At 34.9% G+C, this 57,769-nt stretch overlaps 9 protein-coding genes across 15 annotated transcripts; 5 read left to right on the top strand and 4 right to left on the bottom strand.

Moving 5' to 3' along the window:
* The first annotated feature begins 10,326 nt into the window (after positions 1-10,326).
* LOC6646267 (cilia- and flagella-associated protein 57) lies at positions 10,327-14,092 on the top strand. The gene is made up of 5 exons (XM_002068643.4): positions 10,327-10,537; positions 10,591-10,674; positions 10,729-11,657; positions 11,724-11,893; positions 11,957-14,092. Exons 1-5 carry the CDS (start codon positions 10,353-10,355, stop codon positions 14,081-14,083), a joined length of 3,495 nt encoding a protein of 1,164 aa, XP_002068679.3. The 5' UTR covers positions 10,327-10,352; the 3' UTR covers positions 14,084-14,092.
* Positions 14,093-14,181: 89 nt separating this feature from the next.
* On the bottom strand, positions 14,182-15,077 carry LOC6646237 (charged multivesicular body protein 6-A). Its single transcript, XM_002068644.4, has 3 exons — positions 14,972-15,077; positions 14,807-14,916; positions 14,182-14,743 (listed from the first exon to the last, which is right to left on the bottom strand). Exons 1-3 carry the CDS (start codon positions 15,041-15,043, stop codon positions 14,293-14,295), a joined length of 633 nt encoding a protein of 210 aa, XP_002068680.1. The 5' UTR covers positions 15,044-15,077; the 3' UTR covers positions 14,182-14,292.
* A 559-nt stretch (positions 15,078-15,636) lies between these two features.
* LOC6646238 (40S ribosomal protein S16) lies at positions 15,637-17,324 on the bottom strand. Its single transcript, XM_002068645.4, has 5 exons — positions 17,245-17,324; positions 17,127-17,168; positions 16,824-16,955; positions 16,529-16,643; positions 15,637-15,911 (listed from the first exon to the last, which is right to left on the bottom strand). The coding sequence occupies exons 1-5, from the start codon at positions 17,254-17,256 to the stop codon at positions 15,766-15,768; spliced, it is 447 nt and encodes a 148-aa protein (XP_002068681.1). The 5' UTR covers positions 17,257-17,324; the 3' UTR covers positions 15,637-15,765.
* Positions 17,325-17,439: 115 nt separating this feature from the next.
* Positions 17,440-18,047, top strand: LOC111518343. 2 transcript variants are annotated; one of them, XM_015177645.3, is made up of 2 exons: positions 17,440-17,696; positions 17,785-18,047. In XM_015177645.3, the coding sequence occupies exons 1-2, from the start codon at positions 17,568-17,570 to the stop codon at positions 17,896-17,898; spliced, it is 243 nt and encodes an 80-aa protein (XP_015033131.1). In that variant the 5' UTR covers positions 17,440-17,567; the 3' UTR covers positions 17,899-18,047. The 2 variants fall into 2 exon arrangements, with proteins under 2 accessions (XP_015033131.1, XP_015033130.1); XM_015177644.3 differs by having other exon boundaries at positions 17,441-17,666.
* A 669-nt stretch (positions 18,048-18,716) lies between these two features.
* LOC6646266 lies at positions 18,717-18,936 on the top strand. Its single transcript, XM_002068647.4, has one exon. The coding sequence runs from the start codon at positions 18,717-18,719 to the stop codon at positions 18,915-18,917; it is 201 nt and encodes a 66-aa protein (XP_002068683.2). The 3' UTR covers positions 18,918-18,936.
* Positions 18,937-19,267: 331 nt separating this feature from the next.
* Positions 19,268-20,864, top strand: LOC6646029 (lipoyltransferase 1, mitochondrial). The gene is made up of 3 exons (XM_002068648.3): positions 19,268-19,879; positions 19,936-20,397; positions 20,459-20,864. The coding sequence occupies exons 1-3, from the start codon at positions 19,268-19,270 to the stop codon at positions 20,627-20,629; spliced, it is 1,245 nt and encodes a 414-aa protein (XP_002068684.1). The 3' UTR covers positions 20,630-20,864.
* A 545-nt stretch (positions 20,865-21,409) lies between these two features.
* On the top strand, positions 21,410-24,664 carry LOC111519062 (sentrin-specific protease-like). The gene is made up of 2 exons (XM_023177856.2): positions 21,410-21,561; positions 21,635-24,664. The coding sequence occupies exons 1-2, from the start codon at positions 21,485-21,487 to the stop codon at positions 24,642-24,644; spliced, it is 3,087 nt and encodes a 1,028-aa protein (XP_023033624.2). The 5' UTR covers positions 21,410-21,484; the 3' UTR covers positions 24,645-24,664.
* On the bottom strand, positions 24,656-28,104 carry LOC6646181 (tyrosine-protein kinase Shark). Its single transcript, XM_002068650.3, has 5 exons — positions 27,941-28,104; positions 27,365-27,858; positions 26,788-27,309; positions 25,523-26,726; positions 24,656-25,455 (listed from the first exon to the last, which is right to left on the bottom strand). Exons 1-5 carry the CDS (start codon positions 28,014-28,016, stop codon positions 24,962-24,964), a joined length of 2,790 nt encoding a protein of 929 aa, XP_002068686.1. The 5' UTR covers positions 28,017-28,104; the 3' UTR covers positions 24,656-24,961.
* Positions 28,105-29,317: 1,213 nt separating this feature from the next.
* LOC6646182 (dnaJ homolog subfamily B member 6-B) lies at positions 29,318-57,197 on the bottom strand. 6 transcript variants are annotated; one of them, XM_002068651.4, is made up of 7 exons: positions 56,640-57,197; positions 31,892-32,073; positions 31,102-31,211; positions 30,691-30,942; positions 30,159-30,362; positions 29,761-30,082; positions 29,318-29,698 (listed from the first exon to the last, which is right to left on the bottom strand). In XM_002068651.4, exons 2-7 carry the CDS (start codon positions 31,954-31,956, stop codon positions 29,593-29,595), a joined length of 1,059 nt encoding a protein of 352 aa, XP_002068687.1. In that variant the 5' UTR covers positions 31,957-32,073; positions 56,640-57,197; the 3' UTR covers positions 29,318-29,592. The 6 variants fall into 6 exon arrangements, with proteins under 6 accessions (XP_002068687.1, XP_046866356.1, XP_023033540.1 ...); XM_047010400.1 differs by lacking the exon at positions 56,640-57,197 and adding an exon at positions 56,483-56,500; XM_023177772.2 differs by lacking the exon at positions 56,640-57,197 and adding an exon at positions 37,177-37,242.
* Between the last annotated feature and the right edge of the window lie 572 nt (positions 57,198-57,769).

The following is a 57,769-nucleotide window of genomic DNA, read 5'->3' as shown; positions in this document are numbered from 1 at the left end:
TTTGTTTTTGTTTTTGTTGCGGCATTTCATTTAATTTTATACATTGCGCATTTTGTTAACAGAATTTTTGGGGTTGGAGGAAAAGCATTTTCCGGCAACCAAACCGCTCCCCGCCGCACCGTATATGGCACCGATTATTTATCGTTTGCCTGCTGCCGGCTGCTTTTCCGTTAGGTCGTTGATATTTTTTGTTTCTTTCCTTTTTCTTTATTTCTGTTTTTTTTTTTTTTTTGGTTGGTTGTTTGTTTGTTTGTTTGTCTTGCGGTTGAGTGAGGCTGCAATAAATCAGAATCAAAAGAGACTTGGCATTAAATTGTTTATGCATGTGGTTTAACATTTACATTAATTACGTCTATATGGCTTTCAATCACTCAATCATAATTAAACATAATCACAACAACAGTTCGGCAACAGTCCATGTCTCGCTACACACTCTCATTTTCATTTTCATTCATTGTCATTTTCATTTTCATTAGTGAAATCGAAAGCAAATAAAAGCATGAAACAAAAATGAACGTAATGAAGTGAAATTTTTGCAACAGAGACAGTCGACTTGTTTATACTCTGTATGAAAAGAGATTTGGTAGGGCATAGATTATTATTCTTAATATAACTTCTTCTCTAAGGATTAATATTTATAGTCGCACATCACACATCTTGATATATTTTCTAATATAAGATCATGAAAACAAATTATCGAAAATATTCGTTTTTCTATTCAAAGTCTGTCAAAACATAGTGAAATATATTTATTGTTTTTGAAAATTGGCTCATAAAATATTAATAGCATTTGATATTGTCGTCTTAAATTAGCTTTTTCTGACTTTTACTTCCATTATTCTTGATGCAGTGCACAAATTTTTGCATTTATAATCATAAAAATTTTATATGACTCGTTTATGAATCACGAACTGAATCATAATCAAATAATTGCAACTATAAACTTGAGACTTTATTAGATGATATAAAAAAGAAATTCGTCTTGTTTAATTTTCATAGTTCTATTAAATATGAAAAATATCATTGAAATTAGTTTTGACATTTTGTGTGGATTCAACTTGTTGGTTTATTTATTGTGTAATTTTGCATTGATGCAGAATAATGGAAAAATTGTCAAATAGTCAGTGAACAGATAAGAAAAATGTTGTATTTTCAATATAGAATAAGTAAAGTACATTATTCTAATATTTGGATTTAAAGATTTTAACTTTTTATTATTTCTTGACTTAAAATGACATTAAAAAAGTCTAGGTAAAATCATAAAATTATTGAAAATTTATTAAACTTTATGAATTTTATGTATAAATGTAGAAAGGAAGCTTTATTTCATAGATCTTTACAAAACTTTAAATACCTTATTGAAACTGAAGTGAAAGCAGGGTATACAAAAATGTGTTGCCTACTTAAGTGGGTTGGAGTTTTAATTGGCATTGCGCATACGCCAGGTTATACAAACATTCGCAAAGACACACTTAGACTCACACTCCCACTTAGACACACACTCACACTCACACAGAGGTGTTTTCATGCACATATGACTTATTGCTACTAATGTAGCAATACACATAAAAACCATTTCATATTCATTTCAGGTTTCCTTACATAGACAATTTCAATTTCCCAAAAAGCCTGCCTGTGTCCTGTTACTTCTGTGTGATTGTGTGTGTGTGTGTGTGTGTGTGTGTGTGTCGACAAGAAATCTAACGAATTTTTGATATCCATAACCTGCACACACAACTCACAATCCGAACAAACTAAGCGTAAACTAAGTATGCATGCAGAGATAATGATGACATGGTTTAGTTCATTTCTAAGAAATCAAAGAGAAAATCTTTGCCTAAAATTCCAACTAAAGTTAATTAGTTGTTGAAAAGGTTTTTCATTGATTCGCCCTTTAATGGCAACCGACAACTGACTAAGATTAATTGGTTAAGTAAGTGAGTAAAATGGCCCGCAGGGCTTTCTTTTTTTCTCCCTCACACAGAGCCAATTAATTGAACTTCAATTTTAACGAAACAATCTTCTTAACCCTAAGATAAACATACGAAACGAAACAATGCTTACACATAGCAATTAATAATTTTCCGCCAAGAGGAAAATGAAAACAGAAAAATAACTTGAGGCTAAAAAAAATTTCAATTAAAATGTTGCAACTTTAATTAAAGGCTTATGTATGTATATCGAAAAATTGAAACTAAAGTTAACTTGGATATAAAAAATGTAATTTCTTTGTTAGCAATTTTAGGCTATAAATTTTTATATATTTTGAGACATTTAATAGTTATTAAACAGAATTTCGCATGTCTTATTCACTTACTTGTTTGCTTTTTCGTCTACTTTTAGTTTGACTTTTGGCTAGCAACATAAATTATTTTTGGCAAATTCAAGACATTTTATCTGATACTAATTTGCATCCTAAGTAAAAATATGTTTTAGCAGATAAAAACATACTTTTATATTTAATAACTTTATTTGTATGTACATTAATATTTGAGTGAATTGTTTTGTTTTTTTAAGAAAAGAAATAAGCTGTGGTATAATATGATAACATGTTTATTGTATTAAGACTTAAGACACTTGGCAAAAGGTTGAAAGCTATACTAAATTTTGTGGCTCACATTTTTAATCCGCTTTGCTTGAAAATTCTTTATCCTTTTGGCATTTTCCAGATTCTTGTTTTCTTTGAGAATTGAAATTGATTTTCATTTGCTTGGTTTTAAATTGAAAAGCAAATAAATTGTAAGAGATACTTTCATGGGATACTTTTCATCATTACAAATACGTGACTCTCGTGTAAGAGTATAAAAATTGTCAGGTAAGATAATAATTTGTTGCCTTTGCAACAAGGCAAACTAAATAAATGAGCAGAGATAACAAGCTTAAAAAAGCAATTTAAAATTTCTAAATTTATTACAAATGCATTAGAAATCCTGTTTTAATAAGCCTAAGACAAATGTAGAATTATAAACATTTTCAGCACAGAAAAAAAGACTCTAACTACGTTTTAAATTGTTTAGCGAAAATTCAAATTTACTTAGTTTTACGTCTTTCTGAAAAAAGTTGGTATTATTAATGTCAAGTCAAGCGTCTGAATACACATCAAGAGAAGACTACTTCAAAAGAGTTTTCATACATAATTGAGGTTAATTTATGCATAAATACATGTACACACATACATATACATATATATTCTTGGGTATATAAAAAGAGATATCCTTATTACAGCTATTTGAAAAACTTTATCATTAAACTTTGACATTTTAGTAAAACTTTATTTGTCCACTGCTGCTGGTCCTTGTCAAAAATTGAGTGAAGCTCATTATGTTTATACAATTATGTCTTTATATATATTTCTTCACTTTCTTTTCATCGTTTTTTTGTTGGTTGCTTGTTTGTCTCCTCATTTTGCTTCTTTTTTTTTTGTGTTACGTACCCCAAAAGTTTTGATGAACTTTTGGCTTACACTTAGGCATGCGAATGATAAGGCATAAGAGAAAGAAAGAATGAGAAGCCAACAGAATGTATAATGAGTGAGCAAACACTTTGCAATTTAAATATATGAAATATTAAAAAAAAAAAGATGCATAAAAATTCTAAAATTTTAATTCCATATAAGAAACACGTGTTAAACCGAAAATTGGTTTAGCTAGTGTGTGTGTGGGAGTGTTGGTGTGTGTGTGTGTGTGTATGCATGCAGGCCCACAATGGAAATATATATATAAGTAGGTGAAAGCAGTTATCGTAAATTGAAAATGGCGGCTAGTACGCGCTGTCGCTTGTCGTTTTGACGTTGATGTTGACGTTAGCGTCGCAGTTTGCCGTTAATTATAGCGACAATACATGCACACATACAACGCAACTCTCACACACACACACACACATACAGTAGATAGAGAAAAAGGGGGCGTCGAGAGTGTGAGTGAGAGAAAGAGCTAGAGAAATGCTCACGCTTGCATGAAGGGACGGGCTTCAGTTTTTATACTCAATTTTTATTGCATACATTGAGGCGCTGGGCTTATTGAAAGAGACTTTTGGCATTTGTTTCATGACGTTTTGTTATTATGCTAGTGTTGTTCTTGTTGTTGCTATTTGTGTTTGTCTTTGCTTTTGCGGTAAAAGGCAGACCGACGGACTGAACCATTCCGACTAACCCAACCGAACAGACAATAAATCAATCAGCTGTGTTAACATAAAATTCCTGCGCAGACAATGCTGCTCAATGTTGTGTGTGTTTTTTACGTTCACCTCTGCAATTGTATGTGTGTGCCTGAATTTCGTTCAGTCTCTATGTGTGTGTGTGTATGACTGGCGTGTGCTATTAACCAAAAAGGTCAACTTCGTCTACAATTGAAGCCAAAGGAAAAAGGCTTGTACCTCCTTCCATTGCCCATTCTTTTTTTCGGAGTTCTCCTAGCCCATAAAAAATGTATATATACATGTATGTGTGTGTGTGTGTTTGTGTATATAGAGTGAGCAAAAGAGAAAGCAAGACAAAGAGTAAGGCCATTATTTGGTCTGGCTGTAAAAACGGAAAACCCACTTGACTTTAATTTTCAGCAAGATTTTTTTCGCCAACAGCCAAAGCAAAATCCGAAGCTGAGCCAAAAGCAAAAAAAGTTGCCTTGCTAGCAGCGTTTTAGCAATCATAAGAATGGCTTTTATCTACACATAAAAAGAAACTTAAGTGCTGTGTAATTTCTCTCAACTTTGTTAAAGCTTTAAAATATCTAAAACCAAAAAAAACACAAAAAGAAGTATGAAAATGCACCCTTTAAATAATTAAAATAGGCTACAACAAAAATTACCAGCTAATGCCAATTTATTGTTTTTTTTTATTAGGTCTAAAATCATAAATAAATAATCAAAAATGGCATGACTAGGCCAAGTAGATTAGCAACAAAATGACTTCTTAATTAGATTTTCACGTTTTTTTAGATTTGAACCATATTCATGTAAACAAAAAATAAGACGCAACTTTTATAATATTCAACAAGCAATTTAAAGAAAAATTTAAAGCACTTCAAGTTACTTAAATAGCTCTTTTCATTCAATATAAATATATAAAATCTTGCACGATTCACAAACTCGAACGGAAAGTGGGTGAAATAACGCCGCGTTAACACAGTCAAAAGTAAAAACTTTTCTTTATTAAATGTAGCTTTATTTGCAGCAATGAAAAGAGAAAATTGTGTTGGATTTCCGTTTTTTCAATTGAATGAAATTTAAAAAAAATGAAAAGAAAATATTGTGCTACTTTTCTTTAATAAAAAGTCCTTAGTTTAGTTTCTATCAAAAGGTCCAAAGTGTCTAAAGAGATCTATTGTAAGTCTAAAAACCATAGTTCAACTGGGTCTTAATGCCAAAAGTTATTTTTATTTGTTAAGAGCAAAGCTAATAACTTTAATATTGCTTTTTTACCTTTTCTTTTACCTATTCTGACATATAAGTCATCGTAAAGCTAATAATTTGTAACCAATGTATGGCAATTTATGAGTTTGCCATAAATTCCTGGCTTAAACACACAATTTCTCATGGCAAATGTGTTCACCATTTGGTTTGGGGGTCTGTGTGTTCATTTAACCGCAACAAGCCGCAGTTTTGCGGTTGAATGCTGCAACTCGATTGCGGCTTATGAATCTGCTAAATCAATTGCCAGCAAATACACTGCATGCCACCTCATTAGGACACTCCAATGGTCTATTACAGAAATTGACAGAAATATGGAATATAACTGAAAAGACTAAACATAACTGAAACAATAAAAAAAAACGGACGAAAAAAAGTTTCACGATGTTCTTATACTTATGTATGTTTAAACTATAATTAAAAGAAGAAAAGAATAAGTACCTCAACAATTTGCCACAAATTAAGCCAAACACATTGCTGCCAAAATACATAAATTTGCCATTAAACTTGAAAAATTTTGAACGATATCCAAAAATTTATGCAAATGGCTCGGCTAAAAAAAATATGTTTTTTAAGCAAAAAGCAATTGTGTTTATATTGCCAAATCCAGGGACGAATCTAAAAAATAGCTTTAGGAGGGATCCAATCAAAAAGGGCTTAAAAAAACAAAATCAATATAATCAATTTTGTGTTACGATAAAGCTTTTCCATCATGTTTAGCAAATTATTGATAAACGATTCATAAAAAAGACGAAACGAAAAATTTGTCAGTTATTACATTTTGATTCCTGAAAGAAGTTTTAATTTCGACCTGGACCACGACCCTGGATTACTCCCTTGTCAAATCGTCAATTTTCCTGGTCATATGATTGGTAAACACATTCGACAATATTAAAAGAAATTTTTGATTTACTCTTTTAAATGGTGTAAATAAATTGTGTATAAAATATATCCAAGTAAGTTTTGACTTAAATTTTCAAAAGATCTCAAACCTTTTGTTTGTCGGTTCTACAATTGTAAAACGCCCTATATTGGAAACACCCAAAAATGAATCAAAACATGCATATTCATTCATCGGGTTTTTTAAATTTGTAATTAAACCAAAAATTTAACAAATACAATTTTGTGAATTTTCGAATCCCTCGGTAAAAACTAATTTAGGCATCAAAATGCTCAAACATCTATTTTTTGTCACAAAATCTATTTTCAAACAAAAATATTTAGGCTAAACTTCAAGAGTCATCTGAAATGCCCACTAATCGAGTTATGTATTAATAGTTTCATCAATATACTTTAATTATAAAGCGAATAAGGCTACAATTAGTAAAAATAAATGCATAACCAATATGCATATGGATTTGCCCAAAATCAATATTTAATTTTTAAGAAATTTTTCATAAAAGAAAATACCCATTTAAATAGTTTCTTAAACTTAGTATCCCCAGGCGCCACTTTTTTTCACTAATTATATTTAAATTTTTAATTATGATGAAAATCTATCGTAAAAGTCACGTACTCAATAATTATTATGTGGTTGTAAAAAAAAAAATACTTCATATAAAAATTTCGTTTATTGAACAATTTTCAAAACAATTAATAATGAAAAGTTCATTACACTTGTGAACCCAATTCTACAAATAGAATAAGTTGTGCGAAATAGTTTTTTAATTTAAAAATTGAGGTTCTTATTTTTCGTATCTTTTCTAAGAACTTGGCTTTTTCCCGTTGCAGGGAACGAGCTTATTTTCAAAGAGAAAACAAGAAAAGCAAACTGTGTCGCAAGAAGATAAATAAACTTCAACATCAATCCAAAAATAACAGGAATATGTACATATTGTCTAGTGTATATGTATATATTTGCCACACATAACACATATGGTGCAATGCCCCGCCGTTGGCCACAATGTGGGGGCCAGTGCGACGAATTGTTTTTTTATTTTTTCTCTCAACGGATTTAATTTTATAAAAATTTCCCATCATTTCGTCGTTGGCCATTCCCGCCGCATTTTGCTTGGCGGTGACGGTAATACAACTTATAAAATGCGTTCACATATATGGTAATGGATGGGTTTTGTTTGTGTGTGTATATATTAAGTATACGCACGGTTGGTTATGTGTCTTGCTTTGAAGAGAAACTTTTTGCAGCACACCTCACAATTGTTTATAAGATTTGTTTTTAGCGCTTTACGTGCACCTTGCTACGATTTTGGCAATAAAAATCCAGTGAAGATTTACAATTTCGACCAAGAATTGAAATGAAAGGAAAAAGAAAAAGAAAAAAATAGAAAACAAAACAAAACAAAACAACGAAACACCTACACAAATAAAGAGGCAACGAAAAACAATAATGAACTGTAAATTTTTGCAATAAAATGTTGCCTTAATTGCCACGGCCAACACGGCACAAAGCCATGAGACTGAGATAGAGACAAAGACATAGAAAGAGATAGAGTAAGAGAGAGAGAGAGAGAGGGAGAATGAGTAAGAGTGGGGAATGGGAATGGCAATGGAAATGGAAAAGATGTCAGTCAGTCCATTAGGCACTTTTCCGTTTCATTTCCAATTTTGCTTTCATTCATTCAAGAGAAATATTTTTTTTTTTTTTTTTTTTTGGTTTTTGTTCGGTTTTTTTGAATTTTAATGCCTTTAATTGGCTTAAAAATGCAAACCACAAGCACAAAGACCGCGAAAAGGACTTTTCCCTGTTTCGCGAACACAAACACACACACAGAAACAAAGTGAAACAGAATTTTCAACAACTTGAGACACTCAAAGACACTCACATACATACACATACATTCAAAGACTCACACACATTAATGTGTGTGTTGGTATATTTACAATATGAGTAATTTACTTTTATAGTTCAGACAACCGGCTCAGGCCATCTGGTGCTCCACTGAAGGGAACTTCTTCTCCTCCTTCACTTGTCTCCTGTCCCACGTTGATTTACACTTTATGTCCTGCAATTAGGTCTATATGTGTATATCCTTTTCAAAATTTTGAATATTGTTTTCATTCGTCGTCTATTAACTGATAACACCAAAATAAACAGTTAAACACTTTTTGAGCCTCCTCCTCCACTCTCTCTCTCTCTCGTTCACTCTGTACACTTGGGTATCACTTCGCTCGGTACCGTTTAAACCATTCCACGAACGATTCTACGTGAAATTTCATCCGCCTTTTTCTACAATTTTCGTTGTGCTGCGGACGATGTGAAAACTACTACTGAAAACTCTCTGCCGTCTAACGGTAGCCAGAACCAACAGCCGCAACAAACTTGTTGAGAGACCGTACCGAATTAACGAGAGAGAGAGAGAAGCAAATACAAAAAGCTTTATGGAGTGTGAGCGGAAATGCAAATGCATATGCGCAGTTAGCTAATTTATGGCTAAATATATCTCTAGGTTTTAACATTTTTAGGATATTGATAGAGACCCTTCAGTTTGGAATATATTTAGGTACATGTATTTTAAATTTTGAAGCATAAGTGTCGTAATGGAAGCAAAAATCGACTTAAATGCTGTTTCTACTAACATATTTTATGTACCATTTAAATAGTGGACATTAAGAAGTAAGTTTTTAATATTGGAAAATTTCTTGAACGTAATTAGGTTGCGAGAAAACTTGGCGACAAGAGCGAATCTTATTAATGACTTATCAACATTTTTTAAAAGACTAGTAAAATGTTTTCAAAAGTCTTCTCAGATTCATAATACATCCTTGCAGCTTCTTTTAAACTCTGTCAAAAGTTTTTCAAGGCATTTGTTATATTTAGAAAGTAATAACTTCGCCTTCTTCTCTTTATTGGCTCTTGCAATATTCATCTTCTTATAACTACCATTAAGCTAGACTTTTCACCTGAAAAATGTGAGAAAACTCTTACAAGGATTTGGGTGAATTTAAATATACTAAGCTTACCTAAAAGCTTAATCTATGTATGGATGAACCTATTTTAAATAATATTACAATACGCATTACTAAGATTAATTAAGAACAACTTTTGTTGATTTCCTAAGTAAGAAGATGCAAAGTTTATATAAATTTGTTGAATTGTAATAACAATGAAAATGTTTTCAAATTGTACAATGAATAGAAATTACTTACAAAATTAGTAGACTATAATGGCCGGATATATTTATTTTTGTTCTTGCAGTGTATCTGACAAAGCTTTCTCTCTGTCTTTCTCACCCACTCTCACAATCTCACTCTCTTTCACTTCCTCTTGTTGGCAAGTAAATAAGCCAGCAGCTGTATGTTGAAAGCTTTTCTTTTAACTAACAATTCCTTAGGTTAGGTCGTGTTTATTGGGGTTGCCGAGTTGACAGCTGTGGGGGCCACAGAGATGACTAACTGACTGACTGACTGACTCATAGACCAAAAGTCCGACATTTAAAAAGGGGGGACCCTTAAACACAAAAAAGGCGCATTCTTCGAGTTCAAGTGCACACAGAGAGAGAAAGAGAGATAGGGGAAGGGTTAGGGGGTATAGGAACGGAAATTGCAATTCTGTTGGTTTTGCACTAACTACTAATGCTTAATGTCAACCAAAAGTGGGGCGTGGGCTAAGAAATTAAAAGCCTACTTAGCGGCATTTAATTATTTATTCATGAATGCAAAGAGCAGGCCAAGAGATGGCAATAATTGCCAAGAGTTGGGGGTTAGCTTTCGTTTCCTAGCATTTCCACTTGTTGTTATTCTGCCACTGGATGCTAAGGAATTTACTGTCAAGGGAACCTACAAATGAAAGAGGAAGAGGGGGGAAGGTGGGGGTCATGGTTATGGCCAAGTTTTATTTTGTTGTTTGATCGAATTTGAATTTCAGTTGAAATTTGGAGCTCAAACAAAACTTTTCTATCACAAATTACATTACGAAAAAAAATAACTTAAATAAATAGACAGATATATTTTTTGGTGTTTTTTTTTTTTATATATTGAAACAAAAAATGGAGGAAACAAAACGTTCCTCTATGACCAATAGCTCGGTGATAATACGACCAAGACTTATTTATGGCATACGTACAGATGTTATAGGCAATATTCATTTCAATTTGAGCAAAGAAGTCATTTATCCAGTGGAAGGTGTATTGGCATTTCATGATTATGTGGCAAATAAGCAAAGATTTCTTAGGCAAGTTGTAAAACCATGTGAAAATTTCCTTTACTAAAGTCCTTTTTATATAGGTTTCCCGAGGATACACGACCAGAGATAATAGCAATAAGTTCGCATCGCAAATTGCTGGCCGTTTTGGAAAGACATAACAAAAAGTAAGTCGGGAATTTGTTCAAAAATTATGCAAACTAATTCCTTCTCTTGTCCAGTGGTCGTTATATTTCAGTCTATGAGTTGTCCACCCTTAAGAAACGTCGTCATTTGGATTTGCCGGAAAATTATCGCAATACTGAGGTACAACAAATGATTTTTACCCAAGATTCAAGATCGATTGTTTTGATAACACGACCACCAGAGGAGCATCTGATTATGCTGATATTGGACAAAACCTCAACGATAATTGAGGGACGTGCCACGGTGCTGGGCTCCCATGGTGGTGCCCAGTGTATAGCTGGTAATCCAAGTGATTGCAGTTTTGTGGCCGTCGGTGGAGATCGTACTTTGCTATTGATGAGCAAATCGGAACGTGGTTTCTCTATAAGCAACAATCTAAAGGTCACCTATAGGGTCACTTCAATGGCTTTTCTATCAATGGATTTGCTAATGATTGGCACCGACAAGGATCAATTGATTCTGGTGGAAAATGGTGAACAGAAATTGGCACAAAAGGCCAGCGAAGCGGAAACTGTGGACTTACTTATCGATCAGGAGGTTTTCGATCGTGATCGTGAGGCTCAGGATCATCGTTTATTATTCGCCACTCAGACTGTGGTTCTGCCCAATCAGCAAGTGCTCTGCATGACCGCCTTTCCCAAGGGATTCGCTTACGTCATCTTTAATCGGGCTTTTGTTTTTGAACGTGTTTCGAAATTCAAATTCGAAAGGAAAACCGTTTTGACTGTGCCCATTAATCTGTATGCAGAGCCGATGTATCAAATACGTAATCTGGCCATTGATCATAAACAGGAGACGGTAATTGTGACCACAGCTCATGCCCAGATCTATGTGGGCATTCTCATTGTTCCCGAGACTCTAAAGACGAAGCAATTGAAATTTGAGCCACTTGGCGTGATGATACATACGGGAGAGGTTATTGATATATCGGTTTGTGCCTGGAAACCCATCATAATGACTGCTTGTGAGTGTGTAAATTGGCATCCTCTCGAACGCTTGATTTGATATGAATCTCTCTCCTCTCACTTAGCAAGGGATCAGACCATACGCATATGGAACTATGAGACAGCTAAAGTGGAATTGGTACGCAAATTTCAGGTTGATGTCAATATTGTGGAGCTCAATTCGACGGGTCTAATGGCAGCCATTGGTTTCTCCGATCAGTTGCGCATCACACAAATATTCATGGATGATTTGAATGCAAGTATTTTTAAGGAAGAAACTATTCTTTAGCTTTCTGAGTTCTTTAATCCTCCCCAACAGATTGTCAAGACTTACAATTTCCCGCATTGCAACGATGTGCGCTACTCGAATTTGGGTCATCTGATGGCTGCTGCCTATGATAATAATATAACCATCACTTCTGTTTACAATTTGGAAGTGGTCATCAATTTGAAGGGACATAATGGGACAGTTCTATCGGTGGCTTGGACAAAAACCGACAAGTACTTGATATCAGGTGGCGCCGAAGGAGCCATCTATCAATGGGATATAGAGACGGGTTCCCGTCTGCAGGAAATCGTGCAAAAGGGCACAGAATATGTCACAGTCTGTTGTAGCTATAATGAACCCTTGACCATCTATGCGGGCACAAATTTCGGAACAGTTAGGGAATTCCAAGATTCGGAATTGGTGCGTGAGATAACCATACCATCGCGTACCAAGGGTTTGGTCTCGGATATATGTTTGGCACGTTCCGATCTCATAATGTTTGTAGCCGATCATGAGGGTAATCTCTTCAATATGCAATTACCATTCCTCGAGGCAGGCGGCGGAACATTCACAAATTTCCGTTTCTTTGATGGAGCTGTAAATAAGTTGAGATTTTCTTATGATGGAACTTTACTATTGGCCATATCAAAAAGTGGCACCGTAGCCATTTGGGCTATGGATAACATTGAGGGTAAAGTGGCGCCAATGGATCAGGATTTGATGAAAAGTCAAGAGGTTCTAATACCGCGCAGTCAATTGAATGATAAAAACGATCAAATATCCAATTTGGAATTACGTCTCAAGCAGCAGGCGGAAGAGTTCCAATATCAATTGAGTCAAAATGAGATTTTCGATGGCCAACAGCTCAAGGAAGTGCATCGTAGCTATTGTGCTGCCCTCGAGGAGCTGAAAGAGCTGAATAACGAAATAGAGGCTAGGCATACGGAAGAGATGAACTCGATTACTTTCCAGATTAACAATATCAAAGAAGAGCATCGCCTTCAATTGGATACACTAGCCACACAATATTCGGAGCGTATGTTGATTGAGTATCAGAAATTCACCAATTTACGTGAAAATATGTTGGAATTACGTGAAAGCTATGAACAGAAGCTAAAGAACTCCACGGGAACTTTGCAGGACACTGTCGAGGCATTGGAGAATAACTATAAACAGCAATTGGATGAACGCAAGGATCTAATACGTGAGCTCATGAAGGAAATGCAGGATAGAAAGGCCGAATTCATTGAATATTGTCGCGAAGTGGAATTGGAAAATGACCGGAATATGGTGTCCACACAAACGGAATATGAAAATAAACTGACCACCGAACGCAATGAGACGCAAATGTGGCGTGGCAAGGCTGGAGTTTTGCAAAAGAAATTCGAAGCTCAAAGTAAAGAGATCGATGAATTGGTTGAAGAGGTTGAAACCCTTAAGGAGGAGCATCTCAAGTCCCAAAAGAATATCCAAAAGCAAATGCGTAATGTTGAGGATTTGCAAAAGGATATATCGGATCGTGATTATGCCATCAATGCCAAGGAGAAGCGTATACAAGATTTGTTGCACAAGAATCAAGAGTTGGATAAATATAAACAGGTTTTGGGTCACAAAATAGCCGAACTAAAAGCCCAAATTGAGCCCAGAGAATTCCAAATCAATGACAAACGCAAACACATAATTGAAATGGAGAATGAACTGGAAGGACTTAATCAAAACAATATACAATTGGAGCTGCAGCTTAAGGAGATGCGTGACAAGTATCTAAGCAATGTAACCGAGTTACGCACCGAGAGATATCGGGCCAAGGCAGCTCGTGAATGCCTGACTGCAATTTGTACGGACATTTACTATGTGGCTGGTGAAGTTAACAATTCGGAAGCCCTTAAGAAGGCGGTCAAGGATCTGTTCCAGAAGCATGCCAGCGATGATGAATTGAAACGTTTCGTTAGCCTGGATGCTGAGGTCCGTGATGAATTTATGCGTCAGCGTAAACAAATCGAGAATGTTTTGGCCCGCTATAAGACCGTCGCTGAGGATAAGTCCGTCCAAAAGAAATATGACAAGCTATTCCATGAGAATGTCGTCCTTATGGATGAGATTGAGAAGCTTCGCGAGTCAAATCAATTACTGCGTTCGCGTGTCAAAGATGATTTGAGAAAAGAGAAAAAAATATAGTCTTAGATCTACTAGAATAATAAAAATAATTAATGATTTAAACATCATACGTATACCTTGTCATTTGTTGCTTATCTTACCCATGGACCGTGTGGAAATTTGTGTGTACAAACACCTTATATATTTCACAATTGCGACTTAAGTTAGATAAATGTATAGTAGATACAAAGATATAAATGGCATTAGTTTACCTAGCTTCTATATATTCTTCATGCCTCAACTAGGATACGCTTCTCTTTCTCTTTGCTAGCTTTGGTTTTTGCTTTCTCTTCCTCCTCAACGCCAACTTCGACATCCTCCGTAGGCACTTCTGGCAATTCAACTGTGCGGTCATCTTCCGCCTCCAGGGCTTCTAGTTCGGCCAGCACATCTTCCTCATCTTGTGTGGTCAAGACATCTGTCAATATTGCATCTATTTCCTGTTGCTTCTCAATGCCCTCTCTGGTCTCATCCATAATCTTTTCCACCTCGTTGATGTCCAGCATGTCGTGAACCTTCTTTAGTGCCGCATTACCCTGTTTAAGGCCATCCAGCACTTTCATTTCTACTTGGGCAAACTCCAAGTCAGCTGATAATTTCTCCAGATTCTCAAGTTGCCTGTCGGCATTGGTCAAAAGAGTTTCTTGATATTTCTTCTTGCGCAACAGCAGCTTAGCCCGACTGAAATAGATTCGGGGTCACAATTAGCTTGTTTGGATATGGCTAAAACTATAAGTATCTTACTCCTTCCTGCCCTGCTGTAGGCACTTCTTGGCCAGAAGTCTGTCATTTTCAAGTTGGAGTTCTATACGTTTTTGGTATTGCTTAAGGCGATCGCGCTGCTGTTTCAATTGCTATAGGAATTTGTTAGTTGGTTAGATCAGGTCTTTAATATTATAATGTACTTACCAAAACAGCCTTGTCCTGTTCTGTTATTCGGCTTGGAGCCTTTTTACTACTTTTCCCAAACAAAGCGCCCATGACTAAGCCCAAGTGATGTTTGCATCCCTGGGAAAACAAACTGCCGATAACTCGATAATATCGAAGGAGCAAATAAATATCGATACCAACTTATCTGTTCACAGTGGGCCGAAATTTAACAAATCATTTGTAAAAATCTGAGCACCTATAAATGAAATAACCACAATTTTATTGACTCTATAAACACAAATTACTATAGAAGTAGAACTTCTATATCCCCTATATGTTGTCTCAACCATATAAACATACATATTTTATAAGCTTATCTCATTTTAAAACTGAGTTAATGGAATTGCACAATTGAAGAAGTTTAGGCAAATATTTAACTATAAAACTACTGCATTTTTTTGAAAACAGAAAATTGTAAAAACTATGTCTTATGAGCCCACATAAATCTTCCAACATTTAGTATGTAACCTAAATGATAAATCACAATGGAAAAAACGGCACAAATATGTTCTCTAACTCAACTCAAACAATTAAATGTTTCATTACCCAACAAATTCTCCTACGAAACTAAGCATTATTCCACATTGTTTAACATTTACTAAATGTAAACTTCAACCGCCAATGATAAGAAATATATATAATTCTACAGTTAATTATTCCGTTTTATTCACGCACACCCCCAGACAATTGCTGGGGAGGGTAAGCGTAAAAAAATCATTTTCAAATTGTATAAAATATCTCTTAAATCCAGATTTGAAAACAGATCGAACAGTTTAACGGTACGACTTCTGGTAACGGGCACGGGCACCTGGACCGCCAAACTTCTTGGGTTCGCAGCGACGTGGATCACCAACCAGCAGAGTTCTGTCGTATTGGACCAAGATGTCTTTGATTTCCTTCTTGGAGGCCTCATCGACATCTGTAAGAATAAACGAATGTTCCAAAATGATTATTAATCATCAATAAAGTCTAATGTAAAATAGTAAATTGTTATCAATAAGTACTATATTGGTGTCGTTGAAGCCTCAATTAGTTATGGAAATTACTAAACCAAAACTCTCTTTGATTGCCTCAGGCATTTAATCTTCCTTGCTTAAGTCTTTCATTGGATAACGAATTATTTTCAGCTCCAACGAAAATCTGGTAGAAGGTGATTATAAAATACATGAATACTGCTAATGTTTCTGAAGCATCACCCAATCTGAGCTGATATCGCATTACAGTTTGGTTGGTATATGCTCATAATTTAAAAAAATTTCTTTAGCCTGTAATTAATTAATTTGCAAGAGAATAACTTTAGTCTCTCAAGCAACAACCTATTTAAGGCAAATCACTCTTATCTTTTAGTTATATTCAATTTGAGATTATGTTTCTGAAGCATCACCCAAACTAAGCTGAATTCACTTTATAGTTTGGTTGGTATATGCTCATAATTTAAACATTTTCTCTAGCCTATATTAAATCTGCAAGATGAAAAATCAAACAAGCAAAAACCTATTAAGGCAAATTAACCTAACCATTTTGTTGGCTACTTACACTTCTGGTAGAAGGCTACAAGGGCCTTGGAAATTGCCTGACGGATGGCATAGATCTGGGCTACATGACCACCACCATTGACGCGCACACGGATGTCCACACCGGCGAATTTCTCCTGCAATAAAATAAAACATTAGTTAATATGCGAATTTGCAATCTTAGTAACTCTCTAAATGGTCGAGGAGTTAATATATCAGTAACAATTTATATTATCATATGGCTTCATATTCGGGATAATTGATATCATCATTTAGAATCTTAAGGCTCTTCTCCAATTTCACTTCTTTTCACTCACCTTGCCGAGCAACAAAAGTGGCTCCTGCAATTTGTATTGCAAAACTTTGGGTTCAATTTGTTCCAAGGGACGTCCATTGACCTTCAGTAGACCGCTGCCACGCTTGCAGTAAGCGACTGCAGTGGCGGTTTTCTATAAAAATCCAAAACAATACAAAAATTTGAAATTTTTTTATAAACATAACCTCAGTATGTGCGTATGCGCGGTCAGCGTCTCAACGTCGGCGACGACGATGAAGAATGAAACTGCTTGACACATGCACGTGCGAAATTTCATATTTTTATTGCATTTCAATTTACACACCTTACGGCCAAAGACTTGGACAGCCTGCACGGGTTCTCTGCGCTATAAATAATACAAAACATTCACATTTTCATTAATTCTCAATCTTTTTTTCGGTTTTTTTCTTTAGCACTAATACCTTTTGCTGCATTTTGCTCCGCGAGTTGGGTAGAAAAAGAGCGGAAGTTGGCCGTTTGACAGCTAGTGTGACCGAATTTTTAAACTGTCAAACGAAAAATGTAGAATAGTATATCATGGAGATAGTTATCTACCCTATCGATACTTATCGTTTCAGTAGTGTAACGGGTCGATAATTTTTGAGAAAATCAGCTGACTCTAAAAACTGTGTATGACTACTGTCAGCTGTTATTGACGTTCACGTAACTTTTACTCTTTTTTAAAGATTGTTTGGCTTTGAATTTGGAAAACAAAGGACGCTGAAATAACTATTGGAGTCGAAAAATGGTGCGCCCCACCCTTATATCACTAGCCAAGCGTGTGCCGCTGATACAGTTTCGCAAAGGTGGTGCAGGTGCCGGAGCACCAAAGTCAGCAGAGAAGGCAAGTTCACAGCCACCCGGAGGGAAAAAGGTTAACTTTTTCAGCGTATTCACAATAGCCGTAGATTTGGAATGCAATATCATAGCACAGTATTAATTTTTTTACTTTATTTTCTTAGCTGGGCGGAGGAGCTGCCATCGAGGACTGGGAACTCCCAGCACGCTTTGCCCGCAAACCCATAGATCCTGTTGAAGCGGCTTACATTAATAATGGTGGACCACCCAACTACTGATGTGATCAAAATTTGTTTATCTTACGAAATGTCTAATTTATAAAAATAAAATTTTGTATTGATCCTCGAAACAGCTGATTTGGCAATTACTCACACAAACGCAGACTTCCTTGCCAATCAGATGCTTCACATGTTCAAACAGAATTTAAGATTTTCTCTAATTTGATTTTTACGATCATTGTGTGTCCCCCTCCTATTAATACCAATGTCGGATGTCCTGCTTGCTATACGACTCCTTGATTCTTTATTCAGTAACAATTTCAAAACCCAGAAATGAATGTGAAGGAATATAAAATTTCGCCTCATTCTTAAAATATATTAAGGCCAAACTTGCAAGAAAATGAGTTTTTTCTATAGATTGTAAAATTTTTTCCAAATGAAAGTAAAAAAAATAACGTTCTACATTTTTTAGCTGCTGTATTTTCCAAGTGGCTAAGAAAAATGTCTGTTGGGATGTGAGGTTTTCTTTTCATTTGTTTTGCTCAGTGTAGTGTTGTAGAAAATACGGTAGTTTGTTTTTTATCAAGCAATCCATTCAGACGTGTTTTTCAATTGTGGCTCTGCCGTCCATCTGCTTCTGTGTATATATATAAACGGTATACAATTTGTTTGTGGTAAAGGCCCGCCCCCCTCTCCACACCCTTGACAATCTTGCGCCCGCTAACCACTCTATCGTTCACGCTGAACAAAGAGTGGAAATTTTCCAAAACATTAAAGTGAAAGAAAGAGATAGAAAAAACCCTTGATTGCTGGTCAAGATTCCTGTTCGCCACAGACTGAAATTCATATTGTGCAAAGTTTTTATTTAACCCATTTGGATGGGTGTTAAGCCTAGTATGCAAGTGAACTATTGCAACAAGGACTGCCTGGGTCTACGTAAGCGAGTTTGCGGCCTCCATCAAACCTTCAAGTGGCTCCATCAGACACCTGCCCTGCACGAATACCTAATCTCTGCTAGCTCAGTGGCTGCGAACAGGAACACCCAAAGCGGCGTGCCCCCCAAGACTGCAACGGTCTAAAGTCCAAACGAAGTAAAGACACCCCAAAGCAATCGCACCAAACCGAATACGAAAAACAATATAAGAAAAGAAAAACAAAATCGCCATTAAGCTAAAATAGATAATAAGCACAAAGGAAAACAAAAAAAAAACCAGAGACAATATATAAGAATATAACCGAAAAAATATTCAACCTAACCCAACAAATTACACAAAGAGAGAGAAAACAAAAAAAAAGGAACTGTTAAAGAACATTTAAGTGACCTTAAACAAACAGACAGACAGAGAAAGAGAGAGACAGAACGAGAAAGTGCACTTGACAACACCGTTAAACGATTTTAGCCCATTTACAAACACCAACAACGATCACTATGAGCTTTTTGTTGCGTCGCAATTCCAGTCAGCTGCGTCTGCTGATGGCAGCTGGCAATAAAATCACGCGCCCCGCCCTCTCCACCACAGCCTCCTCCTGCTACTCCTCCTCATCATCGTCGTCGTCGTCTCCGTCAAGTGATAACAACAATGTAAATGCCGTATCACCTGGCGCATCACGTCAACGCAAATCAACGCCATCTGTCCCAGATGCTGACATCAAGAAATCTGTCTTTATCTCGCAATCGCATGACATATTCACCAATTTGGCTCTAGAGGATTGGCTATATAAGAACTTTGATTTTAGCCATCATCATGTCTTGCTGCTGTGGGCCAATGATCCGTGTGTGGTAATTGGAAGACATCAGAATCCCTTTACCGAGGCAAATGTATCCAAGTTGATGGAGCGGGGTATCACCCTGGCACGCCGGAATAGCGGAGGTGGAGCTGTCTATCATGATCGTGGCAATCTGAATTGTACCTTCTTTACGCCCCGTGAGCGTTACGATCGGAAATACAATTTGAATATCGTTACACGTGCCCTGTTTCGGGAGTGGGCCATAAAGGCAGAGATCAATGAGCGCGATGATATTGTTATATTGAACAAGAAGGTGAGTTGATAGATATAGTCTTTTCGACGGCCTTGAAGTAATCCATTGTTCTTTAGATTTCTGGTACAGCTGCCAAACTGGGTCATCCGAATTCCTATCATCATTGCACTTTGCTGGCCACCGCAAATAAATTGCATTTGGGTGAATCTTTGATTAAGGAGCCAGCCAATTATATAAGTCGCGCCACCGCCTCTGTACCCTCGTCCATACGTAATCTGGTGGATGTGAATCGCAATGTCACCGTCGCCCAGTTGCTCTCCGCTGTGGGTTATGAATACTTGAGGACCACGGCCACAGCTCTAGAGGATGGCGGCAGTGTGCAGACCATGCAACAGCGTGGCTTTCAACTAATCAATCCCACTGAGAAATGGTTCCCGGGCATTGAAGAGTTGCGTGCCAACTATAGTTCTTGGGATTGGGTTATTGGTAAAACTCCCAAATTCACTGTCGAAAAGGATCTGGAACTAAAAGAAGATCAACATGGCATGAAGATCAAGCTGAGCGTTGATGTGGAGGCGGTAAGTTCCTGTCGTACATCTAATTTATTTGTAAATTAATCAATTTTTCTCTCCACTGTAGGGCTTGATGAAGGACATTTGCATACAATTGCCGCAGAGCGAGCAGCGAGTGCCAGTTGTTACACCACTTCAAGGCAAGGCCTACAATGAACAGAATTTGAATGGCATTGTTGCCGCTCTGAAGCTTGTCTCCACCTCGAATGTGAAACAGGCAATGAATGGTTCAGTCTGACAGCTGTACACACCTAAAATCAAAAGTTGAAATCTTTGCGCAATTCGTTTCATTAATCTGTCTAACACTATAGGTTATCAATTATTATGTTCCGCCATAACCTATATAAATAATAATTTTACTAATCTAGTTTTTAAATACAAAATCTATATATACTTTTGATATGTATATACATATGTACATGTATATATTTTTCCAATGTTTTATATGCAATAAAATTATGTTGAAACATAAATATGTATAGATAAATTTGTGGTGATCCAAGATCTTGTAAAATTCAAGATAAATATTAACTGTTTAGGCCTTGAAAGGATCAAGTTATCTGAACAAATGTCCATCAACAAGGATTTTTATTTGTTTTAAAGATATTTTGACCTGTTAAAGCCTTAAAGGATATATTAATAGTTGTCAATTAACAATTATATTTAATTTCAAGCAATTTTTTCACCGTGAGCGTGTTCTTTAACAAAAACAACAAAAAAATACAGGAAAAAGATATGTATCCATATTTTGATATCATCACAGAAGTATGCAACAAAAAGTTGTCCTTGTAAAATAACCGAAACTCAGCCAACTGGATACAATATTCTCTATAAACCACTTCTCCAATGTACAATACCTAATTTATACCTAAAAAAAATAAAAATACTGTTTAATAATATCTCTAATTGTTTAGAAGTTTCCTTACATACATGAAGTACATACAATTCTAAAATTCCTAATTGTGAATTATTTTTCTTATTGAACACATTAGCCTTTGATTTTTAACACAAATTTTTTTCAATCCAACGGTGCGTTGAGCATATATGTAGACATTTGTAGACATATTATTATATTTATTAACAAATTTTTAAGATGATAGACAAACCCAATAAAAGCTTTGAAAATCCGCAAACCATGAAACCAAACCAAATTTCCCGTAAGCGCAAGTGGTAAGAAGAGCAAGCTTTATTTAGCGTGTGGAATATAAAACTATATATATATATATATATATCATATTTATAGCAACGAGACGGACAGCTTTCATGTTACCAAATACCGAATACTTTCGACTAACGATTGCTTGGCCATGAGTTCTTCAGATGGATATCTGAGCCGATCAACGCATGAGTTTCAGAGACCTGTACCGGGCACAGGAGCAGAAATCAACCTGCTCAGCTCACAAGAAAGGATTCGAAGCAGCTCAAGGCCTACAAATCTATGCTTCTTCGACCCCAAATTCAAAGAATGCAACAATTTGCATGATTCCTTATCAAATCTTGTATATGTGTCTTCTTCCTCAAATTGTCGGATTTTACAACGTACAAAGGCTTTAATGAACAAATTCAAGAATAACATTTACCTGGTTGACAATTTCACCGATACTTATAATCAGAAGGTCATACGATCTAGACAAGAAAGGGAACTTTTACTTAAAAGTACCGAATTCGAGCTTGAAGCCATAAAAGAAGAACGTCTGGCATATGAAAAACAAATGGCTTTAAAACTCGTAAACGAAAATCTAGGTCTAGATCGACGTATCTCAAAACCGACAATGAATGACAAAGCAACGCAGGAGAATGTAGATCAAGAGATTATATCTGTTTCTAAGTTGATAATGCCAACTGACCAATATGTCTTGGCATGTGAAAATGCATCTAATGATATCCAGATGGAGGAGGCAACTCAAGATTTAAACAAACATATCAAACTCCAAGAGGATGAATTAGTCGAAAACCTCGATCATTCTGTCAATGCCTCTAATGATATCCCGATAAAGGAGGCAACTCAAGATCTAAGCAAACAGATCAAACTCCAAGAGGATGAATTAGTCAAAGCTATAGAAAACCCTGATCAGTCTGTCAGTGACTATATCAAAATTGAACAGACCGAAGATCTACAGTTTATAGTAAACGAATCCCCACAAGAATTAGTTTATGTAAGTGATAATATTGAATTAGTCAAGGCTATAGAAAACCCTGATGAGTCTGTCAGTGACTATATCCAAATTGATCAGACCGAAGCTCTACAGTTTCTAGTAAACGAATCCCCACAAGAATTAGTTTTTGTAAGTGATAATATTGAATTGGTCAAGGCTATAGAAAACCCTGATCAGTCTGTGAGTGACTATATCCAAATTGATCAGACAGAAGCTCTACAGTTTCTAGTAAACGAATCCCCAAAAGAATTGTTTTTTGTAAGTGATAATATTGAATTAGTTAAGGCTATAGAAAACCCTGATCAGTCTGTGAGTGACTATATCCAAATGGATCAAACCGAAGATCTACAGTTTATAGTAAACGAATCCCCACAAGAATTGGTTTATGTAAGTGATAATATTGAATTAGTTAAGGCTATAGAAAACCCTGATCAGTCTGTGAGTGACTATATCCAAATGGATCAAACCGAAGATCTACAGTTTCAAATAAAAGAATCCCCACAAGAATTGCTCTTTGTAAGTGATAATATTGAATTAGTCAAGGCTATAGAAAACCCTGATCAGTCTGTGAGTGACTATATCCAAATTGATCAGACAGAAGCTCTACAGTTTCTAGTAAACGAATCCCCACAAGAATTGGTTTTTGTAAGTGATAATATTGAATTAGTCAAGGCTATAGAAAGCCCTGATCAGTCTGTCAGTGACTATATCCAAATGGATCAGACCCAAGCTCTACAGTTTCTAGTAAACGAATCCCCAAAAGAATTGGTTATTGTAAGTGATAATATTCAGATAAAAGAGGAGAACAATAAGCAAACTAATTCTCCCAAGAAAGAAAGCCAGTCATCTGATAAAGAATTAATCAATAGTGTAAATAAGATCGATCAGTCTATAAGTCATGATAATCAAAAAGAGGAAATAAAAAATCTTCAGTTTTCATCAACTTGGTTGAGATATAAAAATAAATTCAAGAATACAAGAAACTCCCAACAATTTGAAGTTCATGATATTCAGAATGATAAAAAGGAGAAAGAACCAAAACAGGAGAAAAACAAAGATCAAAATTGTCCAACCAACTCCCAAATAGATATCAAATCCGACCAATCCATGAACGATGTTTTAAAGAACATAATCAAAAGTATAGATTTTTCAACCATTAAAAGTCCGAATAATGCCAACAGTGTAGAATGTGTGGAAGAAGAGGTTAAAAATGAAGAAAAAGAGGAAAAGCCTCTGGTAATTGAAGTGAAGGATAGCTTCGTCTTGAACTTAAAGAAATTTAGAAATCGAAGGGCAAATTTCATTAAAGAGGCCTCCCCCTTAATAGATCGTTTTGGGAGTAGAAATGAATATTTTACACTTACAGAAACCCACTTAAAGTGGCTAAATATGAGTATTAAAAATAAAAATGATGAATTTCCACTTTTGACAACGGAAATGATGCATCGTTATAATAATTTAATGGAAGGTCATCCAGATGACGAGATAATATCAAAATTTAGTTTACACATCAAACGTGTATCCATACGGACATTGAGTGGTTCAAATTGGTTGGACGATCAGATAGTTAATTTTTATATGAATCTTATTAGCGAACGATCTGAAATGAAAAGAAAAGAGTTGCCGATTACTCATTGTATGAGTACATTCTTTATACCCATATTCGTTTCGAATGGTTATGCAGCAGTCAGACGATGGACCACCAAAGTTGATATATTTAGCAAGGATATTATTGTTGTGCCAGTCCATACGGACACATCTCATTGGTGTGTGGCCATCATACATATGCGGCAACGGACCCTACGCAGCTACGATTCCTTGGGCCAATTTCGAACAGAAGTCCTTGATGCTTTAAAGTTATATTTGAAACAAGAGTCACTGGATAAACATAGAAAGCTATTCAATACGAATACATTATTAATCGAAAATGCTATGGATGCTCCGAAACAGAGAAATTCGAATGATTGCGGTGTCTTTAGTTGCATGGTGCCCGAGTATATCACAAGAGATCAACCGCTGACGTTTACCCAAAGGCATATTCCATATTTGCGTGTCAAAATGGCTCTCGAGATAAGCGAGGGTAGACTTTGGCTATAAGCACGAATCAATTTTAATGTTTTAAAAATATATATTTATATTTGTAGTAAGGCACTTGCTTTGCTGCTTTGACACTATAGAGTTGTATAAAAAATATATTATATAATTATAGTTTATATATTACAAAAAACTGATTAATTATTATTATTATATATGCAATAATACTCGTGATGTGCAACATTTGACGAGTCCAAAGTAAACATGACACATAACGCATGGAATTAAAAATCAACAAAGAGACAAAGACATTGTATTAGACATGAACTTATAAATTATTTAACCGAATTTAGGGTAAAATTTTGAATTTCTGTTTAGAATTAGACATGAATTGTGGGCACCAATTCGAGTAGATTCTGATATTCCGGATCGCGTGTAAAGAATTCCATAAGATAAGCGAAATTAGGACGCTCTTTTGGTCGTTCCAGCCAACAGCTTTGCATAACAGCATAAATATAGGCAGGACAGAGATCGGGTTGGGGCAAACGTTGTCCACTATCGACCAATTTTATGGCATCCACATTACGTATATCCCCATAGGGTGGAGCACCCAATGAGAACATTTCCCAGAGTGTCACACCGAATGACCAAACATCGCTGGCATGTGAAAATATGCCATTATTGAAACTCTCCGGCGCATACCAGCGTATGGGCCATCGTCCGCCTTGCGTAAACTGATACTCATCGCTGCCAGCACTCAAGGAACGCGACATCCCAAAATCACTGATCTTGGCCTGATGACGTGAGGTTAACAATATATTCCTGCAGGCCAAATCACGATGGACAAAGTGCTGAGTTTCCAAATAGTGCATGCCTAAAAGGAAAATGTGAAACGGAATCAGTAAACTTTTCTCACAAATTTCATATTCCAGAAGACTTACCACAAGCGATTTGCGATGCCCACAACTTTAGCTCCTGATTGACTTTTATATCGGCACTGTGATCGAGTATATACTGCAACATAGAGCCCAAAGGAGCTAGCTCTTGAACCATCATCAGCATTTCGCCTTTAGATATGCCTATAAGACGTACTATACACTTGTGTTCCAGCCTCATCATAACCGATGCTTCGCGCAAGAATTCATCTTTGTTGCTATGCTCATCTCTCAGTGTTTTTATGGCCACCTCTTGCCGGCCAGCGGGCGACTTGTTTAACCAACCCTTGTACACAGAACCAAATTCACCAGCTCCAATCTCCTCTTCCAGTTCGAGTTGTTCACGCTTTATGAAGAATCTCAATTTAGCCGACTTCAAGGCAGCTGATGTTGGTGTTGCGGCAGAGCCACTGCATTTACGCTGCAAATAACCAGCCATTTCACTTTCTGTGGATCCCGTGGAGATTAGAGAATCAAGTCGAGCTGCTGCTGGTGGTTTCAATGGATGATCCATTAGCATATGCACATCTACAGTCGGTACATAGCCATTGAACGTGGCATTGAGTCGCTGCTTTTCAATGATCACATCGCTCTGGGTGAAATACTCAACTTCTGCTTCAGTCTTCTGGGCAATGGGCGGCAGCTCAATGTCAATGGGCGTGTTATTGCGAGGCACATTATATAACTCTCCTCCAGCTCCAACTGCAGCATCCACATTGAGTTTGGCAAAATCTGTGGAGAATGATAGACTTTTTATCATGGGAGCAGCAGCTTGTAATTCCTCAACAGTTTGTGCCAGGGACATGCCGCTAGCACTGCTCTCAGATTCGCTGCGTTTGTTCTTCGACTTGCTTTTTCTCAAGCTATTCATGTCAAAGAGCCCCTTCTTGGGACTGGTCAAACGCAATGAATTAAACACGGAACTGCTGCTATCTTTTTTCTCCTTTTTCTTTGTACTGGTTGGAACTGGCACATGGGAATGGGTTGTCGTGGTTGGTGTCGGGGGTGTGGGCGGTGTCATGGGTTGATGATTGTCGCGTCTAGCAAGGGAACGTGGTATTGTGGCAAAGGAAGGAACCTCTGGCTTGGGCTTTGGAGGCACTGGATACTTAAGACTCACTGGTAGACCATAGGAAAATACCATAAAATGGGCAATCAAATGTTCCAGACTTGGCCAATAAGGACCATCGTCTATATACAAGAATTTTGACTGCAAAGGTAATGTAATAAGTTAGCCATTCTTAAGAGATATAATTTTGGAGGTCACTTACTGCTCCCGTTTGCAATTTATTGCCATTTTGATAGAGATCCGCCTGAGAGATGCGAAAATTTTTCACTGTCTGATCACAGAGTAATGTTAATACATAACCAATGGCGGCTGCCGATTCGGAATAACGGACCAGAAAGCATCCGGATGTGTCCACTTGTGAATCTTTGTCGGTTAGTTCCTTGGCATACTTTTTAAGTATATCCACCGCCTCCTCACGCTTTAAAGTACCATGATACCACTGCTCTTTGCTGGTAGTTGCAGAAGGCATCTTATACTTGAGTAGATAGTCCTCTACAGCAGTCTGTCCCGCCTCTTTGGCCAAATCAAAGGGAAATTCACCAGAGCTGGTACGTGGCAAAAGTGGAGCCTGTGCTGCTAAAAGTTCTTGAACAGCCTCCAAATTGCCGTACTTGGCGGCATCGTGAAGTGGCACATAACCATTCTCTATGTTTCGGCCCTGAACATTGGCCTGGGCATTTATTAGGGTGCGTATAAATGCAGCTGGCTTTGTTCGTGAGGCATACTAAACGAAAGCAGATTAGTTTCCTGTCCTAATGAAAGCAAATCCTAATACTTACATGCAGTGGCTGACATCCAAAGGAATCCGAGCTATTGACCTGAACCTTGGCATCCAGCAAAAGTTTTAATATATCCTCATCACTATATAGAGCTGCCAAATGCAATGCCGTCTGTCCATCCTGATTCTTGGCATCGAAATTACGATAGCCACATTTGAGTAATTCGAAAACCACTTTACTCTCATTCTTCGAGGTAGCACGATGGAGTAAATTGGTCACTCCATGACTTCGGGTATTGTGGGGCGGTGGATCACGTATAAGTGGATTGGTTAATGCTGTAACCAAGCCATTTGATTCCTGCTCATAGTACTCTACCAACGTATCCAAGCCATGGAGAATCTTAGTTTGCACCTTGTCATCAATAGAGAAGAAGGCATCTTCCCCATGGCGACGAATTTGATAATGGCACACTTCGTCCTGGTAAAGTAGACTCAATACAAAGTCACCAGCTGCCGTGCTGCTCTCCCGCACCAAGAACGTACCATCTGGGTAACCTGGAGGATGAAAAACACGGAATTCCAATTTAAATTCATTAGCCACGCCCACGCCCACTTGTTGAAGTGCACTTGTACTTGCCTTGTTTTAGCAAATCATCAGCTGCTTCACGGGATAAATTACCGTGAAACCATTTCATGTGATCATCGCGGCTCATTTTGTGGCCATTTAATTTGGCATTTAATGCTTAATTGGGAATTTAATTATTTAAACAAAAAGTAAAAATTATCATCTGTTGATTCAGATACGTCTGGCAGCACTGAAATGCAAGTAGCGTTGCCACTTATTAGAAGATCATTGTCGATCGTTTATCGATTGTCCAGCAAAGCCCACCCAAATCTATCGAGATTCAAATTACTTGCTTGCGGTAATTCAGAAAAAATACCCGACAATTTTTTTTTTTTTTATCAGATTTTTGTATTTGTTTTGTTTTTAAATCTTCAATATATTTATTTTCTGATTTTCCATCAATTTAATTTGTTTGTATGTATGCGCTACTAAAACACAGTATTAAGTTATGGGCGATAATGTTAAAGATTTCATTTTTGTTTCTGTTTTAGGTTATGTGAGAATAATCTTAAGCGTATAAAAACGACTATGTTCTATAAAATACGGCATTACAATTATAAGAAATGATTAAATTATTAAATATACGTGTACGTTTAGGTTTATGTGTTTATAATTTTTGTGGTTTTTGTTGGTTTTTATTTTTACAATGTACAATATATATATATATTGAAAAGCAACGCAAAAATAAGAAAACATTTAATTTTTCTTTTCCAATTCGGTTTTCAAATTATATTTCGTTTCCTCTTTAGTTTTGCTGATTGCATTGGTTGGTACTAGTAAGTATTGTGGCAACTTAAATGACTAAAGTAAAATAACTTCCATACACACAATCAATTATAAATATAGCAATCTATATATATATATATACCCCCTTTACACAACACACTCAAATATGCATATATATATATATATTGTTTTTATATAGACAAATGTTTTAGTTATATATCAACATACACACGTTCTCAGTTTTGTTTTGCTTAGCTTTCAAACACACCTTTTCCTCTCATTGTCCCGCCCAAAAACTTAATTGCTAAATTTGCTTAAGCGTTTCGCATTTTTGTATCTTGTTTTTATTGCTCTTTTCTTTGTTTAGTTTGTTGTCTAAATCCTTGTTCCTTTATGCAATGTTTTGTTTGAACTAAATTTTTCAATTTACTTTTTTTCTTTAATTATTTTTGAAGCATGTTTTTAGAAATTTCGCAATAAAAATGAGAAATAATAAGAATGATGAAAAAAATTGAACCATTTCGGAATTTTGAGTTTACTTTCTGGTGGTGGTGATGTTGCTGCTGGCTGCCAGTGATCCTTTTTGTTGTTTATTGATGATCATTAGATTTGGTCCTTTTTTTCTGTTTCGTCTCCATTGTGTGGACATTAACAAAAAACTCGTTTATGTATGATAACTCTTAATTTTAATGTAAAACAAAATCTTTAAACGTATCTCTCGAATATTTGAAGAATTTCTAGTTTTTCTTCGAGGGTTTCGTTTTTCACCCCTTAATATTTTTTCTTTTATTTTTATTGTTTGCATTTTAAATTTATGACTTTTGCTTTGTTATCGTGTTATCTCTCTCTCTCCGTCTCTGTGGTTTATTAATATTATTTGATGTTATTATATATATATTTTTTTATTAATTCTGTTTTTCCCCCATTTGATTTGCATTTTAATTCGTTATTGAAGATAGTTTTTGGGATACTCCATTCACAGTCTTTGATTTAAGGATGTCATTTTCATATGAAAAGACAGTTTCCTTGCCATTTTCGACAATTCTGTAAACAGAAGGAAAGAATTGAAATTCCATTCTATTAATTCGATATAAAATGGAACTCACCGCTTGGTCATCAGCTTTTTGCCATTGACAAACACCGTGGAGGTTGAGGTGCGTTTAACGGCGGCATTGGGTCCACCAGATATGTGGGTAACGCCGCTGCTGCCATTGCCTCCACTTGTCATGGACGAGAAAGAAGTGAAACCGCTGGTTGGCATGAAAAAATCCATCATTGAATAATTGACCATGGGCGCCGCAAAAGGGGAGGCCAATTTATGCTGGTGATGATGATGATGATGGCGAGAGGCTCCAATACCGCCATTACTGCTGCCGCCATGTCGCCGACTTGATCCACTAGAAGTGCCATTCGAATGGCCATTGGCATCTACAAAAAATTGGCAAATTAAAATTAAAATAAGTCAAAATTAATTAATAGGGTTCAAATTTTCTATTAACTTTACCTCTAAAGAAGTCGGCAAAGGGTGAATTAACGCCAAAGAATTCACGGAAAACTTCGTCGGGCGGTCGGAACACAAACGGAAAGCCACCCATGATATCAAAGTCATCAAATTCATGTGTGTTATAGTGATGACGGGTATGTGAGCGATTCTGGCGATCACCAAGTCCATCCTTGCCATACTCATCGTAAATGCGACGTTTTTTCTCTGTGTAAATAAGTCAGAAACGGAAAGGGTTAATTTACAATCACTGATGTATAAATTATTTCTCAGAGATTAGTGGAAACATTGCTGCTGTCGCTTTGGATGAAAGGGGTTAGCTAAAGCCTCACATTCTTCTGCTTTATTTTTGCATTTAGTGCCGACAAAAATAAACAAAAAAAAAAAAACAATCTCAAAAAACACAAACGTCAAAGCTTGGGTTAAACAACCAATTTGGCGCCCAACGTGAGGGCGAGCAAAAAAAAAAGATACGATAAAAAACTCAAACAAAAACAAAAATTAGCAACATTTTTTTTTTTGCCTTGCTTTTTACCAAAAAGTTTATGAAATGGTGTACCCTCGAATAAGTTACGGAAGGTAAACGCCTGATAGCGATTACCACTCCGTCTGCTTGGATAGTAATCATAGTCGTAGTCACGACCATAACTTGATGAAGTGCTGCCACCGCCACCAGCTCCGCTGCGATAGCGGGAATAATAGCCATTCGATGTGTTGGAGGAGGAGGAGGAAGTTGCTGAGGATTTATGCAGTGTGGCTCTCGCATCGTAGATCCTTCGCTTACGTGCTAAACACACCAACACACACACATAATACAACCATATAGACCCACATAGATATATTAATAATGTTTCGATAGACTCGTTTGTTTTTGGGTATTCATCTTGAACCACCTTTTTTTTTCTTCATCTAGGATATAAATATGGATTGGCAAAATAATACTCACCATCGGATAGCACTTCATATGCTTCAGATAGTTCACGAAAACGTTTGTTGGCCTCCTCCAAGTTGTCTGGATTCTTGTCTGGATGCCATTTTAATGCCAATTTTCGATAGCTAAATACGAAAAGAACAATATTTTGTGTTAATTTTTTGATTTTTAACAACTTTTATTAAGTATTTTATGAAACCTGCGAAGTTCTTAGGACTTCAATCTGTTCTTTAAGTAAGTAAGAAAGCAAGTTTAAAAAATATTATTAGATGAATATATATCACTGGTTGATCTAGGTGTAGATTTTGGAAGTGAAATTGGTCATTATGGGGGTAGATATTGGTTTTCAATATCGATATTTTAATAGTTTAAGAAGTAGAATATTGTCCTTTCACTTATTTAGACTTACTTAGGCTCCGAAACTTAACTATATACCAAACTCTTTTAAAGATATGAATTTCTATACATTCTTTTTAGATTATAACTGTAAGACCAGTTGAATGGATTTATTTAGATTTAATAGACATATCATAAGATCCGACAAAAGTCAATTACTGAATTGAGTGGCTTTTACTATCATATTTAAGATTGTGCCTAAATATAGCTTATTTATAAAATATTCATATACTTGGGACTTTATAATTAAACTGTGCCTTTCTAAGTAGCCTTTCCTGGTTCAATAGATCTTAAATCAAGAACTGGGTTTATAATTCATATCATATTTGGTTTTTATATATCGCCAAACTTAAAAGGATTTCCTACTTCCTTCCTACTCAAATATACTCATAATTTTTTTAGTACTTACGCTTTTTTCACTTCACCATCGGTGGCTGTGCGTGCCACATCCAATACTTTATAATAGTCCACCATTTTTGTGTGTTTGTGTATATACTTTAAGTTATCCTTATTATAATGATTAACCACTTCGGTTGCCCTCTAAGCCTTGTTTTCCTTGTTTAGTCGTGGCTGGAACTATCCTCTATTATTCTGTAAAAATAAAAAATATGAATTTGATTAATTAATTGCTTAAAGATATACTATTTATTACATACACTTATTAAATAAGCGACAGTTGTTTAATTTTTTAAACATAATTTAATTGAATAAAATGAAGAGAGAAAAACAGAACAGAGCATAAAAAGAAAAGCAAAGTTAGATAGATAGATAGAGAAATAGATAATAAAACAACAAATTATTGTCACAATTGTATGAAATAAGAAAAGCAAAGTCAAAGGCAGCTTTGGTTAGGGCCGATGGCATTTTTCGAGTTCAATGTCGTACGAAAACCTCATTATATTATGGCAACATTGCGCCCACATGAGACCCCAAAACAAACCAACTGTATGTGTGTGTGTGAGAGTGTACCAAGAGCATAAAAGTGGTATGGAAGGGGGGAGGGCGTTTGGGGCAACTATAGGACCAGCGTTCGCTTGGTTGAGCGTGCGTTCAGTTCAGTTCAGTCGTCCATCAACTTTTCGGGGCAATTTTCGTTCACGCGTGTGTGCCGCTTGTGTTCCCTCTCTTCTGACCCTCCTTGGAGGCACTACTTCATGTCGTTTTCTTTTCCCCCACTATTGCTCCACTATCTATTGTTTTCACACACATTTTCGTGCAAAATAGTCGCTAATTTTATTTAATTTATATTGTTTGTGTATGAGAAATGATGAGGGGCCCCCTTGACACAATTTAGTTGTTGCTGTAGGTTTATATCAAACCTATTACAACAGATCATGGAAAGTGCTGAGCTCACAACTTAAATTCCTAACGACTTTGAGATACTCTATATTAAAACTTATTTAAAATATATACTAAATACGAAATAAAAGATAACCATTTAGTCTCTCATTTAAAATAATGGTTTGAAACGTTTCTTGGTTTCTTAAGAAACAAAAATAAAAATTTTGTCAATGTTTAAAATTTATTTGGAATATTCATATTTTTAAACAAATTTTTGTATTTAATTGGAATCATTGGCAATAATATGTTAATTAAGATATTTGACATGAGTTTTGTCCTAAACCACAAAAATATTACCCAAATATAGTTCCTTTTCTAAACACTAATTTAATAGTCTTAAGGTCAAGAAAGAAGACGTATTTCGAATATATAGCAACTCAATTGAATTAAAAACGATTTCAAATATTTTATTTTGAATTTAAAGTTATATAATTCAATAAAGGCTCTTGCCATATTGTACAATAAATCAATTTTGTTATTCCCAAAAAACTATTATATTATTTTACTTTATTGATGACGAATTTTGTGTTGAAAGGCGGAATAAGTAGATGACTTCTGATTTCTACTCCCTAACATTCAGATCAATTTCTATATAAGGCAATATCTGGTAGCTATTCTTCTCAATAAAAACACTAGATTTCCATAGAGTTGTAATATCGGTGTAATCACGAAAATGTTACACTCATATTGATATAGAAATGTCTCTATCTATAACTATAAATATATGGGATCATTTAGTTCTATGACTTAAGTCATTCCTTAGGGACCATAAGAGATAGTCTACAATTAATCATAAAGCAAATTTATACTACCCTTTTTATTTGCAGGGTATACATACATACAAAAAAAAAACAAATTAGCCTTAAGCTAAATGACAAACATTATGGTATACTGTATGAGCAGGTTTAAGAGATTGTTGCTGGTATTGTTGATGAATGTGGGCTGTCCACTACATTTGAAGTTCTTATTGGGGCAGTAAGCATATTGAAGATATATACAACTATATATGTATGTATGTCCATAGATATGTACACATATGTATGTTGGTATATGTAGAAATCTAGTGCTAAACATTTTTTGTTTAACAATTTATGACTGTGAATGTCATGCGTGTGCGTAGCGGCTAATAAATTTATCTATTATGAATAAAAATACAAGCTATTAAAGTTGACATATAGATTAGCGTAAAAAGAATCTCTGTATACTTAAAAAAAACACAAACAAACTAAAAGACGAAATATGTACCACCTGTACCTGGATGAAGGTAGATATTTCAACTGACTAGGGGGAAAGTTCTTTAAGGAAAAAAACATCTTTTCATATGAGCTCAACAAGTTGCAAATTAAAATTAATTTTCTTAATTTATTTGGCAAAATCTAAATATGCATTTCTATCTTAATTAAATTGAATTTCTCAAATGTTGCAAAATTGAAATTTCTGCATAAAATCAAAACAAAATAACATATTGCTATTTTATGTTTTTCTTCTTTTTTTTTTTTGTTATTTATTTTTATATGCATATATTTTATATATAGAAATAGTTGCCTCACTTATATATATTGTAGATATATCTATGTATAGGTATATATAGTTTTAATGCCGCCTGCCTGCCTGCCTGCCTATATACCTGTTGACATATTCGGCAAATTCTAGGTCGTAGGTGTAGGAACTTGTGTAGCATTGTCTAAAACCAGCAAATGACGACGACGACGACGGCGACGTCGACGAGAACGTCGTATGGCCAGCCATCCGCATGACACACTCGTGTAGATCGCACGTCAGCGGAGATGGAGATCGAGGTGCTGATGGGGCAGCTGCTGGGATAGGCGCAGGAGGAGAAGGAGGCGTCGAGAGAGAGAGGCCTGCTGCTGGTGGCTTGAATTTCAGAGTCGTTTGCACTGGTTGCTGATGCTGACTCAAATCACAGCATTTAAATCGAATCTCTGATCTGAGACTATATCTTATGGCAGTCACTCAGCACCTTGCTTTAAATCCCCCCCTTACCCCAACATCCAACTGGTGCTGGTTGCCTCTTGGTTTGAGTGGGCGAATGCGGCGGCATTTAAGGCATTTTGTAATTGCTTGCCGGCAGACGAAAGAAACCAGAAAAATAACGAAACATGGAATGGGAATAAAGTGGGGGAGTTAGAGATAGACAGATACAGAGACAGAGAAAGAGAGAGAGTGAAAATATATATGTACAACTTTTGTAAGTTCTTTCGTCTGGTTAAACAAGTTAACTTTTTTTTATACAGTTACCATAAAATAAATATGAATAACTTTTCTAAAAATAAAGCAATCATAAAAGAGCAGGAAGAAACATGACATAAAGTAGCCATTTTTTTAGACCAAAAATAGCTAGATCTACAGGCAATAAAAGCTACATCAGTTAGGGAAAAAAGCCAAAGAATAATTTCTAATTTTTCACTTTGCATAAATTATTTTAAGAATAAAGGTTTAAACAAACAAGTTTACAGAGTTATTTCTTGAAATAAGAGACTCTAGCCTTTAAAAATTAAAATTTAAGTTTAAAATATAATAACTACTTGTCGTATACGTAATAAAAATGCATTTATTACTGTGGTCGTAGTTTTTGATCTCAGCTATTCGTCATTTTTAAAAATTTTCCCGATACCTTTTCATGAAGGAAAATAAATCACATCTGAAGTGTCAGATTCTTAGTTAAGAAGAAGAAGGAAATATCTCCCACTGGAAAGCACAATATAGCGCATTACGCATACGACATGTATTCCTTATGTAATTAATCATCAACACAACAAGTATTATCCCGTTATTTTGCTAACAAAAGCTTAATGTGTCGTAAAAGAAACATAATTCTAAGATAAAATGTCATTTGCTAGAAAAAATTATTTACAACCTTTAAATATGATATATAATTTTTAAGCAACTGTTTGCTAATTTCTAAATATATTTAAGTAAGATGTTATTTTATCTTGAAATTGTTAACTCTTGTTCAATTTCTCTATGTGTAGAGCTATTTTCAAAATGCAATTCATTTCAATGGTTCCTAAATAAGTGAATATAAACAAATTGTTCATTAAAGATCTTTCTATCTACCATATGTATTAGTCAGTCTGATAGCTATTTGTTGTATATAACGATTTACTTTTTTTTTTTTTTGATGGGTATGAAGAGGTTTTTTTCGAGATTGTGAATTACAGACTCAATGAATCATTGTAGATAGTATCTAAATTAAATATTGATAAAGTCTAGATAATATTCTCTTCTCGACTAGGTCAAAGTCAAAAAAGGGTGTGGCAATATTATTATAATATTGTATAAACAGAGTTAATCTTTGTTTGTCCTCCTACTCATATTTACACTGGGTGGGTATATAAAAGTCGTACAGATTCGCCTTTTTGAATCTAAGAGATTTGATTTAGGTTCTCACAAGAAACTGAGTCACTTCACTTAATCACTTCTTTTTCATAAAATGGGGAAATACCAACATATCACAATATGGGAAAGTTCCCCTCAGGCTAAACATAATATTGATAAGACTCGCATTAATTTAAAGAGTATGAGAACTGCTGCCTACACGCGAGACACAGGCACAGACTGTGGATGGAGACGTCCGAGGCGGAGGAGATGAAGAGATGGACTTCCAAACCTGAAATCGGTCCAAAAAGTTATGTATGCGGTTTGGTTTAGACGTCGTCGTCGTCTGATGATGATGGTGACTATGCAGAGATTGCTGCTGTTGTTGTTGTTGTTGCTTATGCAAATTACATCACCCCGAGAAACGATAACAACTTTGAAGACTATCGATTGAAGTTGGTTTCGGATTCAGGGGACCGAGGAGAGCTTGCTCTGCTATGATTTTGTTTTCACACTTTTACAATTGCTTGTTATTTCAATTAAACTTTAATGGTGTCACACAGATAAACACACACAAAATCAGCTGTTACATGGGGAAGAAGCGGCAGCAGCAGCAACAGTTGGTTGCGTGCTTAGACATGATGAGAGAAGAAGATTAAAAGAGAACTAGGCGAGAGGGAGAGAATGCGTTTGAGGGGGTCAGTATGTGCGTGTTGATTGAATTTGTAAATCATTTTGCCATAACCTACTTCTTCTCTGTTTTTCTTTTTGTGCAAATGCAATCAATACTCTTACACACACACACATAGAGGGGAGATACAACACACATACTAAAACAAACTGATAGAGGCCAACATATGTATGTATATATGTATATGTAAACTCGCGCGATAAGAAAACGTTGCGCATTTAGGAAAGTCACGCAAACCGTTTTAAATACTTTTTTTTTTGTTTTTTTTTTTTTAATTTCAAAGAGAGCGAGGGAGGAAAAGAGACAGGCAAGATGCAACTCACTTTTTATATTGAAATTGTAATACTCGCTAATAATATTATTGTCGTAGTCGTGGTCGTTGTGCTTGACGTGTATTGCACAAACATTATAATCAAATATTGAAAATCAAAATATATTAAACTTATAGTAAAACGGCGAAAGAAAATTAAAAAAATTAATATTTTTAATTTCTCCGCGCTCACGTAAACGCCCGGCAGAGTTTCGTAAAGAACTGAGAAATGCAGACAGAGAGAGACCCCCAAATAGAGAGTGGGGCTATGTGTGAGAGAGAAAGAGAGACAGCGACTGGGGGAGAGCGCCAAGATTGAAGAGTTAAACAGCTGACACAACAGTATTGCCATATCAGCTCAGGCTGCGGCAGAGCGGGCGTAGACATAGAGAGAGAAACGTGAGCGAGATCGAGAGAGAGAGTGTGGGGGAGAGAGAGAATGCGTGTGTGTTTCACCTGGTTCAGTTCACCGGAAGTAATTACGCGATTTCTTGTTTTTGCCTCCTAAAAGCTTATTTTTGAAATATTTATCATTTCATTTTTATCATTTGTATTGTTGGGGGCTTTCTTGCTTATCACCCCCCCAACCCCAGACCCTTATAAGTGAGTAAGATCAGTTGTTTATAATTTATTAAGTGCTGCGGGTCAACTTCCCCCTGAGGTTACCCTCAGTCAGAGGACTGACTCCAGCAACTGTGATTCATCTAGTTTCACAGAAATTTCTTTGGCCACTATAAAAAATGATTCGATTGGAAATACATTTTCGGTGATATTTTTTTCTGAATATGAATCTATTATGTTGACAGAAACGTTAAAAACCCAAATAAAATTAACTTTAAATGGTTTCGACTCTATGATACCCTGTATCAAGTACTGTTCATCCAGTTATTTCTTTATATCCGTGGAAACAACAACCCAGATTTTCTTAATTCTTTATGTTTTCAAAACAATGGAATAAAAGTTTCAAATTTTTATCATAAAGTTCAGGGTACATAAACATGGACGAATGTAGAAAATGTTTTATGGTAGGGTCTGATAAAAAATCTAGATTCTCTGAGTCTTTGTTTTATAAGGATATATCGAAATTAAACACTTTGCAAATTCAGTTTTTGGGAGTATAAAGATATGAACAAATTCAAAAATTGTAGATTTCGGGGGTGTGTATTAGATTATATGTATATGTATCAGATTATATATGTATCTTTAAATGACAAAATTTGTACGAGTAGAAGGCTATTATAGATAATATTTTATTTAGTTCTTTATCTTACATTGTACTTTTTAATTCCTCACCAAAAATGCATTGAAATCTAGGTAGGACTAATATACCCTTCCACTCTGTAGTGCTAAAGAGCATAAAAAAACCGAGCCCGAGTTCGGCAGCAGCAAAATGTTAGGGCATTGAATTTAAATATTTAATTTTAGCACAAACCATCGACGACAAACCGATGAGACGTTGACGCCGCCGTCACTGCACAGTGTGACTAAAAAGGTTAAAAACAAGAAACAAAAACAATGAGGAGTGAGGAGAATAACTTTGCTTGGTTTGATTGTGGCAGTCAGAGGTCAAAACGAAAAAAGGGTCACCAAATATCGACGTTGAAAAGGCAGTTTTAGGTCACATTTACATATTGCTTCCTAAGACGTAAAAGTCCTTTGGCCTCAAAAATATATCGCGATGAAGTCGAATTATTTCATTACAAACAATCGTACAATCGTATAGGGCTTGTATAACTGGTTAAGCAATGCTTTTCAAGTGCATTCGTTGGTTATAAATTAAAGAAATGTTTATTTAAAGAAAAGACCATCATTATATTTCGCCGCATGACCTGCCCCATCATTGTGTTCACAGTTCTTTTCAAATCTTTGTTGTTCCACAGTTCCAAATGCGGCAACAGCAGCAGGTGGGATCTGTGGGAGGAAGGCGCTAACCATATATAACACCATACATATTCATATATCCATTTATATGTGTATATATTTTTGTGCGAAAAAAAAACACGAAAACACTTGATAAAATTGAACAGCGAAAAATATTTATTTTTGGATTAAGAATTTTTATAAAAAGAAAAACCACAACATACAAATACAAAAATTTTCACTGAATGAAGAAAGCAAGAAATGTATGTGAATGGAAAAAACCGCGGAACTAGAGCAAAGGTAAGTAAATGGGCAAAAAAGTGAAACAAAATTGCAATTGAAAGTGCTTGGGGCGTGGTATCTGGTGGATTAGACAGAAAATTATATACTAGAAGTATGCAAAGTACAAAGAGGGGAAAAGTGGAAACTCGCCAAATTGCACAATTGTTGTCTGTGAAGTGAAAAGCACAACAGAGAAACATAGAAACAAAAACAGCAGCAACAACAACAACAATGCAATGCCAAGAGGCAACAACATCAACCAAACAGCAAGACCTAGAAATAGACACGTGGGCGTGGGAAATATATCTATTTTTAAGATATAAAAAAAAGCTTTAAACCTCAACCCTAACCCCCTAACCCCATCCATCCATCCATCCATCCATCCATCGACTCATGCCCTCTCAAATCTTCAACGTGTATCGTTTCTTGTAAATATTACAAACTACATTGCGGCTGGCTGCTGATTCATTGTTGCTGCTGCTCTGTTGCCGCGTGATTCCCTCCCGCTGGCAATTTGTTTAATAGATACACACACTCTCCTTCACTGCTCCCCCTCCTCCGATAGTTACATGGAAAGACTTTTGTAATATTGCCCTAATGTGATGGAGGGGAGGCTCGGTCTTTTTTTTATGTTACATGCTTAAGGGGCGTGTCTCCTCTATATGTATATGCACCATTTCTAATCAAAATCATTCGTTTGAGGCAGACCCCCCCTCCAACACATAAACAACAACAAAATTATGTGCATCAACTAAAAGCTGAGCACTGAAAATACCCTGTACATCTAACAGACTAACTCCTCAGGGAGGAGAAATACTCTAAGTGGCTTCTAATTAATTACGTACATTTTTTGTTGCTAATTTATGTTAATTTTTACGTTAACACCGAAGCGTTAGGTTTGTAATTACACCTTATCTACCTTTTAACGTTTCTTAACACTGCTTTGCGAACCGTTAACTTCTCAACTGTGACGCAACTACCTCTAGTGGGTGTAACTTTTATATACTCTTTCTGGTATTGCCTTATAACTATTAAACTACATTTGAGTGTAAATTTTAAAGAAATGTATTATTTAACGTTTTTTAACACTGCTTGAAGAACTGTAAAGTTCTGAACTCTGACTCTTCTATTATCTAGATTGACAAGAAATGAGACCAACTTGTGTATACTCTTTCTGGTATACCCCTGGTATACTCATAAAACTACAAATCATTGTTAATTCAAAAACTCTAATCGCAAGTAATCTATATTTTAACATTTCTCAACACTACTTCAAGAACCGTAACGTTCACAACTCTGATTTTGCAGTCTTAATAATGGCAAGAAATCATCTATAAATGATTTGCCTAACTTGTATATACCTATCTTGTTATTCTACTGGGTATAAAACTACAATGTAAATTTCGAAATATTCTATGTGTAATTTTTGTGGCTTTTGTTAGATTTTGAGTTTGTGTGTTATTGGTTGAGTGGGAATGGTTATTTGGGTGGGCACTTTGCTGTGATTTCTGTTTAGGTTGGGCCCTCGAGATTACAAATGTAATAGAACAAGTAGAGCACACCATTCAAATAGGACTTATAAAGGGCTTAGCTTGGCTTAAAAGGGGAAAAGTCGTTTTTAAGTGCTTTAGAAAACACATTGGACACATTTTTTTTTATTATTATTAATTAAGAGTTGAATCAACTTTCTGTTGACTGATAATTCTTTGGAAATTTGCATAGCAAATCAAATTAAAAGTTTTATTAGATTAGGTCGTAAGAGTTGAAGAATAAACCATTAATTATAAATCCCCCTGGATAACTTTTTTTTATTTTCTCAGAACCAGCTGGATGCTTACTCTTCAAGTTTATCTGTCAGATAAATATTTACCGACTTCTTTCTTGAAGTGGCTGATTCAAGCATACACTGATCTAATCTAATCGAGCTTGTCAAGTTTCCCCCAATCTTACTTTAGTGTGTGCGGGTGTGTAAAAAGAGAGACGTAATCATATCGAAGAGAAGAAGATGACGACGTACATTGACTTGGGGAGTCATAAAATACGTTGTGTATATGTTGTATATGTTTGTATGTCTCAAGAAAAACTAAATAAGGCAAAGTCAGCTTTAATGCCGATCACATAAAAACTACCCACCATCCAACCATCCATTGATCGGTTAAGTAAAATAACAAAAACCTGTAGCCGGATGATGATGATCTCAATAATAAAATACATTCAAGAAAAAAAAAAGACAGTTTTTCTTCACTTTTGTATGGTGTATAAACTTTTGTTCAATTTGTGAAATCGCTGAAGGGGAAAACTTCTACCTCACATTGTGTTGTGTGCAGTAGCATTTCTCTCCTTTGCAAGATCCATAAATCTAACGATAAATATCACTCTCCCGACTACTGTGTGTGCCAGAGAGTCCGAGTCTTAGTCCGAGTCCAAGACCATGTCTGTTGCATCAAGTGGAATTGGTGGCATCTAGATCAAGTCCACTTTTGAACAATGAATGGTTTATTTTTTCGCTTTTGTTGAATGTGCAGCCGTATGTTGCATTGACAATGAAGTTATTAAAGCGCAACTGCAGCGCAGAGACAACAACCGCAAAAACCACATTCATCTAACGAACCAACCACCTGAAGCTCTATTTTTTTTTCTGTTTTTGTTGTTGTTTTGTCTTGAACGGAAATATGTGATTAGCTTTTGGCTAAAATCTCGGTCACTTCACTCAAACTTCACTCTACACATGATTCCCCCTCTAGCATTTATCAGGCCAAGCAACTTCATAAATCTAGAAGGTGAAGACAGAGTAAGATACTAAAAATAATTTTATTAGCGAAAGTCAGTCGACAAAAAAAAAAAAACAACAACCAAAAACAACTTTAGGGCAGAGCTCTTCTTGATTGATCGTTAGGTTTATATTTAAGTTGAAGAATTGAGTTTAATTACTCAATTTGTGGCACGTACTTATAGTCAGTGAAAAAAAAACAAAAAAACATTTCCCAATTAGATAAACCGCAAAAATAACTAGTTTAGTTTAAGGAATAGACACCGGGAAAAAGGTAAGAGGAGATAATAAGTATAACAACAATTTAATTAATCTACAAACTGTTATTTATTTTGGTGTAAAGTAAAAAGGATTTAAAAGTGTTGTATAAATAATTATATTGTAATTTAGTAAATTTCAAATTTGTATTAACTTTATATGGAAAGTTTCCATTGGAAACCATTCAATTAACAATGATGAACTAAACTACAGTGAAACCTCGATATAACGAATCTGAGGGGGATCGCAAAATTATTCGTTATATCTATTGATTCGCTATAGGTACTGAAATGTAAAACCTTAGTCCTTTCAAGGGACTTAACAAAAAATTCGTTATATTGGGTTTTTCGTTATAACGAAGTTCGTTATATCGAGGTTTCACTGTATATACTTTTGTAATTATTAAAAAAATTTCTTTTTATGAAGCAAATTAGATATATGTATTTATCATCACTAGAATTTATTGCTATTAAGTTTTGTAGATTTTGAAGTTCTATCTGAAAGTCTATTAAGATTTTTGTAAGATTTATAAAGTGTTTAGGTTTAGGTTTAGTTTATTTTAAAGATATTATCTATATCACTTATCGAAATAAAGATAAAACATTAGTTGAAAGACAGCTAAGAATCATCTTTGTATTAAGCCACAAGGTCGTTTTAAATTTAAATGGAATTACTGATGTTTACAAAACTTTATTAGCTAAAACAATAAAAAATAAAGTGCCTACTTTTACTTTAATATAAAAGCCGTTGACAATGTTGGCGAAATTGCCAAATTTCGTCACTTACTTCATTTAATTTCTCTTTAAATTTGGCGTTTATTACGCTTTAACAGTTAGATACTAAAGGTTAAAAAAGTCTTGTGACATAGAAAGAGTTACTTATTGTCAAAGGCTTTAAAAAGTTCATGCTTTAGTTTACTTAAAAAAGAAAGAAAAAGAATAAGAATTAAACCAAAGATGATTAGACATCCTTTTGCACTTCTTTTCTATTATATAAATTTATTCTTCCAAAGACATATTATATAAATTTATTGATCCTTTACCAAATTACATGTTAAAGGCAGTCCTCTTAGTAATGACCAAGTATTTACCTACCCAACTAGATGAAATTATGTGACAAAGCTGACATTAATGTCATTTGACCTATTTTTCAGTATGGGACAGTTGGGGAAAATTCCTTATCTTTCTTACTTAAATGTTTTTCATAACTCAAAGTGTGTCAATATGAAAAAATATAGACCACCAAACATGGCTATTAAGAATAAATTGAACAATATATATCGACAGTAAGTTTAAGTCGTATATGCCAAAAAGAAGTCTGGGACTCAAGTGTTTGGAAAAAAAGTTTAAATACAATAATTATTATGAAATTACTCAGCTTTAATTGCTATTTTTTTAATTCCTTCTCTCACAATCACTAATTAACAATCTAAAAATAGTTTTAATCATATTTTAAGTAATTACTCATAATATAAGAACTATTATTAAGTTACTAACTAAAGTTTAGATCTTTAATGTTATGATTTCACGTTTCTAACAATTATTTTTGCTTTCCAATTACTTCGATTACTTCATCCATGGTATAATTGTTCAAAGTTTTATTACATAGCCAATTGAAAATTGCTCAGTTTTTTGTTGTCTGTATACCTTTCACCCATTTTTTTGTGGTGATCTTGAGGTCAACACTATGGAGCTACCATCGATGACTCTGTGCGGACCCCAAGTGAGACTTGGGGCAAAAAAATAATAATAAAACATAAAACAAAAGCAAAGCCAATAGCAGCAACCAATTCATAGTAGACGTTGCGTCGTCAGCTTGGTCTCCGGACTTGACTTGGTCAGTGCCAACGACTTTAAAGCTCTCGACAGATCGCAACAATCCAAAGACCAAATGACAAGCATATCTTTCTTACATATATAAAAAGTGAGCCAGCCAGCAGCCTCTCTTTGTGTCTATGTAGGTTTATTTGCTTTAATAATTATTATAAATAGAAGAAGTGGTGGTGGAGAAAGAAATAACAATAACAAAATGAAAGCTGAGCTGATTGGTGAGTTTGTCGTCGTTTGTTGGCTTGGATGATGGCGCCTTCAAGTCATACAAGTGGAAAATGAAACCAATTTTCCAAAAGCAATTTAATTTAATTGATTGCAATAATCATAAAATATAACGAGAAAGACAGTAATCAATTTATAATTGAAGTAAAGAAGTAATTGCTACGAAAAGTGCAAGTAATGTATAAAATGTGACCAAAACGAAAGTGTTGGTAAACGCTGTTTCAAAAACAACACCTTGGCTCTTGTTAAGGCCTTGAAAAATTAGACCCCAAGACATTGTCTGAGAAAGACTCGTGTCAAGATAACAAAATACAACAAAACAAAAAAATATGATTTGCAAATTGAAAAAGAGTTGAGTTGGCAAATTAAATACATATTATTTACCATACATATATATACTTATACAACAGCCAAGAGGGAGAACAATGCAAAAATCATATGAATTATTATAACCAGAGCCAGAGCCAGTTTCCAGCTAGACAATGAAACTCTGAACTGACGCATCATCGCATCGCATGCTTCTTAATTAATGGAAATAGATACAACAGAAAAAAAAACCAGTAAAAAAATAAGCGAAAACTCTTCTTACATACAATCAGAGACTTTTGGCGCTGCGCCTCATTGATGAAGACCTTCGTTGTTATCGTCATCATTGTCGATTCTTACTCGGAAGAAATCCAAGCCAATTAACATTGAAGTCGTAGACCCCCCTCCCAGGCTCATTCTCTATTTCTATCTATAGCTAATTGGCTAAACTTATGCTGCATTATATCATTTCAAATGAAATCTATTTAGTTTTATTTCATTTAGGTAGCAATTATATGTACATATATAAGATAGCCAACAGCGACGATGAAGACGACTCAAGGTAACTTTAATGAATCAAATTGCAATCTTGGACTTTTGTTTCGCTCTATCAAGGGAAAAAGTAAAGTGTCAAGAATGAAATTCTTCCAAATAGCCGTGGAGTAAAAAAAAGTGTTTAATTGGCAGAAATTTAAACGTTCAAATGACATCATTTGAAAGTTTCTGATATGAAACAGAAGCTGAAAATAGTTTTACTGCAATCAGTTGGTAGGATAGATATATAATTTACGAAAAGTAATTATTGAGAAAACTCTACCATTCTTTGCGAACCGGAAAAGTATCAAAGATCGAAATGGGGTCAGAATGTAAGAGTTTGTAAAGCTTTTAGGCTTCCTGGTGGAACTCTGCTTACCGTAAAAAGAAGGTGTCCTATGACACTGGTGAATCTTGGATTTTAATTTCCAGAAAGCATCCTTAACCTAGGATCCGCTACTGTCTTATGACAATTGGCATAGGTTTCAGATTTAAATTTCCTCAAAAAGCTTTTACTTGAGTCTGTCCGAAGGGTTTTTCTCTACTAAGTGGTTTAGCAACTTATGTAAGCTGACGTGTTTGTGGTCTGAGTCAGCAAATTTCTTCCTTATTTAATAAAATTTAACAAATATTGTATATTTCAATACAATTACAACAAAATTTCATGGGGGAAGGGGAGGATAGAAGTAGGGTAGTGTAAGGAAGGGTAAGGAGTCTTGAGGCCAAATGGATTAAATATGTGATAGATCCAAAAAGACATTTTTTTTCAGAAACAGTTTGATATATTATGTAAAATCTGTTTTAAGCAACGAAAAGTTTGCAAAGTCAACTTACGCTTTCTTGGGGTACTTTTCTTTCTACTTCTTTTAGCTCTAATCAAAATAAGAATTCATTTAAATCAATTTCAATTAAAAATTGATCGTACTTCGCCCTAAAAACTTGTACATTTTGAAGTTAAATTTTGTTAACTGATTAATCGAATAAATAAATAAATAAATACGAAAATTTGTAATGGTCGAAAGCAACCGCAACACGTGTAACCCAGAAAACAATCAATTCGCCTTTGGCAAGAGGCTTTCTCATGTAATTCCCCATGAAGAAAACATAAGCCCTATAACAAGTAGACATGGGAGACATGAACGGAGTTGGAGTTCGAGATGGTGATGAGGATGGAGTTGAAGGAGGTGGGGGGAATGGGCATGGGTATGTCTTGTGGGGATATGGATATGGTTAGTTTATGGTTTATGGCCAGACATGAAAGTGGTTGCTTCATCTGCGGGTAGACGACAGACAAGTGCCGCTCATTAGATGGACGAACCGGTTAATTTAAATACCCAAAGCTAAACAGATGATTGATTCATCATCATGCACAGTTAGTTAGTAAATGAAATGAAATAAAAAAACAACAAAATTAACAAGAAAAGATTTTCACTGCATCATCGTCCATCGCACTATCATCATCAACCGCATCCTCAGTTGCTTCTTCTTCAATTTGGACTTTGAGTAGGCGATGTGCCCCAAAGTGTAGGGGAGAGGGAAGAAGACAGAAGGGGGAGGAGTTTCAATGACGCTGACAGGCAACAATTTTTATGTGCGCTTCAAGTGCATCCGGACATTTATTCAATTTATCTTCAAACAAGCTTAGCTCAAAAAATATATATACATACATATATATCGCAAGGCAGAAGAAAGAAGCCAACTTCAAAACTCAATGGCCAAATACCCGTTTTGGTAATTAATGAAAAATTATCAGAGCCTCAGCCACAAAACGAATGCTCAGCCAAGTAGTAACTAAATGGAGCGATGCATCGGTTCGACCGACTGGGCCAGGAGTTTGGAGGGAAGACATCATCGATTGAATGCGGCAAATTAAAGACCCATCAAAGACGTAAACCATTTTAGATATGAGGAATTAGGAAAACGAAATACATATAAAAAAAAATAAATCCGATATCTCTAATGGCACAAAAATTGAGGAAACTCTTAAAATGTAGTTAAGATATAAATCATTTCTTGTTTGGCTCAAAGCTTAAACAGAAACTGGAAAATTATTGTTAATACTCAACAAGGAAAATACTTTTTAAATGAAAATTTCTTACATTTATGTAATTTAAGGATAAGGAGTGCAGGATCTCAAACTTCAAATCCTTTTATGGGTTGATAGATACTGACTTAGTTCTCAACATATTTTCAAACTTAAAATTTTACTTTTCAAAGATTAAGTAAACATACTAACATTTGAAATGATGAGCAAAGTGTTACATTAAGTTTGAATAATTAATCAATAGATTTAGTTGAAAGTTAACTTTAAGTGAGTGTTTCAGTTACTGTTATTAAATTTTAGCAATTAATGCCTTTAAAAAGACAAATAATGTTTGGAAAATGTGAAATAAAACCAATAAAGAAAATGTACGGTGATATCTTCCTCTTCTTCGATTCACTGGAAATATAAATCCTCATAGCCATCCTTGGTTAATTTTATTTCAGCAATCAAAGAGAGCTTTGGCTTTTGGGGTAGAGTTTTTTGGTTAATTAACCAAATGCCTACAATATGCACAAAGTGCTTTTAGCGCTTTTCATTTTTGATGCAGTGGTTTGTTGTTGTGTTTTGTATGACTTCTCAAGCGTGTGACCGGAGGTGAAATTTTTATTTTTCATTTTCTATGTTTTTGGGCATTAGAGAAGGTAAATGCGGGATGGGGCAGGGGGAGGCGGAGGGGGAGTGAGGTGATTGGTAGTTGGGGGAACTGCCAAACTGAAAACTGGCGATAAATGTGCACAGATATGTTTGGCAGGCAGTTCGCTGTGGCTGCGGCTATGGCTAGCCAGCAGGCCGCTTTAAATGGACAACGACAACTGGGAGTGGGTCACACAGCTGCACAGCCAAACATCGTTGCGATTATAGGGATCCAAAAGAGTCCCCCAATCAGACCGATCGACCAAAAGACCGACCAACCGACCGGTTCTCTACTCCACTTCGCGGCACTTTTCGATTCTTCTTTTTTTGACTTCAAAGCGTAAATATTTCAATTTATTTATTGGACATGCGTCTCCGCTTCTTCCACGGCATTGAACACTTTCTTCTTCCTCCGAGAAAAAAAAAGTGTGCCTCGATCTTGACTCTTTAAGTCTCCGGGAAAGCGCACACGCAAACTTAAGAGACTCCCAAAATGTATGTCAATGGCCTGTTTTAAGTTTTTTTCTTTGTCTTTCTTTTGGGGAGGGTTAGGGGCCCTTCTTTTAATTTTACAGACTAGACTGGGGCGTGGTCGTGCAGATTTTCACCCAACATGAAAATGAAGAGTGAAAACGATTTTCGCCAAACAAAAAGAGGTGTGTGTGTGTTTGCCGTCAATTGCAGTCCATGCATGACCCGCGCGTATTAGGTACCAAACTCCATTCCACTCCGGAGGAAGGGGCACGCAAGGGTATAATGGTCTCGCGGCTTGTCATGCTAAATGGGTGAGGTGAAACTACGTTTTGTATTTTGGGAGCAACTACCGAAATACAAAAATAAAAAAAAAAAAAAGTGCTTTGAGTAGATTTGTATTTTTTTTTTCTTTCTTTCTGCCAAACTGTCAAACGTAAATTTAAACACGTTTTCTTTTGGATAGGCTTGTTGCAACTCGATTCCCGGAGCCGAGTCACAGAAACAGAAACACAAATGGAAGTGCGTGAGGTATTTTTAATGGGGATTGATTGTCTGTCTTACTGAATGACTGTCTTTCTGTCTGTCTGTCTATCTAGCTTTGTGTCTTTGTGTGTCTAGTGAAGTTTGCATGTTAATTGGTTTCAACTAGCAAAAGTTGGAGGACCTATAAGTTGGGTTCACTTCAGGTCAGTTTGGGTTTATTGTTTTTAAGTAAATTTAACTAGTTGGGATTACATTTTCAAGGATTGGTCAAGTGGAGTCGTGGCGCATATGGTAAATTTTCCATACGACATCAGACAAAAGGTAAACAATGGGAGGTGAGTAGCTTTTAGCAAACGAAATTCTATATACTCTAAAAGTCTGTTTGAATAGAGGAAGACATCTCTATGTCTTAATAAATTTCTGTTTGTAGAAAATTATCTTTAGATAAAAAATTGTATGAGAACAATAAGTTATCTTAGAAATGCTGCATAATAGTGATGCGAAAAGTCCGATTGTCGCCCCATACACCCCATACTTATCGACAATCTCTGTTTTTAACGATCGTTTTGAGAAAATAAGATTTGATTAGATTGATCTTATTGAAATTAATCAATTATAAGTAAAAAAAGCTTAATAATTTAATATTTCCTTGGTTTTAAGATTTTTAATAGGAACTATTTAGCTTAGTTAGGGCAAATAAACTTAAGTATATAACTTATTAAGAATATGTCATTTTGAAAACACAATAGTTATATTAAGAAGTTGGTTAAGAATCAATTAAACCTAAAGATCAGAGCTGTTTTTAGACATTAATTCCAAATAAGTTGCTATGGCTCTCCAAATTGTATGAAATTCGCTATTGTGTAAGCAATTTTCCAAATAATAATAAATTCCGAATAAATATGTGGAAATCGCTAACTTTGTCTTGATTTGCTTTTGTCTTTAAATTTATACATTCATTCGTTTACTAAGTTTTTGAATTGTTAGCTTTTTAGTCAATGTTTCAAATAAAAATTTAAAGTAAAATATTTAATTTATAATACACAAACGTTTCAAAAATAAATTCAAAGTTACAAATTTATTTTATACTACACAAACGTTTCGAGAATAAAACCGGTTTACTTTTGAAAACCAACGACAAAGCGTTTGAAAATATATTTTAAAATAAAGTATGTAATATATGGAAACAAAGATGCATCGCCTTCAATTAAGGCACTTCTAGTCATACTTAATGACTAAGTGATAGTACTTTTTTGCTTAACATAGGGTATAATAAAACGCAGCTAAAACAAACAAAGCTTAGACAACAACAATAAAACGGTCGTTGGACGCGCAGGCGCGCAGCGCAGTGCGCCGCCAGCAGAGCTCGAGCTTTAATATGCAGTCAGCGTAGAAATGAGCCACAGAGTGGGAGAGTACAACAGAGAGTGGGAGAGCGAAAGAGGCTTGTGGTGGGGGAGCATGTAGGGGGAATGAGGATCCAACAAACAGCTGCTGCTGCCGCTGCCGCTGCTGTTGTTGTTTTTTCCCATTTTTTTTTTTGTTTTTGTTTTTGTTTTTTGTTCTGCTGCCTCAACTGGTTTAACAATAAAAGCAAAGCTCACACAACTTTGGCGTTGGCGTTACTTTTGAACGTTTAACAGACAAGACTATGAAAAAAGTAGAAGAAAAAAAACTGTTTAACGTCTTTTTTGTTGCTTCTCTCTTCTCACACGACTTGACTGGGGCTTGGCTTTCTTTGAGGAGGAACAAAAACAGAAAAAAAGCTAAGAAAAAAAAAACATACATAGAAACTATACATAGAAAAAGATCAAGTAAATTAATTCTAAGCACAGACTTTGAGATACTCATTAGCAAAGTATTCTATTTAATCTTTAGCAAACAGTTCCACAATCAACAAAAGATCAATGTTGATATATACCGAAAATTGAGGAAGTGTCTAGTGTTGGTTAGTAAATAAAGTAAGATTAGTGTAAGTAAGGTTCTTGCAAAATATCTCTGATTTCAGTTAACAAAATGTGACACATTTGATCAATTTACTGAAAAAAACAACTATTTCAGAGGTAATTGCAAAATTTATGTCAAATGATTCATAAATAATTTGTCTTGAGATATTTTGATTAGCAAAAAATGCATTAGAATTATGCATTTATATTGAAGTTTACACAATTCTTTGAATAACTGTTTAAAATAAGTATTAGCAACGGAATTACTATGTCAAAAATGGTTATAATGAACCAAATGAGATAGTTGAATTCACTTTGATAGGCAAAAACTAACACATTGATAAATTAGTGTTGATAAAACAATTTGAAAGCCAAAGACCTTTTAGGTTTAAAAAACTAAAGTACAAGTAAAGGCTAACAAGTACAGAAAAATTTACATATTGAATTTCAGGTAATACTTTTTAAGCCCCTCAAGTTGTGCATCTTACATTTATATCATGAACAGGCTTCGGGTATTACAGGGTATTACAAATGGTAATTTGTATGCTGCTTTTTTTCATCTACTCTTTTTGCTTTTTGGTATTATGTCTTCCTCTCCTCTCACTTGCCTGGTTGTTGCCTCTTCTTGCCCAATCGCATGTCTCACACGCGCTTCTAATGTCTGCCGGATGATCATGGTGAGATGATGATGATGGCATACAAAATACAACAAATAAAAAACCCCAACAACAACGAGACGGAAGATTTTTTTCAATTGATTTGGAAAGTGGCAGCAGCAGCAGCTAATGGGGCGTACGCCTAGCGAAAAGTGGGCGTGCCCCTGCCACCACAACCGACAATAGTCGACTGACTGTGCCACACTTTTTGATGAATTAGCTGATTTAAGTTTGCGTTTTTTTTTTTTGTGGACTTGCAGCTGCTGCAACACTTGAAGTATAAGTTTAGTTCATTGAGCCGGATCATGTCCAGCTGAGACTCATTAAAAACACTCACAAATCACACACACTAACACTCACACACCGACTGATGGTGTGTGATATGTGCAGGTCAAAAAAAAAAGAAACAAATGTAAGTGTTGTCAGGCTTTTGCGGACTTAATGTGCCGCAGAAGGAAATGTTTCCAGTGGGGAAAAGACCTTGTGATTGATGGCGCTTGTAATAAAAATTATACAACATAAAAAGAAAATACGGTCATTAATTTTAAAACAACACAAAAATGTTTATTTTATCTCTCTTGTAATTGGGCAATGAACTTCAGGACTTCCGTCCGAGTGTCAAATATCCTCGAGCCATTTAAAGAAATTGAGTATCTTAAGCTTTTTATTTTCTGTAATAAAATTTGAATTTAATTTGAGAGCACAAATTCATTATAATTAAACTGATTTAATGGGAAATTTTGATGGCCATCGATCAGTAGCGCATCCTGGAGGTCTATGATGAAAAATCAACAAAGCTTCGAACTATTTCTCCCAAACCTAGATGGGTTAGTTACAATGTATTTCTCATAATCACTTTAATTATAAATAAAACATTAGTTTGTACACCGTCTAGAGTCTAAACCTTGGCCAAAGGTTTGAGACAGTTTAATATAATCCATCTATCAAATTTTGGTAACTGGTACAAGGTCTTCAACGATTTGATCTTCAATTGATAACTCAAGTCTTTTATATAAGCCCTCAATGTACATAGGAAGCCAATGCCAAACTTCCGTCTTTGCCTTTTTATAACAACATTTGCTAAATATACCCAAATGCATAAGAAAGTACATACCAATTCGCATGTCAACTCGATTAGATTATTGTTTATTGTGGGTAATATTTTCTATATAGATATTGATTTTCCTTTCTTCTGTATTTCTCCCCATATTGGCACACACTCAATTGGGCTTTTGTTTCTACTTCAATATAAAAAATATTTTGTTTGTAATGCCTAGCGCCATGCCAATTGGACATGGTTATATATATAGAGACACAGAGAAAAAGAGAGATAAGATATAAATAGGACAATAACGACATTTGTATGCTCTATACGACTTGAGCTAGTAGACTTAGAGGACAATAACTACTTTAATAAAATCAATAATTCATCTTACAAAAATGAATTTTAGTCTTATTGAATTTTTGTTTTGGAATTTTGAGCCTCAGATTGAAGTATACCTCTCCTAATAATAATTTAAGTTAAAATTTATAAGATTATACGTATTACAATTACAAATTGTTCAAAACAAATACCAACATTTATTAAAAAACTAAAAGTTGCTCTTAAAACCTAGTAAATCCAATCACAAATCATATTTAATGGAAAATTCGGTGACAATTATGAGTTGAAGCAAACTAATTAAAACTTTACTGATCCCACATCTAGCCATGATAGTCAAGAATGTATATTTTTTATCCATCTCAAAATACACTTAGATTGTAGAGTATTTGAATATTGTGTCATTGCTTTTTGGTGTCTATCATTTATAGTTTTTTTTGGTTGCTGTTGTTGTTGTTAACAGACACAACAATTACAAAACGAATTAAAAAGAAGAAGAGGAGAAAAAACAACCGTTTCGTTAACAACGGGCAGGGCTCAACTTAACGTAGAATTGGGCCCAAAAATGAGGTTTGGAAAGAATTCAAATAAGGGCAAAGAAGCTTCATAGAATATATGGCTTAAGTCTTATTAGTTAAAATTCTGTTAAATGTTGGTCAGAATCTGCAGGTCAAATAATAGTAAAACAAACATTTTATCGATTTAGTAAAGAAATTAGTAATTCTTTCTTATGTATTAAACTTTTATAGAAATGCCTGACTCTTTAAAAGTTAAGCTTTTAACGTAAGATACAAAACGGATTATCTAAACTTTTGACATTGTTCATTACAAAGAATGGAAAAAAAATTCAAAGAAAAATCCATATTATAGTCATAAGGTAATAATGTTTATTTAGTTTAGTATATGTATGTATATCTAATATATGTATGTGAATACAATGAAAAAATGATGATGAATAGTAACATAACAACAAAATATTCTTTCTTTCAAATATGTATGTAAATATTTTATACTACCAATTGTTTCAATTTTTTTGATAAAGTCAAAACTTTATCGGTTATTTGTCGACCTTGTCAAAGGTTTGATAAAGTAATAACAAATGAATAATTTTAGAAATTATTTTAGATTTGATTGAGTTACTAGCTGCATCAGTCAAAGAATTTTAAACAATAACATGTTTGTTTCAATAGCTACTAATAACTTTTTTAAATTTAGTTTTTAAGACGATTTTTAAAACAATAATTGAGGTATGGTTAAGTAAAGAAATGAATTGGCCTCTATTATTTCAATTTCATCTTTTAAAAATATCTTCGAAAAGTTTTAAAACATTTGATCATTTTTCTAGGCCCCCCTCTCAACGGCATTAGCTTTCAAGTCCGTCCCTGTCAATTGGCAAAGCTTAAAAAGACTGTGTACTTAACTTTTGTTAAAATGAAAATTAGCCATGCTCATTGTTGCAACATAAGAGAAGCAGTAAATACAACAACAACAACAAAAGCCACAAAAACGTGTGGCAAGAAACAATGCCTTGACTGAGTTTTTCTTTTAGATACGGAAAATTGCTTTTTCATTGCAGCAACAACATAAACAACAACAAAAATGCTAACTTGACAATTTGATTGTTAGTATTATTGTTGTTGTTGTTGTTATTGCTGTTGTTGGGGTTGGCAAACGGAAAAATCAATTTGATTTTTAATTATAGTAAATTTGAGACAAACAAATTGCAAACTGTCCAAAAAAGGCAAATTAACTTAAAAACAAAAAAATAACAATGAGAAAAAAAAATCCAAAACGTTTGTCAGTTTGAGTCAGCAGCAAGAGCAACAACAACAACAACAACAACTCTCGTTTAACTGTATCTGCCTATCGAGGAAATTTTGACGCTGACAAAAAGGAGACAACAACAATAACAACATGACAATAAGTCAAAATCTCTCATGCCAGTGCAATGAACCGTTATACGCACCAAATTAAGGTGGACAAGAAAGAGAGGGAGGACCACAACTGAGAGCAATCCAAAGAGAGCGAGATTGCGAGAGAGATACTTTCGATTCTTGAACTTGTCAAAATTTGTGCTAATTAATTGCTTTAATACGCCTTTTCCTGTTGCCATGCGGCCGTTACTTGACTATTGTTGTCTCTTTTATTCCTTTTGGGTAGAGTAGGGTAAAAAAAAAGCCCATATTGAGTTCATGGCTCGCCAAACACGTTAAATAAAGTTCATAAAAAGGTTTATAAAACTCATTTTTTTCTGTTGTAAAAAAGTAAAGTAATAAAATGGATCAAGGACTATTTATTTTCTTTGGTATTTGCTGCTAAGTTAATGCACGTGATATATGTAACTGCAATTAATTTTCGCAAACATACATATGTACATACATATACAGAAAATATGAAATAAACGACATATGTACATACTTTTACACTTAAACTATTTAACTACTTGAGGATAATAAATCACAGGGCTATACTAGTTAAGTACATATTTTAAAAATATAAGTAAAAGTAAACATATCAAGGTTAATTTATTCATCTAGGCAAGTTTAGAGCAAATTAAAGAGAGTAAACTTCTAACAAAATGGAAATTTAGATACAATATTAAAAATTAAGGTCACATGATCATTTTGAATTTATTTCACTAGGGATCCATATTCGGTGTCATATATGTATATGTAACTTTCGGCCGACTTCAAAAGACACTACAAAATAGAGTAAGAAGCTAAATGGACCTTTTATTTACCCTCTTTTGAATTCGTTGCATTATCACTTAAATATGGTGGAGACATATTATAAACAAAAGGCTCCAATGGCGCCAGAAACAAGAGTTGAATATGTCTGCCCATGAGAATGTTTATTTACTGGAATGGTGTGAAGTTGCGAATGTTTGTTAGGAAGGGGTTTATTTCGAGTACAGTGAAAACTCGCTTTCATCTATCACCTTTGAATGGACAATATCCGGATATTTTTGATTATAACTTATTTTCAGAATAGTTTGGAATTTTAACATATTGAATATCCTTTACCAAGCAAGCACAAATTTCTATGGAAAAAATTGTTATTAAACGGTATTCCCAAGTCGAGCTTTGATGCTTTTTTCACTTGAAAAGACACGCCCAATAAACTTAAACAAAGGCAAGTTCCACGTCTTAAAGAGTATCTCCGTTTCGGTCAAGTTTAATCTTTTGCCAAAAAAATAAAGTAGTAATTAAATGAAAATTAAACCATTTTATTTATTCACTGCGTGACACCACAAAACACGATAAAAAGAGCAAAACTACAATCATGTATAAACATTTATAAGATAAGAGGCGATAATATATAGAGAAAACCAAAATCAAGCTAAATTCTATATATACATATGTATTTGTGTATAAATATCATTTATTTGGCATTTTGTTGACGGAAATGTCATACTCCTGCCGCCGACTGAGACAGCAACAATTACAGCATTTTATTGATTTTTACAACAAATAAATAAGCGAATGGCACGAAGCAGCTGCTTGGCTTGCGCCTGCCTCATGTTTTTTTGATGTTTTTTCTATAGATTTTTGCTCAAATTCAATTTATTTTTGCAATTAATATACACAAAAGTCTAGTTACTCTTTTTTTTGCAATAAGAATTTCGCACTCATACATACACAGAGAAACACACGCGCTCCGCTTCAATGTCAACTTTGCCTTTTTCTTGGGTTTCTTCTTAAAAAATATATATGTATGTATGTTTGTTTGTATGTATGTATGTATTTGAATGTATTTATCTCAGTTTCTTTTCGCTTTGTTTGTTGTTTAAATTACCGGTTATAATGCTGCTGGTTCCTCCTCCGATCGGCGTAGAAACGCAGAGTTTTATTTTATTAATTTTATTCAACGCTGCAAATTGCGCGCGAATTTAGTTTTGTTTAAAGAATTTTTGTTGTTTGCTGCACTCCGAAACACGAGTAGACAAAAGGGTGAACACTTTTAATATTTTGTTAATTCCATTTGATTCTTTTCGTTTTATTCACTACCCTTGCGAGAAAGGGACAAAGGATGAATGTGCTTATCCAAAACTCCACAAACTCGAAATTTTCCGACGTCGACGCAACGCACGTCCGTTTACTTTGAAATCATAACAAGAACAATCCCGGTTTTATCCTATTTTATTTTTGTGTCCTTTTTGTAACTAACGTTTTTACCAGCGCAACTTAAACTTTAATATATTCGTGTGTGTGTTTCTGTTCACCTTCGGGTATTTTGTCTAAAATCACCTTTTAGGCCGCCGTTGCTGCTGCCTCTTGTATTAAATTTAATTAAATATATCATCAATAAGTAACTAGCACACACGTCCGTTCACTTTGAAATCAAAACAAAAACAATTCGCCGCAAATGCAACAACAAGCACTAGTCCGAATTCGCCCGAGCCGAAAAAAAATTGAGTATTCGCCTTAAAAACTGAATATTCGCCTTAAAACGTGAATATTCGCCGAAAATACATCGTGCCACCCGAAACCAAAACGAACTCTAGCCATTTATCTGTGTTGAGCAAAAAAAGCTGTTTTTGTGGGAAGTTACAAGAAAACAGCTTAATATTTGGGAAAAGAAGTGGGAAAAAAATCAGATGTTCTATGCCTTATTATAATGTTTTTTTGTACAAACTATTTATTATTTCTTCTATTTCAATACAGTTTATGGTGCCTATCTCATTAAAATACTTGTTTGCATGTGTTAAGTCGATGCAAATCATGTCTGTAATTTAATATATTTCTTTATAAAATTTTGAATATTAATTTTATGATATATTTTACCTGACGCTTAAAATTGAGTTTAGCATGTCAACATTTATTTTATTGCCCAGCTTTGTTTTCACAATGTTAAGTTGGGTAAAAATTCGTTTCAATTCTGCGTTGAATTTTACTTGAGTTTAATATATAATACATTTTTTATGC

This window comes from Drosophila willistoni (assembly GCF_018902025.1).
Source record: "Drosophila willistoni isolate 14030-0811.24 chromosome 2L unlocalized genomic scaffold, UCI_dwil_1.1 Seg72.1, whole genome shotgun sequence".
NCBI lineage: Eukaryota > Metazoa > Arthropoda > Insecta > Diptera > Drosophilidae > Drosophila > Drosophila willistoni.
Note: the sequence above shows the minus strand (reverse complement) of the source record. Positions and strands in the feature narration are given on the sequence as shown.

Coding starts and splice junctions, on each gene's coding strand:
- LOC6646182 (XM_002068651.4), bottom strand. CDS start 31,956: ATGGTGGACTATTATAAAGTATTGGATGTGGCACGCACAGCCACCGAT. Junction 30,083..30,158: donor CTTTGCCGACTTCTTTAGAG/GTAAAGTTAATA, acceptor AATTTTTTGTAG/ATGCCAATGGCCATTCGAAT. Junction 29,699..29,760: donor AAAAAGCTGATGACCAAGCG/GTGAGTTCCATT, acceptor TTCTGTTTACAG/AATTGTCGAAAATGGCAAGG.
- LOC6646266 (XM_002068647.4), top strand. CDS start 18,717: ATGGGTGTTAAGCCTAGTATGCAAGTGAACTATTGCAACAAGGACTGC.
- LOC6646238 (XM_002068645.4), bottom strand. Junction 16,956..17,126: donor TCCAAGTCTTTGGCCGTAAG/GTGTGTAAATTG, acceptor GGATTTTTATAG/AAAACCGCCACTGCAGTCGC. Junction 15,912..16,528: donor TGTAGCCTTCTACCAGAAGT/GTAAGTAGCCAA, acceptor TTATTCTTACAG/ATGTCGATGAGGCCTCCAAG.
- LOC111519062 (XM_023177856.2), top strand. CDS start 21,485: ATGATAGACAAACCCAATAAAAGCTTTGAAAATCCGCAAACCATGAAA. Junction 21,562..21,634: donor ATTTCCCGTAAGCGCAAGTG/GTAAGAAGAGCA, acceptor TCATATTTATAG/CAACGAGACGGACAGCTTTC.
- LOC6646029 (XM_002068648.3), top strand. CDS start 19,268: ATGAGCTTTTTGTTGCGTCGCAATTCCAGTCAGCTGCGTCTGCTGATG. Junction 19,880..19,935: donor TTGTTATATTGAACAAGAAG/GTGAGTTGATAG, acceptor ATTGTTCTTTAG/ATTTCTGGTACAGCTGCCAA. Junction 20,398..20,458: donor TGAGCGTTGATGTGGAGGCG/GTAAGTTCCTGT, acceptor TCTCCACTGTAG/GGCTTGATGAAGGACATTTG.
- LOC6646181 (XM_002068650.3), bottom strand. CDS start 28,016: ATGAGCCGCGATGATCACATGAAATGGTTTCACGGTAATTTATCCCGT. Junction 27,310..27,364: donor TTGGATGTCAGCCACTGCAT/GTAAGTATTAGG, acceptor GCTTTCGTTTAG/TATGCCTCACGAACAAAGCC. Junction 26,727..26,787: donor ATAAATTGCAAACGGGAGCA/GTAAGTGACCTC, acceptor TTACCTTTGCAG/TCAAAATTCTTGTATATAGA.
- LOC6646237 (XM_002068644.4), bottom strand. CDS start 15,043: ATGGGCGCTTTGTTTGGGAAAAGTAGTAAAAAGGCTCCAAGCCGAATA. Junction 14,917..14,971: donor AACAGGACAAGGCTGTTTTG/GTAAGTACATTA, acceptor AAATTCCTATAG/CAATTGAAACAGCAGCGCGA. Junction 14,744..14,806: donor CTACAGCAGGGCAGGAAGGA/GTAAGATACTTA, acceptor AATCTATTTCAG/TCGGGCTAAGCTGCTGTTGC.
- LOC111518343 (XM_015177645.3), top strand. CDS start 17,568: ATGGTGCGCCCCACCCTTATATCACTAGCCAAGCGTGTGCCGCTGATA. Junction 17,697..17,784: donor AGCCACCCGGAGGGAAAAAG/GTTAACTTTTTC, acceptor TTATTTTCTTAG/CTGGGCGGAGGAGCTGCCAT.
- LOC6646267 (XM_002068643.4), top strand. CDS start 10,353: ATGGAGGAAACAAAACGTTCCTCTATGACCAATAGCTCGGTGATAATA. Junction 10,675..10,728: donor TTGGAAAGACATAACAAAAA/GTAAGTCGGGAA, acceptor TCTCTTGTCCAG/TGGTCGTTATATTTCAGTCT. Junction 11,894..11,956: donor TATTCATGGATGATTTGAAT/GCAAGTATTTTT, acceptor CCTCCCCAACAG/ATTGTCAAGACTTACAATTT.